Source organism: Zosterops lateralis (genome assembly GCF_965231275.1).
Source record: "Zosterops lateralis genome assembly, chromosome: W".
NCBI classification, from domain to species: domain Eukaryota; kingdom Metazoa; phylum Chordata; class Aves; order Passeriformes; family Zosteropidae; genus Zosterops; species Zosterops lateralis.
In genome coordinates, this window is record NC_139801.1 from 7,368,828 (window position 1) to 7,440,916 (window position 72,089).

At 42.6% G+C, this 72,089-nt stretch overlaps 1 protein-coding gene across 1 annotated transcript; it reads left to right on the forward strand.

The window, feature by feature from the left end:
• Positions 1 to 43,886: 43,886 nt before the first annotated feature.
• Positions 43,887 to 51,167, forward strand: LOC310922108 (ATP synthase subunit alpha, mitochondrial-like). Its single transcript, XM_083882459.1, has 12 exons — positions 43,887 to 44,048; positions 45,104 to 45,182; positions 46,256 to 46,425; positions 47,196 to 47,369; positions 47,448 to 47,614; positions 47,754 to 47,902; positions 48,822 to 48,973; positions 49,104 to 49,328; positions 49,433 to 49,540; positions 50,062 to 50,206; positions 50,433 to 50,583; positions 50,967 to 51,167. Exons 1-12 carry the CDS (start codon positions 43,989 to 43,991, stop codon positions 51,046 to 51,048), a joined length of 1,662 nt encoding a protein of 553 aa, XP_083738585.1. The 5' UTR covers positions 43,887 to 43,988; the 3' UTR covers positions 51,049 to 51,167.
• Positions 51,168 to 72,089: the final 20,922 nt, after the last annotated feature.

The following is a 72,089-nucleotide window of genomic DNA, read 5'->3' on the forward strand; positions in this document are numbered from 1 at the left end:
GAAGGGTGGAACATGGGTGGCATGGGGCAAACCATTATAACTTATAAAAATGAACTTAATACAAGGAACAAATACATACATAAAACTGATAAGACCAAAACCACACCACTACACCACTTGATCCCGATCCTATTGATTCTGGACAAGAATCAGATTTATATCCTCCTTTAACCCCAGTATGTGCTATGGCAGCAGCTGCTCCTAGCATGGAAGAAATACTACAAACAGCACACAAAAAGGCTGCAGTAAATATTTCACAAATTCAACCACTATCTTATACCTTGTCCCATTCCTCTAACAACTATGATGAGGAAAGAATACCATCTATAGGACCTGAGCCAGAAAGGTTTATACAAAGATGCCAGAGGTGAGCACTGGAGGAGGGTGATATTGATTTTTTTCAAGCAATGCCTGTTGTATATTGTAATCAAATCCCACATCACGAACAATTGTCATATGAGATGTTAAAGGAACTGAGGAGATCAGTGAAAGAAAATGGTTTACATTCTTCCTTTACTATGAATTTATTGGATGCAATTGCAGAAGCACATACTATGTTACCAGTGGATTGGAAATCTCCTTTTAAGACAATTTTGACGGGAGGACAATACTCTGGTGGATGGAATGTGTAGATTTGGCTCAAACTCAGGCATTGAATAATGGTAATCAGCAACCACCCATTAATATCACTGCATCACAGCTCTCTGGCACAGATGTATATGCTACTGTTTGGGCTCAGTTAAGACTTCCCCCCAAGTGTGGGATCACTCTACTGTTATTGCCATGCAGGCACTACGAAAGGTACCTGATTAAAAAAAAAAAGTCAGAATCTGGTTTTGCTGCTGTGAGGCAGAGGCCTCAAGAATCATATATTACCTTTATTGATCGATTACAATCTGCCATTAGATGGCAAATTGATATGCAGAAAACAGCTGATGCTGTCTTAAAATGTCTTGTTCATGAAAATGCTAACAGTGACTGTATAAAAGCCCTGGACCTGATTTGTAATCATGCTGATGTTGAACTTTCTGATTATATCAAGACGTGCTGATATTGGCTGGGAACAATTCAAAGCAGAACTAATTTCTACTGCGATAGCCCAACAGCTGGAAGTGGCCAGAGCCTGACAGGATATGATCTGGCAGTCACACATCCCCCTATTGCTGCAGCAGAATTAGAGAATCTGTTCAGGGGTTCACCCTCATTTCAAATTGCTCTAGCAGACTATAATGGACAATTTTTAATCACACGATGCCTCAACATGCCCTGCTACAATCCTTCAAGGAACTCCCCTTTCAACAATGATGACTACAAATGAAAACTCCAGTCCCTGATGCAAAGATTGCTTTCACTGACAGATCAGAAAAGACATGCAAAGCTTTCATCCTGTGGAGAAATTATAAGGGACAGTGGGAACATTTGATAACTTTCAACCTGGATCTACTCAGCTAGTTTAACTTGTAGAACTGGCAGCTGTGGTAGAAGCATTTCATCTTTTTTCATAGGAACCTATTAACATTGTTTATGAGTCTCTTTATGTTACAGGAATTGTTGAGAGAATTGAGCACTCATTCCTGAAGGAAGTATCTAACTGTTGGAGTCCAGGGCACGGAGAAAACCCCTCAAACTGCCCTGGGGGGGTCCGAGATCGCTGCTGGGACCCCAGGAAAACATTGCCTTTGACCTTAGCCCATGGGAAAAATTGCCAACACTTAGGGAGGAGAAGATAACAACTAAAATTTAAATTAGATTGTGGGGGTGCTGGAATGGTATCATAAGTTTCTTAGTTGTAGGTTTGATGTGATTTGGACTTTAACCCTAGCCTGGTAAAGTTCCTGTCTTGGATTGTGCTTATCAGAGGTTGATAAGAGTTGCCAAGACAACTCTAATCCTCTGCCCTGGGTTTCGATCATCCTATTGTATTTTCCCCCATCCCATTGTATTTCTCCCCCACATGTCCACCATCCCCCAGACCCCAAAACCTTCAGGAGAGGTGTCTGACAGGGATTGGTGGGTCTCACAGGACCACATCCCAAATTCACCTGATTTGTTAATGTTGTGTATTGCATTTTGACCTTACTCACCTGGCTTTGTGTGATTGGTCTTGTAACTTGTATCCACCCCTGAGATTTTGGGGGAACAAAAACCCCCTGTAACCGAGGCCAGGGCTCACTCCCCAGAGGCACAGGCCTGGAACCAGGGGCTGCCCCCTGAGTTACCCGAATAAAACCTTTTCTCCCTGAGCCTGGAGTGTCCCCTCTTTCAAACCACGGCCGAGACAGCTAAGGCAAAGGTGCTGCGGAGCCAAGACCCACGCAAAGGTACTGTTGGGCGTATCACAGCTAGCAGGGTGGCCCAGCTGACGCTGAGCTGACCTGAGAGACAGATACGCGAAGCAACATAGATAGTAGTTTAGTTTGTCACAGGGTGAAAATTTGTAGTTTTGGGTTTTTAGAATGGAAGTAGATAGAGGCAAGATGGAGAATTTTGGACGGTGTCTTAAGTTCTCATCTTCTGCTGTGATGGTGGCACAAAGACATTGGTAGAATGTAGGTGATGTAAAGAATTGCGTGTCTAGAATTAGTAGTAATTACTGGTACAAAATTGTAAATATAGTAAGTTTCAACAGTTACTTGGGTTAGAAGTCCTTAAGGGACCTTGGATTCCAGGTCTCATGCTCTTGGCAGCGGTGTCTTTCAGTGTGCTAAGCCTGGTCTTAGGCGGTGTGCTGACCTTCAGATAAAAAATTTAATAAACACCTTTCAAGACCGAGCTGAGAGATCCGTTCTTCTTTCTAACTCTGGCACAGGACTTTGAAAAGGAAAAAAACCCTAATTAGGGGAATCTTGGACTCAAAACACAAGATCTAACAAATATCTTTTTGTGTTATTAACCACTCTGTACAACTTTTTACTTCACAGGTCTCATGAATATTACATTCTGCATCTCAGGTCACGCACCACTCTCCCTGGACCTATAGTGGAATGTAATGCAAGGGCAGATGCCCTCACCATGTCAGTCACTATACTACAAAAGTTAGGGCAGGCAAAACTTTCTCATTATTTCTGTGATCAAAATGCCCAAGCACTGGCAAAGCAACTGACTTTGCCACAAGCACAGGATGTAGTGAACACTTGCTCACCATGTCAGCAGACTCTTTCTTTGCCACAAATGTTAGGTACAAACCCATGGGGGTTGAAACCTAATGACATTTGGCAAGCAGATGTAACACACATTGATGCAATGCCGGAGAAACCCCAGCTAGCTCGCTCTCCCTGGCACGCACCGAGAGTGGCTGCTCCCATGCCGAATCGGGCTTGGGTAGGAGTAGAGCAGAGCTGCTGTATCTAGCAGCAGCAAGGCTGCTCTCAAATGGCAATCGGTTGTGATGTGCCATGGATGGGGGCAAAGAACAGGGAGAAGGTCTCTCGTGTGCTTCTCAAAGGATTTATTCCCCAAGGGGTGCAGTGATGAAAAAAAATGAAAGCCCACATTTTGCACAGTCTTTGGGGGAAGAACAGGAGAAGGATACAATTCTTCAACTTATCAGGGATATAACTGGGAGGGGATTAAGGAGGGTCTCACAATATGACAACCTATAGGAAAGGCAAGGGGAGTGGAAAGGGTCACATGGGCCAACAGGGCGTTGAAGAGCAGGGGAATTCCAGGGTGGGGTTTAGACAGGGGGTAGGGACAGCAAGGATTGACAGGGAACTCTCTGGAACTAAGGGCAGGAATTTAGGGAAGATTGACATTATGTGAATGAGGTAACAGGTGGGTCTAGGGGGTGAATGACAGCTGGGCAAGGGAGGAGAAAACGGAGTAAAACCAAACATATCAGGGGGAAAAGAGGAACAAACCATTCAAAAGAGTTTACCAAAATATGCATAAAGAAAAACACACCACCACAACACATGCTGAGCTTTGGGACTTTTAAATATGTCCATGTTTCTATTGATACCTTTTCAGGATTCATAGTAGCAACAACACACAAAGGTGAGAAATCAAGAGATGCCACCTGACATTGGCACCGTGCCTTCAGTATGATGGGTGTCCCTCAACAGATAAAACAGATAGTGTACCTGCATATACATCTCATAAAACACAAAAATTCTTCCACATTTGAGGTATCAAACACATCATATGTATTGCCCATTCCCTAACAGGGCAAGCCATAGTGGAAAGGGCACATGATACATTGAAAAACATGCTGCAAAAACAAAAGAAGGGGAATCCAATAGGCATGCTCCCTCAAGAGCAATTTGACAAAGCAACCTATGTTTTAAATTTTTTTAATGTCTCCACTAGAGATGACTTTACTGCACATCAGACTGCTGATGGAGAAGGAGTTCACCCAGAAGTTGCATACAAGGATGCACATAGCGGTCAGTGGAAAGGTCCAGTTCCACTGTTAGCTTGGGGAAGAGGCTATGAGTGTGTTTCTTTACCTACAGGACCATATTGGCTCCTGGAGAAATACATCAAACCCAGCCAAGGATGACAACAATGAAACTTGTCATCTTTCTTCTTTTGTACTGCCATCAAATGGTGGAAGGGAGAATCCACTGGGCCTACATCATTCAACCTCTGCTGTTTCGGCCTCTGACCTGGTGGGATCCAGAGTGTCCCCTCAGCAACAATGGAACGGAATGGGTAGGAGGAACTTGGCTTCTTCCCCTGGATCAGGATATCATAGATACATATAGTATTAGCACTGCTTTTGTTACTGATCTAGTGCCTGTATGCTTAACATGGAATTAAGCAAATACATCTTTACCTTGTGGTAACTTTTCTATGCAATTGCATTTAATATATGTACGCTCAGACAATGCAAGAAAATTGACTGCTATTACATTGCCAGCCATTCTGTCTACCTCCAACAAACCTGTGGATGCCACTCCACCTCATTTCCCCAAATGTCATTTTACACCCATCTCCAATATACGGCGTTTGGAATGGACATCATGTATAGGACAGCAGCTACAACAACAATTCTTACAGTATGGGAGGGTAATTGATTTGGGACCACATGGCATCTTTTAAAGAAAGTGGGACCAATGCAACCATTCTTCTGTCCCAAAAGGCAAACTGCAATATTGTTTGGCATAATGGTGGAATGGTTGGATCATTAATTCAGTATTATTTAGGTAATAATCAGTCCTCTGTGCACAAATAGTTGTGGAAAATGTTATCTGCTTTTGGCAATAGGATATACCAAGTAAAATTAGATAAGAATGCTACAATTGCTACTTTACCACTGCAAGAGGAACAATTACTAATGACTTGTACTTCACACCCATATGTTTTTACTTTAGCTAATGATTTTTTAATTGATTATAGAAATAGTTGTAATTTTTATCCACTTATTCTTTTGTTTTTAAATAATGTATAACCTATGGAGATATGTGTAACTATTCTGTCCTTCCATTTACAAGAAGATCTAAAATTTGGGTACCTGTAAACCTTACTCAGGCCTGGAAAGGACAGGATGGTCTCTTGCTGTGGGGGTGCTGGAATTGTTTTCATAGTTTTTTTAGTTGTAAGTTGATGTGATTTGGACTTTAACCCTAGCCAGGTAAAGTTCCTGTCTTAGAATGGTTCTTATCAGAAGTTGATAAGAGTTTCCAAGACAACCTAATCCTCTGCCTGGAGTTTGGTCATCCCATTGTCTTTTCCCTTATCACAATGTATATTCTCCCCCCCATGCCCATCATCTCCCAGGCCCAAAACCTTCGGAGAGGTGTCGGACAGTGATTGGTGGATCTCCGAGGACCCCACCTCAATCAACCTGATTTGGTAATGTTGTGTATTGCATTTGGCATTAGCCACCTTGCTTTGTTTCATTGGTCTTGTAACTTGTGCCCACCCCTGAGATTTCTGGTAAACAAAACCCCCCTGCAAACCAGGCCCTGGGTCACTCTCCAGAGGCACAGGCCTGGGACCAGGAACTGCTCCTGTGATCCCCAAATAAAACCTTCTTCCTGAGCCTTAAGGAGTGTCCCCTCTTTTGAACCACGGCCGTGACAGCCAAGGCAAAGGTACTGCGGAGCCAAGACCCACACAAAGGTACTGTTGGGGCGTATCAGAGCTAGCAGGGTGGTCCAGCCGACCGCTGGACTGGCCTGAGAGACAGATACGCGAAGCAACATCTTGCAATTGGCTTGAATAGTCCAAGAGGAAATACAAATGAGTAAGAAACAAGTTTGCAATTTTCTGGGTTGGTTAATCTTTGCAACTGTTTCTGCCATAATAATATTAACCACAGCTTCTGTGGCTGTCGCTGCCTTAAATCATTCCATTCTAACTGCCCATGCCATGGGACAAGCTTTAACTAATATCACAAAACAATAACAAACACAAGAAAACATTGATAAAGAAATAATGGCTGGATTAGATGCCTTGGAAAGTGCTCTTATATGGGTAGGCGAGAGAGTTGGGACCCAAAAAACTCATCCATCCTTGCGCTGTGATTGGGAATATATCCATAATTTCTTATGTGTCACTCCCCTTCCATGGAAAGACACGGAACAGAATTGGGAAAAAAAAGTAACCACCTCCAAGGGGCTTTTGATAAAGCCTTACAACAGAATATACAGTCACTTCACACTTAATTAAAAGATTGACTCAGAACTTTGCAAACTCTGGAGGAACAGAAGGTGTTGACAGATATGAAAAATGATCTTTCCTGGCTAAATCCAAAAATCTGGTTTTCTGAGATAAATTTATGACTTTGAATTTTCATTGGACTGGGTTGTCTGGAAATGATGTTCTTTTTAATCTTTTGTCTTGTCTTTTTTGACATAATCAGAGCTGTTAAAAGCATGCAAAAACAAGTCATGGTAACCTTAGCCTTATCTATGACTCTAATTAAAAAAAAAGTAAAAATCGAAGGTGAGATGTAAGGAAACAGGAAGCCTGATGCTGCAGAAAATTTCTGAGGCACGAGAGAAAGTAGATTACACACTATCTGAGAATAGGAAAGGCATCCTGTTTCTTTGAAGCCTGCAAACCTTGAGGAAACAAACAAAATGTCAGGCCGACAGATTTATTACAGGCCTGTAACCTGGTTGTGTGTGAAGGCCTGAACAAAGATTCTCCCACTAAGTGTATAAGTACTGTCTTAACTCTGCAATAAACAGATTCATTTTGCTCTCAACATGTGAGTCTCGCATTCATATGCCACAATCCTTCCTTTGCTTCCAGTGGCTCAACTGCTGCCAGAGAAACTGTCTTTTCTACCAGAGGAGTTGGAGATCATAAGGAAGAGTGAAGGAAAGAAGGAATAATTGGTTCACAAAGGGTGGTAAACAATGGATACCAAAAGCTTTGGCCCTGCAAATATTAAAACAACTCCATGAAGGGAGTCATTTGGGCTCTCGGGGATTAGCAGAGGCCTTTCTCAAGATATATGCTGCTTCTGGTTTTTGTGTTCTTGTCAGGAAAATTAATCCATGATATCAGATATTTATGTCCAAAAAGGAGACAGAGGAGTCCTCTAACTTTATTCAAATAAAGGAGGAGGCCAGGGGGCATTTCCCATGGAGTCTCTCAAATTGTTAGAGGATGCAGCCTCCTTTTTATTCTAATTTCCTGGCTGTATTTCCCTATCTCTTTCTCCATTGGCTGAGGTACTTGAGAGGTTCGGACTTCCCGAATCACCTAATACAGACCCCTTTCTAATGTGCATCCCTTCCCCCCCACCTTTCTTTTTCTTGGTATCTCTGTTCTTTTTCTCTAAGTCCAGAAATTTAGTATGGCCTTGGATGAGCAACAATCTGTCAATTTGTGGAATTCCTTTGGAATTTATGGTTCCTCTCATTGCTTCTTTCACCTATCAGTATCCTGCTTTATCTACCAGCAGGCCCACTGTTTGTAAAGACATCTGCCTCTCATTTCTTTCATTCTGGCAAAAGGAGCTGATGAGGAGTGCCTAGTTTGTGCTAAAGTGGATTAGCTGGAGATTGCAAGGCAGGAGGGGATAACCTTGGGCTGAATGTCCTTTCCAACGGTGCCAGGTGGATTTTACTGAAATGCCCCAAGCAGGAAGGCTTAAATATCTTCTGGTAATAGTATGTCAGCGAACAGGGCGGATAGAAGCATTCCCGACTGCTTCAGCAACCGCAGGATCAGTTATTAAGGTGTTTTTAGAACAAATAATTCCAAGATATGGGATTGCAGAAGCAATTGACTCAGATAGGGGAACTCATTTTACAGGAAAGATCCTTCAAGGGGTTAAGGCTACTTTAGGAATATAATGTGAGAGAAAAGATGTGTGCTAATGCCTTTACAAACAATTTGATGGGTGTTAACATCTTTGAAAAGGGTCTTAATGTCTCTACTGATTTTGGGAAGCAAGTTTTTTGCAGACAGCTTGGCTCCTGAATCAGACAAGGATCTGCACAAGTCTGAACTATCATTACGATTAGGGATGGCTCAAATAATGATACGTAGAACTCGGGTTCTTCGGAGGGCTTATAGCCAAGATTTATTGAAAGACAGACTCTTTTATACGGTGTTTCGGTACAGCCAATATGATTGGTCATTTAGAGCAACACCTCTCCACCGTTACTTATAAGTAAACAACTGAGGCATTGATTTAGAAGAATTAAAGACTGTAGTCAAAATAGATAGTGCTGAGATAATGGAGCTAGGACTTCCCTTTTGCTAACAGAAGCCAGACTGAAGGAACTGATAAATCTTAGAAGGAACTGATAAATCAGAGAAGCTGTCAAACTAGGCTTTTGCATCCTGAATAATCAATAGACCCCATGAACACAATACAATCATAAATCAAACAGTCCTGGGAAAAACAGGATTTAGCTGTCACGAACACTAAAGGTTAAAAAGTCAGAGCTGAGGAAGACAATCTTACTTCATCATTTTGGGACCCCACCCTATAAAAAAGACCACCGATCCATTTCAAAGAACAAACTACGCATGCTTGATGATTTTTTGGGCTAATTACCATACGAAGCGGGGAATGGGAGGTACCAGAGTCATGAATATGCATTTGTAGTTTGTGTATTCAATACTCCTGTACATAAAAGACCCTGTGATGATCTGTAAATTGCGCGTGCGTTTCTGGGAGCGATCCCGCACGCTGCCCGGCGTCGTAATAAACATACACTTTCTAACTTTAAACTGTTAGAGAGTCTTTGTCCGTCATAGTTGGATATTGGTATTAGATCAATGTCCATAGTTTTCTAATAAATCATTTTGGCGAGCCAGCCAGGAGAACTGCTCTTTCTGGCCGTGGGGCCGGTGGGGTCTAGGATCCCTCCAGGCGCCTACCCGAAGTTTTCGGGGTGAGGGCTCCTTAGACCTTATTGTCCACCCGGGGAAAGACCAGAACCTCCTGGAACTACGGACAAAAGGTATGTTTAAAGAAAAATGTATTGAATGCAGGTACCTTTGAATAGAGGCGGCTTATAAGTCATAAGAGAGGTCTTATGCAAAGCAGAGGCCTGGGTTTTGGAATCTCCGAGGAGTATTGTAACAGTTGTTGTGTTCCAGGTAAAGCTGGTCACTTGTTGGCTGCATTCCAGGGGGGAAAGCAGCGGCGGCACAGAGCTATTGGTATTGGGAGCGTAGTGGCTCCATCTTTGGTTTGTCCAGGTAACGCTGGTCACTGTTGGCTGCATTCCAGGGGGGAAAGCAGCAGCAGCACAGAGCTATTGGTATTAGGAGCGTAGTGGCTGCATCTTTGGTTTGTCCAGGTAACGCTGGTCACTGTTGGCTGCATTCCAGGGGGGAAAGCAGCGGCAGCACAAAGCTGCTGTATTGGTTATAGGAGCAAAGTGGCTCCAATTTGGCTTGTAGTTTAAAGGTGCACTTTGGTAATTCATAATCTGAGAGGCTAGCCTGAATTTTTGAGGTGCACAGGGTCCCGTTTTGAGTTGCGGCCGCGAACGCTAGATGTGTGTGTGTATTCGTGTCTGTTTGGGTTTTCTTTGTGATTGCGTGCTTACAAAGAGAATAATTTGTGTACCGTGTGTGTGTGAATTGTGAAAGTTTGTGTTGTGTTTTTGTTTTTAAAGTGTGTTACTAACCCTTGTAAGTGTTACAAATTTAAAGTTGTAAGAGATTTTAAAACCCCCGCCAATCCACAGAAAATACCTCTGTTTGAAAAGCAGAGGAATTCGGGGGGGATGTGCTTGGGCCGTGATGGAGGGTGTCACGGAGGGTGCTGTGAGTCCTGACTGGATAACTGAGAGTGTGATTTTAATCAGTGTGTTGTTCAGTGAAAAAATATCTGTGGGTGAATAGGCTGTTTGTTGTTTATAAGAAAAAAAAAAAAAAAAAAAAAACAAAACAAAAAACAAAAAAAAAACGGGAGTGGAGAGTTTTGAGGAGTTTTGTTTTAGTTTTTTTGTTTTGTTTTGTTTTGTTGTTTTTTTGCAAGCTTGTGCCCAGCATGCCACCGAGGTGGGGGGTTGTCCCCGATGACCAGCGGGGAGCCAGGGTTTGTGGCCTCGGGCTGTGTCTTTGAAGTTCTGAAAAGGCCTGATGTGTTTGTTTTAACTGTTGTTTGTTTGTGGAATGCAGTTTTAATTGTAAAAAGAGCCAGAACTGCCTGATCGATTGGGAAACCCCCCCGCTTTTTCCTCAGTGCAGAAAATTTGTGGAGTGTTTTTGATCGGAGACGCTGTGTTAAACCTTTAACTAAGTGAGTTTGAAGTCGTCAGAACCCATTGTTTTGTGAGCTTAAAAAAAATTGCTATCACATAAACAGGTTTTGGTGAAGGGGGAAAAGAATTGAAAAGCTGGTTCAAAGAGTTCCCCTGCCCAGGAATGGAATTTCAGAAACCCTAAAAATTAATAACCAGTAATTTGAATTAAGTGTCTGGGTAATCGTGTGGGTTTTTTTTTTAATAAAAAGAATTTTTCCTTTTTTATGTAAACACAAATTCTTTCTTCAACAGCTGGTGCTTCGAGCCTTGTTTTAAAGCATACATATTGCTAACTTTTTGGTTTAAGATTAACAAGCTGTTCTTTCCCTTCTTCTGGTTAAATTATATGCCCAGGAATAGAAGGAACAAGAATTGAAAAGCTGGTTCAAAGAGTTCCCCTGCCCAGAGACGGAATTTCAGAAACCCTAAAAATTAATAACCAGTAATTTGGATTAAGTGTCTAGGCAATTGTATGGGGTTTTTCTTTTAAGTAAAAAGAATTTTTCCTTTAAAAAAAATTCTTTCTTCAGCAGCTGGTGCTTCGACAAGCAATGACCTCTGATGGAGAGAAAAAACTGATTAAGGTCCCCTTTTCCTCAATTGATTTAGAGATTTGGGAAAAGGGTGCTAAGGGCTATCGAAGTGATCCAATAGGGGTTGCTAAGAAAATGAAATTTATAATCAAGCAGCACTTACCTGATTAGGCAGACCTTCAATTGCTGCTTGATGCCATAACAGAGAAAAAGAAATAAAATTCTTGATAGACACCGGGGCAATAAAACCCTAACACCTGTAACCAGTAACTATGTAATAGTAAAAGAAGTGGCTGGCCAACCTAAAAAAGGTTTACTTTTACAAACCATTGAAGTTTAAATTTGGGAAACAATAGAGAATCCATCGATTTTTATATATGCCTAAATGCTCCATCTGAACTTTTGGGCAGAAATCTCCTAGAGCAGCTGGAGGCAAAAGTAATATTTAAAAATAGAAAAATTATTTTGGAGGTAAAGAATCAACAATATGTAAAACTGTTAAGTTTAATGTAGATAACAAAAAATTGAGAGAAAAATAATAATAATAATAATAAAATAGATTAGGTGTTTCCTGGAGTGTAGGCTCCTGACATGCCGGCAGGGCAAAGAAAACTTTTAAAGATAAAACTACTGAAGGAGTGTCAGTTTAATTTCAACACTCCTATCTTGCCAGTGAAGAAGCCTGACAAGTCATACAGGCTGGTACAAAACTTAGGTGTTAACAAGATAACTGAAGGCTTGTATTCAGTAGTTGCTAACCCTTATATCTTGTTAACTCATTTACTGTTTTAGATGTGCAGATGCTTTCTTTTGCCTCCCTCTCCATAAAGCCAGCCAGAAAATCTTTTCATTTGAGTCCTTTGAGGTGGTCCTTGCACAGGAGAACCTCAAACTGGATGGAAGATATTTGGGGAGCAGCTTGCAAACAGTTGCTCCAGTATGCAGAAGACCTCCTAATAGCTACCCAGATCCAAAGAACATGAGTGGACCGGACGGTAAGCCTCCTAAACTTTTTGGGCTTGCAGATCCCAGAAGAAAGCCCAGCTGATGAGGCAAACAGTCATTTACCTGAGTTAAGGAAGCTATTCAGGCCTTTGACCAGCTAAAGAAGGCCGTCATGTCAGCTCCAGCCCTGGGACTTCCAGACGTGAGTATACGGCTCCTAAAGGATGGCCAGAGTGCCTCAGAATTCACTCTAGGCCAGAAGATGCCTGTGCTAGTGTCCCATACAATGTCTGCAGTCCTTGAAGAAAAGGAGGACTTTAGATCTCCCCACAGAGATTCCTAATGTACCAAGCTATACTGGTAGAACAAGACGATGTTAAGATTGTGGTAACTAACATTGTGAACCCAGCTTCCTTCCTCAGCGGGAGTATAGGAGAACCAGTGATCCACGACTGCCTGGAGACCATCGAAACCACCTACTCCAGTCACCCGGATCTGAAGGACACTCCGATTGAGAATGCTGAGACCTGGTTTACTGACAGAAGCCGCTACGTTGTCAGTGGAAAGAGGCATGCTGGGTATGCAGTTACCACCAGCAGAGAGGTAATAGAGTCTGGACCATGGCCCACCAACACCTCTGCACAGAAGGCTGGACATCTACTCAAGGTATGCCTTTGAGGCAGTCCTTGCACATGGAGCCATTTGGAAAAAATCCTAAAGCTGCTAGATGCTGTGCAGCTACCTGAGAGGATGGCACAGATCGCATCAAAAAGTGAGCTCTAATTGGAAGAAGAGAATATGCTGGCAGACAGAGAGGCAAAAGACGCAGCTAAAGGTGAGGTACCCGATGGGACAATTGAGGCAGCACTTATCCCAGATGGAAAAATTTCAATTAAAGGTAAGCCAGTATATAATATGAAGGGTAAGAAACTTATTAAAGCAGAAAAAGCAAATTATAATCAGGAAGGGTAAGCCATGACAGAGAAAGAGAAGCTTGTAGTACCCTCCTATTTGTTATGGTCATTAGTGCAAAGAGAACATGAGAAAACACACTGGGGAATAGACATCTTGTATAGTTATTTGAAAGAAAGAATTGTGGCCAAAAAGTTACAAGGTACAGTGATACAGGTAACCCGTCAGTGTAGTCTTTGCCTCCAAACTAATTCCAAAAATACACCAAAACCTAAAATGGGACAAATTGGGAAAGGCTGTAGACCTGGGCAACAATAGCAAATTGATTTTACAGAGCTGCCCAGGAAGGGAGGATATCGTTACCTATTGGTGTTAACTGATACCTTTTCAGGATGGCCAGAAGCCTTGCCTACTAGAACGGCTAAAGCCCGAGAAGTAACCAAAGCACGGCTGCAAAAAAAATACTGGGGGTAGAGTTCCAGCCACCATATCCCCAGATAGAGGGCCACAAGTATATGGTGGCCCTAAATAGACAACTTAGAGAAATTAAGAAATATGTGACTGGAGCTCAAAACAAAAATTAGACCACCTAGAAATTAAGTCTTTTGCAGAAAGGTTCTTGGAACCACAGTGAGAAGGAGCATTCCAGATGCTTCTTACTACTTTCACTGCAATCAAGATCAAAGAACAGAAGGCCTGGATCCATCACTCCCGAGTGAAGAAAGCTCCAGAAGGAATCTGGAAGATCACACCAGGCGACAATGAACTGAAACTGAAACTCACTCGGAACCACAAATAGATGGACTAATAGTTATTATAGACACTATGTGGAAAGTTGTAATTATTGCAGTAATAAGCTTAACCATAACAAGGGTCAACGCAATACTGCGTAGGTACAATGTGACTGAGATAAACAGGTGCCAAAGAAAAGCCTATGATGCTTACTCTTGTAAGGCTTTAAATAAGATGCTAAGGGTTGTGAAAAACGAGGTTCACTTTTTAGTAAATTTTAAGGAATATGTTTAATAAAATAATTAAGACAATTAGGAGATAAGAAAAAACCAAAAACGGCCGGCCGGGTGACTTGGCACTCAGCCAAGTCCACACCTTGCTTTCTCAGAGACACTTGTTAAATACCCTTCTCGTTATATCGATATATGAAATTCCATAAACTAGTTTCCATATTCCAGGAACTGCCCTGCATGGCCCCTCCCTGGGTCCGCCTTTTTAGAGCATGCGTGTTTCGTGGCCGTGTCCTTTCTATCGCGTCCAGCTTGGGCCTTGGTCCGTGCCTTCTGCGGGTGGTAGATGCTGATAGTTGGTGTTATCAGTAGCAGAGTCTTCTTTACATGTTCACTGGATGTTATCCCAACCAAACAGACAGTTTAAGCAGCTGCTACATCAACTACTCCCTTTATATCTAGTCTTACCAATAGCAGAAATAAACTTATACCTTTATATCTTTACTATGTTATTAATCATATAGCATACATCTTGCGAAAAGCCAATTTTATAATACACACATATAACAAACCCCACCTCTTCTTTTTTTATAATTCATTTGGCTTTGAGCCATATTCCTTGTTTTCTAGCTTCCATTATTTCCTCTTATAGACACTTACTTTCCAACCAGTCACCACTGGTCCTTAAGTTTTCCACAATTTAATATTTTCCCAATTATGAATACAACTATCTAATTTGGATGGGTTATAACAGTGACTGTCGATATGGGTATGTGTAATAAGAAAGGAACCTCGGTGTCTTTTCATATAGGACTTTCAATAGTATCTGTAGCATGATTTTGCCAATATCCTTTAAGGCAAAAGACAAAGAATAAGTGAAGTGACAGAAAAAGGAATAACAGAGGTCTGGTATGGCTTATACCTCCACCCTCCATGCCTATGGGGTTGCTACCCACAGCAGGAGTATATGATCTTCTTGGTGGCAAGTACAGCGGCCAACCCAGTCTTGCCCTCTATTTCCTTGTTAATTCTTTTTGGTTGTTTGTTTGTTAGTTTTCAGACAAATTGCCTTTGACATTTTTTTTTTTTTTTTAACCGTAATTCTCTCCACTGTTCCTCAGGTATTTCCCACTCAACAGGCACTGGTAATCCCCATTTACTGGGATATATGTACACATGCATCACTAAAAGGCAGTAAAGTCTTTTAATCCAAAGGCCAGCTGCAAAGCCTTTTTAGAACTGACAATTAATTATGCTGGCCAGAGCTGTACTTCAAGTAAAACTGCATCTTTAGTTCAGCTATTCCATGTACTGTGACTTTTCCTCATGATCATTTTTCTGAAATTAGGGTGTCATCTTCCTCTCTGGGGAATCACTTCTGATACCATTTAATTTTTGAAAGCTTCCACCTTTTAACTGTAACTAGGATTGAGGGACAGGTTAAAAAGAAATTTAAAGAGAAAAAAAAAAATTACTAAAAAAATAACTTAAACTACAGAGAGAAAGAAAAAACAAAACGAAACAAAAGAAAACAACAGAAATGTCTTTTACCCCTTTTGATGTTAGAGTTTTATCCTATTGAAGGTTTCTGTTGGGCCAATCCTCTGCTCAGCCTATTCTTAGGGCAGGAAGACAATGAATTCTTGCTATTCTAGAAGATTTTCCTTCACTATTTAGGAGAACTTAGAAAGGTACATACACTATAGGATTTATTTCTATCTAAGGCAAACACACTCACTCAATTTGACATGCATTGATTTGAAAGATTAGATACTCCTTAGAAACTTCGATAAGAACCCCCTTTGACAATCAACACCACCAGTTTTGTGAGCTAGGTCTTATCTGCAGCCAGCTGGAAAACTAAGAAAAAAAACTTTCCAAAACAGTTTCTGCAAAATTCATAGTAACTTATCAAGCAGGGAAATAAATGAAACTACTAGAAAAATTTTGCATATACCACAATAATATTTCCAAGCAGCAAGTATCTTGTCATTCATACTATCTCTCCTTATATTCCACAAGAAAATCTGACATCTTCTTATATAAAAAAAGAAAACCAAAACACCTTCAAAAGTTTCTTAACAAAGACACACAAAGAACTGCCCATAGAAAAAGAAAAAAACAAACAAACAACAACAAAAAAAACTTCTCAACCAATATCTACATCTCAACCTCTGTCTAAGAGGCAGATGACAAAGTTTTTCCACCTTATAAAGTTATATAATTAGTACCTTAAATTATTTTTGATCCACCCACTTGAAGAGCAAATCTTTATATCCCTTCTCATGACTTCTAAATAGTAGAAGAAAAATTTGCTCTTGAGAATAAACCTGACAGAACTATATTTCTATCAGTAATTATCTGTACCTTTTTGTGGGGACAACGCTGCCAGCGTAACTGAAGAATGTCCTGTATTGGTTACAAATGTTGTGTGTGTACACAAAGGAATCACAGCTCCTGTATTAACTTTGACACAGTACCAGTTTAGTTGAAAACTCTTTCCTTAGTTCCCACTCTGCCGGGTAGTAGTTCATCCTATATTTTGTGAGCACTAACATATCCTCTTGGTATTTCACATAGGCGCTCTTCTCTGCCCTCCTTCTTTAAACAAAACAGATTAATAAGTAATAAAATGTCTTTAAGTTAGTATGAAAGAAGTACCTTAAACACACACAAAAATAGGAAAAATAAAGGAGGCAAAAACATATTGTTTGTTCTGTAAGATATAAAACCTAAAATAAATTAGCCAAAATGTTAGGGATATGGAGCCCGTCTTCTTCTTGTGATTTTCATGTACCTGCAATATTATACAGTGGAGTGACATAAACACTTTCAAAAAAAAAACCAATATTACATATTTCAATTTCAACTCCCCACACTAGAATTACTTGAAAGTCCATTTCCTTTGTAGCTGTGAAGAAACAGAGGTAGCATTTGACAGACCGGACTGATTTTTAGGTGTTATGCAGAGAAGTAAAACAGAGAAAGTCCTTTGTCCATAACTTCCAAATTTACTTGAGTCTTTTCCAGTTCATGACCACTCAGCTCTGTTTAAAATTCAACTTTGTATCACCTGGTTTAGATGCTACAGTTCATTCTTGGGTTCTCACACCGGTCTCTTGATTTTGCTGACGTTGATTTAAAACTTGCAGCTTTAGCTTTTCAGCCATACCGCAGCTTCAGTTGCCTGCAATACCTGAAAAAGCATCTTCCCACTGTGGGGTTAAAGAACTTCCTCTCCCATTTTTGCAACTGTAAAGCTATACCCTCTTAACATTAATTTCCCTTTATTTCATAATTTAAACATTATCTCATAGGGTGTTACTTTCAGGTTCCAATCTGGGTTGCATCTGGACTCCCAACATACATTTTACTCATGGCATTTGAGCATTAATTTTGTTAAAAAAATTCCCAATAACAAAAGATCTAATTTCATCCATAATTCCTTCTTCTTCTAATTCCTTCTTATCAAACACCAGAACTCTCACAACTCTTTTGACTCCAATCTCCTGTTCCATTAAAACTATTTCTTCCTATTTCTGAGGTCACCCCCCAGCATTTGATGTCTTATAGCTATCTCTTTAGGCAATTTCAATGCACTCCCAAAAAACAAAAACCAAACCAAACAAAAACAACTTCTAAGACCTCTAAGAATTTCCAAAATTCTCAAAAAACCTTTCAAGACCTCTAACATAAGACTCTCCAAGCTTCTGTCCCACCTTCAGGATTCCATCCAGTCACTGCCTGGTCTCCTCTCTGCCATCCAACAGCCCGAACACCACCCCCTCCCTTTTTCCCCCGAGGCACAGAAAACTCATCAGCTCAGCAGCACAGCACCACGTGCTGCATACTCCATCTTTCAAAACAAAAACTCCTATTTTACTTCAGCAGTCTATATTACACATACATTCACTCAAGAACAACAATAACAACAACAATAAAAACTCTTCAAAATGAATTTCCCCATTAATCTGCAAAACTGCACCAATCCTCTTTTTAGACAGCCCTCTTGAACCTGAATTCTTCATTAATTCCCTTGCAGTTCCCCCTTTTCCATTCAGACATTTTAACCGTTTCAACAATTCACTTCTTTAACACAAATAAACTCCACAACAATCACACCTCTTCAGCTGCACTTACTTCCACTTACACAAAGACAACACAAAAAGATTGGTACCCTTTTTTTTAAAAAAAAAATTGTTAGTTTTTAATCATAGGTATTTGACTAACCCCCAGATGTTCTTAGATTATCACACTTTTCAAGCCTTTAGTATTCCTCAACCTGGCAGCCTTTTCCAAAGCCCAGGTGTCTTGGACCTTACACCTGCAAGGCTTTTTTGTGTTTCTATCCTCAATCTGGCAAAAACCCCAAAATACCTATATTTGGCCAAACCCTAAATGCTCTTGGGTCTTACGTAACCCTTTTAATTCAGCAGCAAGTCTAGGTGTCCTTTGCTCTCTTCTTTTAAGGGATCCAAACCCTTTTCCTGGGACCCCGTCCCAGACCAGGGGGTTCAAACGTTTCCCCCCCCCAGTATCCCGTTTTCCCAGTGGGTTGTATAGGAAAACTATCGGCTCCCTTCCTGAGGGTCCAACCCCTCCCTGGGACCGTCCCAGCCACCCGGGGTTTTTTACAACCCCTCTTTCCTCTGGGATCCCGTCCCAATCACTCGGGGGTCGCATTCACACTTTTTATCTTTTGCTTCACCTCTGTGCTAGCCGTTTCCCTTGCGAGATAACGAACAGCATGAGAAGCCGCACCACACTCACTTCACCAGTCTGGTGTATCCAGCCAGTGTCCCATTCACACAGCACACAGACCCCCCTTTTAACCCGCTCCCCTGAGAATTACTCACAACCATTTTCTTCCTCAGGTTCTTCGTGCACGAGGTTTTTATGGAGCAAAAATACTGCAGTTTTAGGGAGCCTTTTCCCTTTTCCTTACTTGCTTTTTTCTTTCTCCTTGCTTGTCTCTTTGGATGTTTACCTGCAATCCCCAATTCTCACCAGGAAAAACAACGTTTTGGGCTGCCAAAAACCCAGGCGGGGCGCCTCCCTCACTCTGCTTTTCCTGGGGTTTCAGGGTCGAGGTATATCCCGGCAAGAGCCCCCAAATTGTGAAAAACGAGGTTCACTTTTTAGTAAATTTTAAGGAATATGTTTAATAAAATAATTAAGACAATTAGGAGATAAGAAAAAACCAAAAACGGCCGGCCGGGTGACTTGGCACTCAGCCAAGTCCACACCTTGCTTTCTCAGAGACACTTGTTAAATACCCTTCTCGTTATATCGATATATGAAATTCCATAAACTAGTTTCCATATTCCAGGAACTGCCCTGCATGGCCCCTCCCTGGGTCCGCCTTTTTAGAGCATGCGTGTTTCGTGGCCGTGTCCTTTCTATCGCGTCCAGCTTGGGCCTTGGTCCGTGCCTTCTGCGGGTGGTAGATGCTGATAGTTGGTGTTATCAGTAGCAGAGTCTTCTTTACATGTTCACTGGATGTTATCCCAACCAAACAGACAGTTTAAGCAGCTGCTACATCAACTACTCCCTTTATATCTAGTCTTACCAATAGCAGAAATAAACTTATACCTTTATATCTTTACTATGTTATTAATCATATAGCATACATCTTGCGAAAAGCCAATTTTATAATACACACATATAACAGGGTTATGGGAAGGAGATGTCCTCCATTTAGACTCAAAATAGAGGGATGTGCAATAAAAGAGTACCTGTAATAGAAAGGCTGTGATCCCCAGGTGCTATCTAGAGATCTCTCACTGGGGTGCTAGGAACAGGGTTGGGAGTATTTCACCTATAACCCTGTGACTAGTACAGTGACAGCCTTTGTTTTACAACCAAGTTGTAACCCAATTCAATTTGTGTGTTTGCAATTTTGTTAGAATTAAGGGATGTGATTTTTCCTATCGGGCACCTGTAAGATAACCCATAAGAACATCCCAGATTGAAAGAAATCTTAAAGAAAATTAGAGAAGGGGGAAGAAGGACATTAATTACAATTCACCGTAACACAGAAACCATCAAAGGAGAATTTAAGAGGCTTGAGGAACATTTATCCCATCATTAGTGGGATGTGCCTTTTGAGTAGTCTCCAACAGCAACTGGTATACTACATGCCTTAGTCCACCCTATAGTTGTGTTGCTTATTTTAGTTAGTATAAGTTTAGTTTTATCTGTTGTGATGCTTGTTTGGAACTGAAGGATGCTACGACGAATAGCAGCCTTAACCTCATTATCAAAAGTGTATGGCTTGGTCTTAAGAGACACTAGCTGTACAGATTGGATTGATAAGGAAGACTCTTTTGAGTAAAAGAATTTACTCACTTAAAAAAAGAGAAGTGGGGAAAATGAGGCATTGATTTAGAAGAATTAAAGACTTTAGTCAAAATAGATAGTGCTGAGGTAAGGTAGCTAGACTTCCCTTTTGTTAACAGAAGCCAGACTGAAGGAACTGATAAATCATTGAAGGAACTGATAAATCATGGAAGCTGTCAAACTAGGCTTTTGCATCCTGAATAATCAACAGACCCCATGAATACAATACAATCATAAATCAAACAGTCCTGGGAAAAACAGGATTTAGCTGTCACGAACACTGAAGATTAAAAAGTCAGAGCTGAGGAAGACAATCTTACTTCATCATTTTGGGACCCCACCCTATAAAAAAGACCACTGACCCATTTCAAAGAACAAACTATGCATGCTTGATGGCTTTTTGGGCTAATTACCATACGAAGCGGGGAATGGGAGGTACCAGAGTCATGAATATGCATTTGTAGTTTGTGTATTCAATACTCCTGTACATAAAAGACCCTGTGATGATCTGTAAATTGCGCGTGTGTTTCTGGGAGCGATCCCGCACGCTGCCCGGCGTCACTTTAAACTGTTAGAGAGTCTTTGTCCGTCATAGTTGGATATTGGTATTAGATCAATATCCATAGTTTTTTTAATAAATCAAAACAAGTTAGAAAAACATCAGCTGCTAACGGTTTTCCACCTTAACGGTTTTTCACCTTCCAAGGATTGTTTTGATTCCTCCTTACGATTTCCCAGGCAAGAGTGGGAGTGTTATGTACTTGGCTTTCCCACAGGCTTCAAGCTACTGCCTGGAGCCTAAAAATCTATTTTCTGACTACTGTCAGTTTCCACACTGAACTTCTGAAATTTGGGGTAAAATAGCAGGTTCAAGGGGGGAACATGTAGTAGGCAGTTCAGGAAGGCTGTACCTTCATAGTACCTCAGCCAATGGGGAAAGGAAGAGGGCAACGTGCAGCTGGGAGTTTAGGATAAAAGGAGGCTGTGCCCTCAGAAACCTCAAGAGAGAAAACTCCCACGTGCCTGTGTCCTGGTGGACTCTCTCTCTTTATTTGAATAAAGTTGCAGAACTCCTCTGTGTCCTTTTCGGAAATAAATCTCTGATGTTTGTGGATTTTCCTGACAATTGGAACCTTCATACTGAAAGAAATAAAGTTTTAAAAAACTCCTGGGTATATGTTAAAAGTTTAAAGTGTTCAAATCCTCTTAATTGTTGTATAATAAGTGTATTAATGTTCTAAATAATTTGTAATTGTAAGTCCCTGTGGGGTAGCAGTGGGGGCCACCTCCGTAGGTTCCCTGCAAAGGCAGGGAACAAATTTACTCTTTAGAAACTGGCAGACCCCAGCCATCGCCGGGGCCAGAGCAGCCCCCAGGCCACCAGAGCCGGCCCGCCACCGCTGCCGCTGCTGAGCCGCCGGAGGCCAAAGCAGCGCCCCCCTCACTGCTGCCGCCGCGGAGCCACCGGGGGCGAAAGCAGCAGCCCCGGCCGCCCCCTCGGAAAAGGCTAGAGCACAGCCGTTTCGCTCTTCGCCCTTCTCAGCGGCGCTGTGAAACCTCGAGCCGCCGCCAGAGCCCCTGCCGGCGGCCGCTCTCCCCCACTGCAGCCCCCGGCCCGCCACTGCCAGGGCCACGCCATGCACCCCCGCAGATGCTGCCGCCGCCAGGGCGGCGCACCTCCCCCCCCCCCGGGACCGCGAGACCCCCGAGCCGCCAACAACCGGCCCGGCCCCGTGCTTCCCCCCTCAAAGCAGCCGCCGCCGGCCCGGCCCCGCTGCCACAGAGCGGCTCGGACCCCCGTGCCCCCACGGCCGCCGCGAAGCAGCTGCCGCCGCCGGCGTGGATCTACCCTCGCCGCCGCCAAGCCCGGCCCTACACCCCCGCCAAGTTCCCAAGCACAGCCACCATGTGCGCCCCATCGGCATGTCCGGCTGCGTGCGTCCATTGGCATGGAAATTGTAGAACACCCATAAAGCCCCGTTGTGAACTGGGACATATTCAGCACCAGAAGTCCCCCGCCAAAACAAACCAACGCAAAATCCAGACCCACAAAAGGCAGTACTGAACTGGCTATGCCCTAAAGTGTTGATAAACAGTTTTTTGTATCTCGCTGTAACTTGAAAAGTGCCTGAGGGGGAGGATACTCCCAGATCGGCCCGGCAAAGGTGAGGTCCAGGCACACCTGCGAGGTCGGGGCTGCCGGCTCTGCAGTGACCGAAGCTGCAAAGCCGAACAAACCCTCCTCCTCAAGGTGAACCCGGAAGAGCAGACCATCCCTCGAGCTATCCCTTTGAGAGCTGATCAATAAAGGCATTTTAAGGAGAAAACATTATCTCCCGCCCATTTTTAACAATACTCTGTGGCACCCCCAGAGCTCAGGTCAGATAGAAAGAATGAGTGGGAAAATAAAGAAACACCTTTTGAAACTGGTGATAGAAACTAATATGCCATAGGTACAGTTTTTACCATCGGCTCTGACAAGAATAAGAGCCAGACCCATAGAGGCTATTCAATTATCTCCCTTTGAATTAATGTTTGAAATTCCTTATCCTGTTGATGACTTAAGTTTTAGCTTTCGTATTTTCCAGATTCTGTACTGCATTAGTATATAACTCTGAACTTCATATAAAGTGTTAGCAAGTTCTCTTCACAGTGTAGTGAGGCATTGATTTAGAAGAATTAAAGACTGTAGTCAAAATAGATAGTGCTGAGATAATGTAGCTAGGACTTCCCTTTTGCTAACAGAAGCCAGACTGAAGGAACTGATAAATCTTAGAAGGAACTGATAAATCAGGGAAGCCGTCAAACTAGGCTTTTGCACCCTGAATAATCAATAGACCCCATGAATACAATACAATCATAAATCAAACAGTCCTGGAAAAAAACAGGATTTAGCTGTCACGAACACTAAAGGTTAAAAGTCTAGGGAGGAAGACAATCTTACTTCATCATTTTGGGACCCCACCCTATAAAAAAGACCACCGATCCATTTCAAAGAACAAACTACGCATGCTTGATGGCTTTTTGGGCTAATTACCATACGAAGCGGGGAATGGGAGGTACCAGAGTTATGAATATGCATTTGTAGTTTGTGTATTTGTTGCCATAAGGCCTCCGTTAGCAGTAGTTAGGCTAAGGAGTTCGTCCCTGTGCAGGCCCATGGGAACCAAACCTGAGAAATGAGGCCTGAGAATCTGCTGATGCAAGGAACAACGTTTAAAGGACTTAGTAGAGCATGTAGAACATATAGGTATACAAATTACTTGTGAAATATGATTACATGGTTACCAATAAAATGTTTTCTATGGTGGGAGTTAAGCTTAGAGAATTAACCTTTATTTTAGCTAGAGCAAGCGTGCAAAATTTATAGCCTTTAGAAAGGTTACCTGTAAGATGAATAAAGTAAAATACGTAGGAGACTGCACGTAGGCTGATGAAGTAAGACTTGTAACAAAGGTATAAAAGATAAGCATCTTTTGTAACCAACTCGGGACCCTGACTTTGAGACATTAGTCCTCAGGTCCCCGGGCCCTGAATAAAGCACCGCATTAACTGACACTCTGTTGGTTTGTGTTTTCTCTCGGGAACGGGCAGCAGTTTTCTGGCGACCGCGGCAGGACTCCGGAGGTGGCTGGGGCGGTTCGCGAGCTGATCAACTCCACGCCGGCACCAGGTGATTTCTGGGGAGTCATCGACCCGCGCCCGACCCCGCGCCTGACGGACAACTGTGAGAAGGTAAGCCCAAAGGTGCTTTATTCTTTAGGTTTGAGTGCCTGCCTAATAAGACGGGACGGCGATTCCCGCAGGGTTGGGCTAAAGACGTCTATGGTCTGGGAAGCCTAGGCGCCGACCGTCAGACGAGGCGAAAGCCTCGCAGGCTCGGCACTTGCCCCTCGCGGCGACGAGAAGTGGCAAGATTGGTATTGGTATTGGTATTGGTACTGGTATTGGTATTGGTATTGGTATTAGTATTAGTATTGGTGTGTGTGTGTGTATGAGCAACTTAAGGTGTAAAAAAAAAGAAAAAAAAAAAGAAAAAAGAAAAAGAAAAAAAAAAAAAAAAAAAAAAAGATGATGCCGTTTAAAACCTTTAAGGCTTTGGTACAATCTAATGATAAGGTCCCAGGGAATTCCCCCTTGGGATGTTTACTGGGAAGGTGGAAAAAGGAAGGATTCCACCAAGAGTTACATAAAAGTAAAATGATTGATTATTGCAATCATCGGTGGCCACTATATGAAACTGGTGGCCCAGAGTGGCCTTTGAATGGATCTGTTAACCCTGATGTTATAACCCCTTTGATGTGCTTTTTACAGAATAATGAGAAATGGGATGAAATACCTTATCTTGATTTGTTTTATGCTCTCAAAAACAAACCAGAGATGGCCGCAAAATGGGGCTTTACAATTAGAACTTATATCACAACTGATGCCACATTGTAAACGAGAATCGAAACTTGATGAATTGCCATACATAGATCTTTTCTTTTATTTAAAAGAGAAACCGGCATGGTTAGTGGAATGTGGAATACAAGCACTGGTCTTAGAAAATAATCATTGTTTGGCTTGCGTCCAAGATAAGTGTTGTGTAGAACACCTGGTTTTGGAAAAAAAAAAAAAAAAAAAAAAAAGGGAGGAGATGATTTGGAAGCTGATTTATTTGTAGGACCCACTGCCCCTACCAATGTTCCCTCAGCATTAAGTTTTACTCCACTTACTCTCACCCCACCTGATTCTGTTTCCTCTCCCCTGCTTGCGCCTATCCAAAATGCTTCTTCTGGCTATCCCCCTTCTCTGCTGACACTTGCTCAAAGATTTATCCCTCTACCGACCCTCCTCTCCCACATACGCCTATGTCATCGGCTCCTGTCCCCTATCCCCAATCCTCCTCTGCCGGAGTTGCCCATTGCTTCTATCCCTGGCAGCGATCGGGATTTGACTGTGGGGCGGGGATGAAGGGAAGGGAGATGCAGAAGGGACAGGGCGGAGAGCAGTGGTGGTGGAGGGGATGGCTCGGATGTGGCCAGGAGGTATACTGGTCTTCAGGTGGATGGTGGGCGAGCAGGGATTCAGCTCGCCTTTATTTTTCTAGACCAGTCACAGGAGGACATTAGGAAAAGTTACAGGAACTGGAAAGCGGAAAGTTAAGAAGTTTGGACAAGCTTTTAGAGGTGGCGAGGACGTGGTGGCAGAACCGATCGGGACAGTAATAGAAGTGGTTTTGGCAGAGGCTGTGGAGTATTAAGAATAAATAAATTAGAAGGACATTGAAAGCGAGAGTGCCCAAACTGGTTTAGTCAGTATGTTCAGCCTCAGTTGAATAGCATAGCCAGAGTCATGGATCTGTGAGGGGAAGCCAGGATCAAAGCAACAGATGGTCACTCTGCGCTTAGAAGGGAAAGATGTCACTTTTCTTGTAAATATTTCATATTAAATTATGTAGAAGGGCAGATTGGGGAAAAAAAAAATTTAAAAAAAAAAATTGACTATAATTATTGGAGCCACAAGGAAGGAGGAGATCTGGCCATTCCTGCAACCCCTAGATCTGAGCTTTGGAAATAAAACTTTAACACATAAATTTTTATATATGCCTGGGTGTTCAGCTCTGCTTTTAGGATGTGATTTTCTGGCAGCTCTAGAGGCAGTGATTACTTTTGAGAATGGTGAACTTGTAATGAGGATACCCGAGTCTAAACCAGGAAAGATTTTAACAGTAAAAGAGAAACCAACTCCAATATTCCTAAAAAGGTAGAAGAAGTAGTGATTCCCTCTGTGTGGGAAACGGATATACTAAGGAAATCTAAATTGGCACAGCCAGTACAGGTAGAATTGAAGGAAGGGCAAGTCAAGTGCCATGCAAATTAAACAATATCCTATCAAGGCAGAATCACGATAGGGAATAGTAAAGACCATTGATAAATTCCTAAAGTACCAAATTCTAGAAGAATGTGAATTAAAATACAATACTGCAATATTCCCAGTAAAGAAATTTAATGGTGAGTATAGACTTGTACAAGATTTAAGGGGCATAAATGAGATAACTAAAAAGACATTCATTTAGTAGTTGCTGATCCTTATACATTGCTAGCATCAGTGAAAGAAATATACAAATGGTAAGTATAGACTAGTGCAGGATTTAAGGGCAATAAATAACATTGTCAAAGACATTCACCCGGTGGTGGCCAATCCGTACACTTTGTTAACATCTGTGTCAGAGAAATTCCAATGGTTTACAGTTATCGATTTAAAAGATGCCTTCTTCTGCATCCCACTGGCATTAGAAAGTAGGAAATATTTTGCCTTCGAATGGGAAAATCCGGATACCGGACGAAAAAGGCAGCTCACTTGGACACGACTTCCCCAAGGATTTAAGAATTCTCCTACAATTTTTGGAAATCAATTAGCCAAAGAGCTGGAGGAATGGAAGACGACTCAGGTAAGAGAATCACCCTTCTCTTACGTTCTCTTCCAGTATGTGGACGACATCTTTCTGGCTACAGAACAACGGGAGGTTTGTTTAACCCTAACCATAGAACTGTTGAATATGTTGGGACAAGGAGGATATCGGGTTTCTAAGGAAAAGGCCCAATTAGTCCAAGAGAGTGTGATATACCTAGGCTGTGAAATCTCAAAGGGGGTAAGGAAATTGGGAATCAATAGAGTTGAAGCTATCTGTGCAATACCCACACCCCGAAACCACCAAGAACTAAGATTCTTTATAGGAATGGTGGGTTGGTGTAGACTCTGGATACCAAACTTTGGGCTAATGGCTAAACCCCTTTATGAAGCTTTAAAGGAGTCTCAACTGCAGTGGAACAAACCACAGGAGAAGGCCTTCCTAGATCTGAAACGGGCCTTGAAAGAGGCACCTGCACTCGGCCTACCAGATTTAAATAAAGACTTTCAGCTATACGTCAATGAGAGGCAGCGATTAGCCCTGGGCGTACTAACCCAAACTCTCGGATCGTGGAAGAGGCCTGTTGGGTATTTCTCTAAACATCTGGACACTGTGAGCGCAGGATGGCCGGCATGCTTGCGGGCAGTATCAGCCACAGTGATACTGATCCAGGAGGCCCGAAAATTGACTCTGGGGAGAAAGATGGAGGTGTTTGTGCCCCATATGGTACTGGCAGTTTTGGAACAAAAAGGGGGGCATTGGATGTCCTCTAGCAGATTGTTACAATACCATGCATTGCTCAGAGAACAGGATGATGTTGAGCTCAAAGTGACTAATTGCATCAATCCAGCAGAGTTCCTCCGCAGTGAGCAGAATGAGGGCGAATTAACACATGACTGTATGGAAACCATCGAACAGGTATACGCTAGCCGACTGGACCTGAGACATGTGTCCCTGGAGGTGCCAGACTGGGAACTGTATACCGATGGATCCAGCTTCGTAGAGAATGGAACCAGGTATGCCGGGTATGCGGTGGTGACCCTCACGCAGGTGGTGGAAGCTAAGGCCCTCACTCCAGGAACATCTGCACAGAAGGCTGAAATTATAGTATTAACCAGAGCCCTGGTCCTGAGCCGTGGGAAAAAGGTAAATATATGGACAGATTCAAAATATGCATTTGGAGTTCTGCACGTACATGGGGCTTTATGGAAAGAGAGAGGACTGTTAAGTTCACAGGGGACATCCATTCGACATCGGAATGAGATCCTGCTGCTACTGGAAGCTGTGTATAAGCCAGTGGAAGTGGCTGTGATGCATGTGAAAGGACACCAGAAAGATGAGGGAAAGATTTTTCGAGGGAATCGGCTGGCTGATTTAATCGCACGAAAAGCTGCCAGAGAGGTCTGGACTGAAATGGCGCTGATTCCAACGAAGGTAGGACCAGTACAACCTTATATGGGACAAAACCCAGTTATTCCGCTGAGGATGAGAAATTGGCACAGCTGGTCCAGGCCCAGAAGAATGCAATGGGATGGTATGTGACTGGGACTGGCCAAGTAGTGGTCCCTACCAAATTGATGAAGATGATTTTAGAAACTGAGCATAATAAATGCCACTGGGGAGCAGAGGTATTGGTAAAATTTCTGAAGAGGGAAATTATCTCTAACCAGATGTTAACAATGGCTAAACGAGTGAATGCCATGTGCCCAGTGTGCCTTAAAAATAATCCAATAGTGAGGAAGCAGATACAACTAGGGAAATTACAGGTAGGAGCAGAGCCAGGAGATTATTGGCAGATAGATTTTTCCGAATTGCCCCGATCACAAGGATACAAGTATCTGCTGGTGTATGTCTGCACGTTTTAGGGATGGCCAGAGGCTTTCCCTTGCAGAACTAATCAGGCCAAAGAAGTAGTGAAAACATTAATGAGAGAAATCATTCTGAGATTTGGGGTTCCATTAGGAATCTCTTCTGACAGGGGACCTCATTTTGTGGCAGGAGTGGTACAGACAGTCGCCCGACTGTTAGATGTTACCTGGAATTTGCATACCCCATGGAGGCCTCAATCCAGCGGGCAAGTAGAGAGGATGAATCAAACCCTGAAAGGACAGATTAAGAAAATCTGTCAGGAGGCCAAAATCCAGTGGTTTCAGGCCCTGTCATTAGCCTTGTTAAGAATTAGGATTAAACCTCGGGAGAGGATAGGAGTAAGTCCATACAAGATACTGTATGGCAGACTATATCATGCTACAGTATTAAAGGGAGACCCTCATGTAGTAGGGAATAATGTGCTTTTTAATTATGTATTGTCTCTGAATAAGGTACTTACTGCCCTAAAAGGAGCCCTGCAATGGAACAGACCCCTGCCGCTGGAAAATCCTGTCCATGACATCCAGCCGGGAGATCAGGTTTATGTGAAGAATTGGAACACAGACCCCCTGAAAGAAACAAGGGTAGGCCCACGACAAGTGATCATGACCACCTTCACTGCAGTAAAAGTCGAGGGGTTCGACAACTGGATACATTACACCCGAGTCAAGGAGGTGCCGACCCGTTGGGAAGTTCAACTGTTAACCCCCACTCGAATGGTGTTCCAGCCCAAGATCGGATTCTGACAGTTGGGTTCTTGCTGATCTGTTTATTACCTTAACCAATGAATTTTTAGTTATTACAGAACTTGAACCCAAATAGTGATGATGGAAGGAATGAATGTGTCTATGACCTGTCTGTTCACGGACAACCAGAAAGTTGGATCCGAAGAAGTCAATATAAAGTGGAGGAGACATGGGACAGAACAAATTCATACAGGTATAACTATGGTTTGGGATAAGGATGAACAAAAGGAAATACCACCCTGCAACTATCCAATGTCACGATAAATGACAGCGACGTTTATCGTTGCGTAGTCTGGATAAGAGAAAGCTTTGATTATGGGAGTTTCAAATTGAAGGTTTTACCATGGGATACTGGGAAAATAAGTGAAGAAACTGTAGCTGTAAATGTAACTCCAGTCTCAACTCAGGTGGATATGTGGGACGGACCTCCTTTGAGAATAAATTGTACCTTTAAATTGGAAAAAAATGTTATCAGGATATCCAAGTCAAATGGTGGAAACAGAATAAACATCAGCAATGGGAAAGACAGCTGGGGAATATAAGTTGGTGGACTCTGGGAACTTATGGGAAGGGGTGGCTGAATTATACTGATCCGAAGATAGGAGAGACAGAAGGTATATATCTGTGCATAGTGTCTTGTGGAGGGAAAGGGAATTTTGGGTTACAAAAGGTGGAGGCAAGGGCCCACTTAGGCTCTGAAATTAAGGCCCAACATGGAGAATATCAAGTGACCAAAGGGAAGGATGTGATTTTTACTTGTGAAGTTAAAGAAAGCCAGCATTTTTCTGAGTATGGATGGTGGTTTGGGAAAAATTTAACATCTGGAGGAAAGTATCAGATAGAAAGAAGATTAGGAGAATCAATTATCCTGATAGTAAGGAATGTGCAGCCAGGAAAAGATGAAGGCATTTACTGGTGTTGGATAGCACAGGATGATTGGTGGGCACATGCAAGAACAATGATGTACCTAGATGAGATGAGAGTGACTCGGCAGGTAGATAATGAGGTAGGGTTACCAAGAAACTCTAAACAGGAAAATCTGGTAGTAGGACTGATACGAGACTTTGGAAAACTCAGAATGTGTCATCCATAACTGCTTGTCTACCTTTACCCCATGCAGCAGGGGATCCCATACCCTGGGGAATTATTCCTATCACTGAAATGCCCCCGATCACCAGAAATGGGACAAAGGAATGTAGGAAAGAGTTGCATAACCGTACTGAGTGGACAGTTAAAACAACAACTCTCTGCAAACAGTGGTCATCACCTGGAAGCAGAGGGGATTGTGAAGCCTTACCCAATTCCAAATTCATCACAATTAGACGATTCAAAAATGTAGGATGGTGTGAATATGATGAGGTACAATCGCATAAAATGCCCACTACAAAATATTACTATGAAGTGGTTTGCCAAGATGGCAAGGAAGAGTGGACTACATGGCAAGCAATCTGGGGGCCAAGCTTGCTGGAAACATATAGTTATCTGGGGAAAATTGGATGGTGTATACAATGGACTGGTGGAAAGAACCAGACACATGCCCATGTCCTGACAGCAGATACAAGTCATAGGAAAATGACAGAGAAAGTAGAGTCATGGAATTGCACAAGGGTAATTACGTGTGATACACCAGGAGAGCAGATAGGGCTGGTACCAGTGAAGATTTTGCTGAAATGGGGATGTGAATGTAGAGGATACAACCACTCTATAAAAGGAGAATTAAAAGGACAAAAGCAGGTGAATTGCAAAACTACTACCATAAGGAGTCCAGGGAATTTAGTATGGGTCATGGGACATGGAATGTGGACCACACATATACCTATAGATGGATTGGTGACCCAAATAACGTTGGGAGTGCCCACATTATGCCCATTCTGGAAACAATCAAGATTGACAGATTTGGACATAGGAAGGAGGAATAAAAGAGAGGTCATGGAGGGAATAGATCCAGAAGATGAGTGGCATGAACCATCAGGAGGGGTCAAATTGGGTTGGATGTTAGAATCATTATTTGCTCCCATATCGACCTATAGAAATAGGGAAATGCTCTACCGGCTTTTGGGACAAACTGAGAGATTAGCATTAGCCACTAAAAAGGGGTTTAAGGATTTGAATTTGCAGCTACAAGCAACTAGTAGGATGGCTATACAGAATCGAATGGCATTGGATATGTTGTTATTAAAGGAACATGGTGTCTGCGGGTACCTACATGATAGAACAGATCATTGCTGTATCCATATCCCAAACGTTACAAAGGAAGTAGAAAAAGACATAAGTCAATTGGATGATATAGAGTCTAAGATACAGGAAATCAAAGAAGATGCTGAACACAATTGGATTGGAGCAATATTTAGCTCTTTAGGGATCCAGGTTTCTGGTTGGATATCCTCTGTCATTCAATATGTAATAATGATTATAATCTTGGTTGTGATTATTTTTGTAGCATATCGTTGTTTCTTAGGAATGATCTTTAGGGAAAGGATGCATACGAGAAGAGTCATGAAGGCCATGACCCGAAATGAAGTCATGACAAGAATTACTCCACCACCATCTTATATAGAGACTGCTGCATGAAGAGGAGAATTGAGCATCCTTGCAACTGGTTGAAGAATGCTCAAAAGGGGGGAGTTGTTGCCATAAGGCCTCCGTTAGCAGTAGTTAGGCTAAGGAGTTGGTCCCTGTGCAGGCCCATGGGAACCAAACCTGAGAAATGAGGCCTGAGAATCTGCTGATGTAAGGAACAACGTTTAAAGGACTTAGTAGAGCATGTAGTACATATAGGTATACAAATTACTTGTGAAATATGATTACATGGTTACCAATAAAATGTTTTCTATGGTGGGAGTTAAGCTTAGAGAATTAACCTTTATTTTAGCTAGAGCAAGCATGCAAAATTTATAGCCTTTAGAAAGGTTACCTGTAAGATGAATAAAGTAAAATACATAGGAGACTGCACGTAGGCTGATGAAGTAAGACTTGTAACAAAGGTATAAAAGATGAGCATCTTTGGTAACCAACTTGGGACGCTGACTTTGAGACATTAGTCCTCAGGTCCCCGGGCCCTGAATAAAGCACCGCATAAACTGACACTCTGTTGGTTTCTGTTTTCTCTCGGGAACGGGCAGCATATTCAATACTCCTGTAGATAAAAGACCCTGTGATGATCTGTAAATTGCGCGTGTGTTTCTGGGAGCGATCCCGCAGGCTGCCCAGTGTCGTAATAAACATACACTTTCTAACTTTAAACTGTTAGAGAGTCTTTGTCTGTCATAGTTGGATATTGGTATTAGATCAATATCCATAGTTTTTTTAATAAATCATTTTGGCGAGCCAGCCAGGAGAACTGCTCTTTGTGGCCGTGGGGCTGGTGGGGTCTAGGATCCCTCCAGGCGCCTGCCCGAATTTTTTGGGGTGAGGGCTCCTTAGACCTTATCGTCCACCCGGGGAAAGACCAGAATCTCCTGGAACTACGGACAAAAGGTATGTTTAAAGAAAGAAAAAATATTGAATGCAGGTACCTTTGAATAGAGGCGGCTTATAAGTCATAAGAGACGTCTTATGCAAAGCAGAAGCCTGACTGAGTTTTGGAATCTCTGAAGAGTGTTGATGGTTGTTGTGTATCAGGTTAAGCTGGTCACTGTTGGCTGCATCCCAGGGAGGGGAGCAGCGGCGGCACAGAGCTGCTGTATTGGTTATAGGAGCAAAGTGGCTCCAATTTGGCTTGTAGTTTAAAGGTGCACTTTAGTAATTCATAATCTGAGAGGCTAGCCTAAATTTTTGAGGGGAACAGGGTCCCTTTTTGAGCTGCGGTCGCGAGCGCTGGATGTGTGTGTGTATTCGTCTGTTTGGGTTTTCTTTGTGATTGCGTGCTTACAAAGAGAATAATTTGTGTACCGTATGTGTGTGAATTGTGAAAGTTTGTGTTGTAAGTGTTTTTGTTTTTAAAGTGTGTTACTAACCCTTGTAAGTGTTATAAATTTAAAGTTGTAAGAGATTTTAAAACCCCCTGCCGATCCACAGAAAATACCTCTGTTTGAAAAGCGGAGGAATTCGGGAGGATGTGCTTAGGCCGTGACTGGAAGGTGTCACGGAGGGTGCTGTGAGTCCTGACTGTATAACTGATAGTGTGATTTTAATCAGTGTGTTGTTCAGTAAAAAACATCTGTGGGTGAATAAACTGTTTATTGTTTATAAGAAAAAAGCAAGAGTAAAAAATTTGAGGAGTTTTGTTTTAGTTTTTTTGTTTTGTTTTGTTTGTTATTTTTTGCAAACTTATGCCTAACATAACACAGAGATAAGAGTTGTCCTGGTAACCGGCAGGGAGCCAGAATTTATAGCCTCAGGCTGTGTCTTTGAAATTCTGAAAAAGCTGAGGTGTTGTTTGTTAAGGGAATGCAGTTTTAATTGTAAAAAAGAGATCGGGGACCTCCCCCCCTCCTTTTTTTTAACAAGTTTTGGTGAGGGGGAAAAGGACCTAGTCTGGTAGTTTTGTGCAAGAAAAGCAGAGAACCCAGAACTTATGCCTAATGCCGGCAGAAGAAGATGAAGGATTTTTGATGCTGAGATACGCAGGCGAAATAGTTCATGCTGCGTTCTGTAACATTAATAACCAGTAATTTGGATTGTGTCTAGGTAATTGTATGGGGTTTTTCTTTTAAATAAAAAGATTTTTTCCTTTTTAAAAATTCTTTCTTCAACAGCTGGTGCTTCGAGCCTTGTTTAAACTATATGCCCAGGAATAAGAAGCACAAGAATTGAAAAGCTGGTTCAAAGAGTTCCCCTGCCCAGGGACGGAATTTCAGAACCAGTAATTTGAATTAAGTGTCTGGGTAATTGTGTGGGGTTTTCCTTTAAAATAATAATAATAAAAAAAAATTTCCTTTTTTAAAAATTCTTTCTTCAACAGCTGGTGCTTCGAGCCTTGTTTTAAAGAATGCATATTGCTAACTTTTTCTTTTAAGATTAACAAGCTGTTCTTTCCCTTTTTCTGGTTAAACTATATGCCCAGGAATCGGAGGCACAAGAATTGAAAAGCTGGTTCGAAAAGCTCCCCCTGCCAAGGGACAGAATTTCAGAAACTTAAAAAAAAACAACAAAAAAACCCAACCAACCAATAAAAAAAAACACGCTAAGCATGGGGGCAAATGAGAGTAGAAAGGTCCCTAAAGGGAGTCCTTTGAGGTGCATTTTAACTCACTAAAAAGAGCTGGCGGGCTATGATGGTGCAAAAACCAAGAGAGAGCTGGTTAACCACCCCCTCCCAAAAAAAAAAGACAGGAAAAGAGGAGAGTGGTGGAAAATGCAGACAACCTCCTCCACTTCCTCTTCCATTAACTATATCCACCACTACCTAGTAGTGACAGTGAGCGGGACAAACCTGAACCTCCCCCGTCAGCCCCCACAAGGGCCTATAGCATCAAAGACCCGAAAACAAACCAGAGGGGCATACAAGCACCTCTAAGATAAGCAATGACCTCTGATAAGAGAGACAAAACTGATTAAGGTCCTCTTTTCCTCAATTGATTTAGAGATTTGGGAAAAGGGTGCTAAGGGCTATCAAAGTGATCCAATAGAGGTTGCTTAGAAAATGAAGTTTATAATCAAGCAGCATTTACCTGATTGGGCAGACCTCCAACTGCTGCTTGATGCCATAACAGAGAAAAAGAAATAGAATTCTTGATAGACACAGGGGCAATAAACCCCTAACACCTGTAACCAGTAACTATGTTATGGTAAAAGGAGCGACTGGCCAATCTGAGAGGGCTTACTTTTGCAAACCATTGAAGTTTAAATTGGAGAAACAATAAAGAATCCATCGATTTTTATATATGCCTAATGCTCCATCTGCACTTTTGGGCAGAGATCTGCTAGAGCAGCTGGAAGCAAAAATAATATTTAAGAATGGGGAAATTATTTTGGAGGTAAAGGATCAACAATATGTAGAACTATTAAGTTTAATGATGATAACCAAAGAAATCAAAGTTGCAAATAAAGAAAAGAATTTCAGTAAAATAATAGATCAGGTGTTTCCAGGAGTGTGGGCCTCTGACATACCAGGCAGGGCAAAGAATGCACTACCAGTACAGATCAAACTTAAGGAAGGAGGACAGCCAGTAAGGGTTAAACAATACCCCCTAAAAAAAAAGAAGATAAAAGAGGTATTAGTCCAATTATTGAAAATTTTTGAAGGTAAGACTATTGAGGGAGTGTCAGTCTGATTTCAACACTCCTATCTTGCCAGTGAAGAAGCCTGACAGGTCATATAGGCTAGTACAGGACTTAAGAGCTGTCAACAAAATAACTGAAGATCTGTATCCAGTTGTTGCCAATCCTTATACACTGCTGACTCGCTTAACACCTGAGTTAACCTGGTTTACCGTTTTAGATTTGAAGGATGCCTTCTTTTGCCTCCCTCTCCATGAAGCCAGCCAGAAAATTTTCGCATTTGAGTGGAAAAACCCCAAAACTGGACAAAGAACTCAGCTCACATACTGCATTCTTCCCCAAGGTTACAAGAACTCCCCCACCATATTTGGGGAACAGCTTGCAAAGGATTTGGAGTCTTAGGAACCCCCATCAGGAGAAGGACAGCTACGCGAGTACGTGGATGACCTGCTGATAGCCACACAGATCCAAAGAACATGAGTGGACCGGACGGTAAGCCTCCTAAACTTTTTGGGCTTGAAGATCCCAGAAGAAAGCCCAGCTAGTGAGGCAAACAGTCATTTACCTGGGTTAAGGAACTATTTAAGCCTTTGACCAACTAAAGAAGGCCGTCATGTCAGCTCCAGCCCTGGGACTTCCGGACGTGAGTACACGGCTCCTAAAGGATGGCCAGAGTGCCTCAGAGCTGTTGAATTCACTCTAAGCCAGAAGATGCCTGTGCTAGTGTCCCATACAATATCTGCAGTCCTTGAAGAAAAGGAGGACATTAAATCTCCTCACAGAGATTCCTAATGTACCAAGCTATACTGGTAGAACAAGAAAATGTTGAGATTGTGGTAACTAACATTGTGAACCCAGCTTCCTTCCTCAGCGGGAGTATAGGAGAACCAGTGATCCACAACCGCCTGGAGACCATCGAAACCACCTACTCCAGTCACCCGGATCTGAAGGACACTCCGATTGAGAATGCTGAGACCTGGTTTACTGACAGAAGCAGCTACGTTGTCAGTGGAAAGAGGCATGCTGGGTATGCAGTTACCATCAGCAGAGAGGTAATAGAGTCTGGACCATTGCCCACCAACACCTCTGCACAGAAGGCTGGACATCTACTCAAGGTATGCCTTTGAGGTAGTCCTTGCACACAGAGCCATTTGGAAAAAGAGAGGACTACTAAATTCACAAGAGAAACATTAACAAGAAATCCTAAAGCTGCTAGATGCTGTGCAGCTACCTGAGAGGATGGCAATCATGCACATCAGATCGCATCAAAAAGTGAGCTCTAATTGGAAGAAGAGAATATGCTGGCGGACAGAGAGGCAAAAGATGCAGCTAAAGGTGAGGTACCCGATGGGACAATTGAGGCAGCACTTATCCCAGATGGAAAAATTTCAATTAAAGGTAAGCCAGTATATAATATGAAGGGTAAGAAACTTATTAAAGCAGAAAAAGCAAATTATAATCAGGAAGGGTGGGCCATGACAGAGAAAGAGAAGCTTGTAGTACCCTCCTGTTTGGTATGGTCATTAGTGCAAAGAGAACATGAGAAAACACACTGGGGAATAGACATCTTGTATAGTTATTTGAAGGAAAGAATTGTGGCCAGAAAGTTACAAGGTACAGTGATACAGGTAACCTGTCAGTGTAGACTTTACCTCCAAACTAATCCCAAAAATAAAATGAGACAAATTAAGAAAGGCTGTAGACCTGGGCAACAATAGCAAATTGTTTTTACAGAGCTGCCCAGGAAGGGAGGCTATCGTTACCTATTGGTGTTAACTGATACCTTTTCAGGATGGCCAAAAGCCTTTCCTGCCGGGACGGCTAAAGCCCGAGAAGTAACCAAAGCACGGTTGCACAAAATAATACCGGGGTTAGAGTTCCAGCCACCATATCCCCAGATAGAGGGCCACAAGTATATGGTGGCCCTAAATAGACAACTTAGAGAAATTGAGAAATATGTGGCTAGAGCTCAAAACAAAAAATAGACAACCTAGAAATTAAGTCTTTTGCCGAAAAGTTCTTGGAACCACAGTGAGAAGGAGCATTCCAGATGCTTCTTACTACTTTCACTGCAATCAAGATCAAAGAACAGAAGGCCTGGATCCATCACTCCCGAGTGAAGAAAGCCCCAGAAGGAATCTGGAAGATCACACCAGGCGATGATGAACTAAAACTGAAACTCACTCGGAACCACAAATAGATGGACTAATAGTTATTATGGACATTATGTGGAAAGTTGTAATTATTGCTGTAATAACCTTAACCACGACAAGGGTCAACACAATACTGCGTAGGTACAATGTGACTGAGATAAACAGGTGCCAAAGAAAAGCCTATGATGCTTACTCTTGTAAGGCTTTAAATAAGATGCTAAGGGTTACGAATGCAAGCTTATGAGAAGGAAATGTCCTCCATTTAGACTCAAAATAGAGGGGTGTGCAATAAAAAAGTATGACTCAAATATGTCCATCCAATTGAACACCTGTAATAGAAAGGCTGTGATCCCCAGGTGCCATCTATCTGAGAAGTAGAGAAGTAAGAGAGATCTCTCACTGGGGTGCTAGGAACAGGGTTGGGAGTATTTCACCTATAACCCTGTGACTAGTACAGTGACAGCCTTTGTTTTAACTATACATGCCAATAGTCCCCTAAAGATTAAATCATGAGGGAACTGTATTGTACCCTTCTGAACACCGGATGTGAGCACAAGAAATTGAAGGAAAATGGCAAACTGTTAATCTAGAGCCCTGTACTGCAAGAAGAAAGTTAGGATCTGTCACTTTGAAACAAACAGAAAACTTCACTGGTGTATACAGGGCAAGGTTGTGTCTGTCCAAAGACAACATGCCGCATCATAGAAATAGACAACCAAGTTGTAACCCAATTCAATTTGTGTGTTTGCAATTTTGTTAGAATTAAGGGATGTGATTTTTCCTATCGGGCACCTGTAAGATACTGCCTGTACCCATAGGAACATCCCAGATTGAAAGAAATCTTAAAGGAAATTAAGGAAGAGGGAAGAAGGACATTAATTACAATTCACCATGACACAGAAACCATCAAAGGAGTATTTAAGAGGCTTGAGGAACATTTGTCCCATCATTGGAGGGATGTGCTTTTGGGTGGTCTCCAACAGCAACCGGTATACTACATGCCTTAGTCCACCCTATAGTTGTGTTGCTTATTTTAGCTAGTATAAGTTTAGTTTTATCTGTTGTGATGCTTGTTTGAAATTGGAGGATGCTATGACAAATAGCAGCCTTAACCTCACTATCAAAGGCGTATAGCTTGGTCTTAAGAGACACTAGCTGTACAGATTGGATTGATAAGGAAGACTCTTTTGAGTAAAAGAATTTACTCACTTAAAAAAAGAGAAGTAGGGAATGAGGCATAGATTTAGAAGAATTAAAGACTGTAGTCAAAATAGATAGTGCTGAGATAATGTAGCTAGGACTTCCCTTTTGCTAACAGAAGCCAGACTGAAAGAACTGATAAATCTTAGAAGGAACTGATAAATCAGGGAAGCTGTCAAACTAGGCTTTTGCATCCTGAATAATCAATAGACTCCATGAATACAATACAATCATAAATCAAACAGTCCTGGAAAAAACAGGATTTAGCTGTCACTAACACTAAAGGTTAAAAAGTCAAGGGAGGAAGACCCATCTTACTTCATCATTTTGGGACTCCACCCTATGAAAAAGACCACGACCCATTTCAAAGAACAAACTACGCATGCTTGATGGCTTTTTGGGCTAATTACCATACGAAGCGGGGAATGGGATGTACCAGAGTTATGAATATGCATTTGTGTTTTGGGTATTCAATACTCCTGTACATAAAAGACCCTGTGATCATCTGTAAATTGTGCATGTGTATTTGGGAGCGATCCCGCACGCTGCCTGGCCTCGTAATAAACATACACTTTCTAACTTTAAACTGTTAGAGAGTCTTTGTCCGTCATAGTTGGATATTGGTATTAGATCAATATCCATAGTTTTTTAATAAATCAGTAGTTAGACAAAACAATCCTTTTCCAGCCTGAGAACCGAAGACACCGTTACTGCTTCAGGCCCAAAAGGTATAAACAACATCGAATTGAGGAAACCAAACTGGGAGGATGGAACTTCATATCCTGAAGCTGTAATTGGACAATTGGCCCCAATATTTAAATGGACTAAAACTTATAAAAGTGTGAAAACTCGGGACTGCGCGCCCATCTTGGGCGTAGCCATGGCCAGGCTGTTGTACTGCCCAAGGTTTATCCTTTGAAGGCCTTTTTAATAAATACCTACTTTATTCCTTTAACACTGTTATATGTGTGTATTATAAAATTGGCTTTTCGCAAGATGTGTGCTATATGATTAATAACATAGTAAGGATATAAAGATATAAGTTTATTTCTGCTATTGGTAAGACTAGATATAAAGGGAGTAGTTGATGTAGCAGCTGCTTAAACTGTCTGTTTGGTTGGGATAACATCCAGTGAACATGTAAAGAAGACTCTGCTACTGATAACACCAACTATCAGCATCTATCACCCGCAGCAAGCACAGACCAAGGCCCAAGCTGGACGCGATAAGAAGGACACAGCCACGAAACACGCATGCTCTAAAAAGGCGGATCCAAGGAGGGACCATGCAGAGCAGTTCCTGGAATATGGAAACTAGTTTATGGAATTTTATGAATATTCATATATCGATATAACGAAAAGGGTATTTAACGAGTATCCCTGAGAAGGCAAGGTGTGGACTTGGCTGAGTGCCAAGTCACCCGTCCGGCCGTTCTTGGTTTTTTCTTATCTCCTAATTGTCTTAATTATTTTATTAAACATATTCCTTAAAATTTACTAAAAAGTGAACCTCGTTTTTCACAACACTGTCTAGCCTCTCTTCCAGGTTGCCTTGCAAGGCATCACTGTTAGTGAAACCCAAAACTGGGCAAGAAAATAAAGCTCCATAGTCAGATGGCAACAGAGCAGGTATTTGTTTATTCAGCGCTGGGAGTGAGAGGGATCTCTCTGCCAAAAACTCACTCAGTCTTCTTTCGCCTTCACTTACATTTTAAAAGTTCTTCCATGCAACGTCACTATTACAATATATCATTAGCATATTCATATTTGCATAAATTGTGTCATGGTTTTACAAGTTGCTTTCACACATGCGTCAATTTCTTCTGTGGTGGTCGTCAGTCTTCTGGTGGTCTTTTGATGAAGACTTCTGTAGTCTTCCTCATGTTTGAACTTTTTACCTCATGCCTGGTGCTTCTTATTTTTCAGTCTAACTTGTTTTTAGCTAATTTTGCAGTTTGCAAGTTCTGTTAAAACTTGATATCTTGCTCTTGATGGTGCTTCTTATCTCACTTGCTCTGCTATCTTGCTTTCTTTGCTATCTTGCTTGTTTTACCTGCACATCTTGTTACAATATTACTTGTGGTTAACCTTTTGTTACATATCACTTAGGTTTCATTAGTTCTCAACCTAGTGGGGGGGAGGGTGGGGGGTGGAGACTATGTAGCCAGAATACTGTCTCTTGTGAAGTCTCTGACAGGAAGCTCAGCTGGCACAGACCCTGCCTTTGGTCTTTGCTGTTCATAACATTCGGCCAGGAGATTGGGTCCTGGTTAAGAAGTGGAAAGAAGCACCACTAGTGGTGAAGTGGCATGGACCTTTCCAAGTGTTACTGACCACAGAAATAGCTGTCAAGACAGCTGACCACGAGTGGAACCACCACACTCTGGTCAAGGTCTCAAAAGCCCCAGAGGTTTGGACTTCTCATCTGGAAGAAAAAGATGGGAGACCATGGCTAACTCTCCACAGAAGTGGATTAGATCAGTAGCCCTGGATATTAGTAGGCTAATATAAACTGTCATTGTTGTTATAAATTACAATATAGTATTTGCTTTTGCATTTATGTATTAGCTTTTGCATATTATTATTAATCACAAAGATTTTGATATGCTACAATTTATATATCCTTTTAACTGCTTTTTGGTATAGTATAATGTTATGGGGAATGTACTGTATAAAATAATTTGTGCTGAAATAAAGTAATATAAAATGAGAAAACAGAAGCCGATTCCGGGAAAGCTGGTTTGCATTCGTGAGGAGACAGGCGGCTCCAGAAGAGAGAAAAGAAATCAACAACGGAAAGGGAAGTTGCAACCTCAGAGATAGGCCATCAACAGTGATTTATCAAGGATATGGCAGATCAGTCAACCAATGTTGCCTTCTGAGAAATCTTATCAATTTGTTGGGCGGAAACCTATTCAGGAGGACTAGAGTCTCAAAAGAGGACACATGAATATGCAATCTGAGCAAAGGTGGACAAAGAAACCCTGCCTGGGGGACAATAAAATGTATAAATATTGGACCTTTGATGGCGGGATTTGTGAACGAGGGAGGACTGGGTGCAATAGAGGCCTGTCTATACGTTCACCCAGTCTTGATCCCTGGGTCGGGGCTGTCCTTTTGTCGTGGCTTTCCATGTTTGCTGTTACGTGAAAAATAAATTCTATTTTTTCATTTTTCAAATCTGGCTGTCTCATAGCATATGTCTCATATGTCAGTTTATGAATGCACCGTATAGCTTATATAAATAGTAGTGTGATAAATATATGTTATATCCTAGACCATAGCATAATATTAAAATAGAGACTATGTGATGTTAAAACTTTTTTTCTCATGTAACTAACTTAGACAATGGTGTAAAATAATTAGGTGGTTCCTTACATTTGTGGACTATCTTACCTGAAGGATAAGATAACAGGGACAAAAGTCAGAACAACAAGAGAAGAATTTATTGACTCTCATTATCAGGGAGTGTAAAAAGAACAGGATGGAAGTACAAGAAGAAATAAAATATATTGATTTAATCTACAGGATGGCATGAAGACAAGTCAAAGGTTAAAACCAAGCAAAAGAATTCCTGGAACATCTAAACTCCCAGGAATGTTTGAAAAATGTATAAAATCTCATGAATATGCATGTAGCCCCTGTAATGTAACAGTATATAGAGAACATTGTTTTAAGCTGAGTGTGCTTTTTGGCCAATTGCCAAAAACACCCCAGCGCTAGATATTTGTCCCTTTTATCCCTTATTAAACTTTTAAAAATCTCAAAGAGTGAGCTCTGTTTTTCACATCATCTACTTTATTCTCTATATTTAATGTATTCTCTGTTTCTTTGTACTTACTTGCCACACCTGGTGCAGGGGCCAGACTTGGAAAAGTTGGGAGGGAGTGTTTCAAATGTTAATCTTTATACCATGCCAGGTTGTTTAAAAAGGTTGAGTTAATAATAACTAGGGTTTGTAAAGACAAAATGAGAAATAATAAGAGGAGGGATTGATAGGAAAGATGTGTGCTAATCTCTTTAAAAACAGTTCCATGGATGAGGGTAGAGGTGTTAACGTCTTTGAAATGGATCTTAATGTCTCTGTTAATTTCAAACAGCGGGTTTGTTACTGAGCTCAGACAGCTTGGCTCCTGAAACAGACAAGTGGGTCTGCACAAGCCTGAGTTTCTGAACTTTGGGGTAAAACACCAGGTTCAAGGGGGGAACATGTTCAGAAAGGCTGTTCCTTCCTAGTACCTCAGCCAGTGGGGAAAGGAAGAGGGCAACATGCCGCCGGGAGTTTAGGATAAAAGGAGGCTGTCCTCCAAAACCTCGAGAGAGAAAACCCCTGCGGGCGTGTGCCCCAGTGGACTCTCTCCCTTTATTCGAATAGAGTTGCAGGACTCCTCTGTCTTCTTTAAAGACAGTGTCTTTTCATAGCGTGATTTTCCGTACAACAGTAAGAAAATCAATGCTGTGCTGCACATCACATTCCTTTTACCCATTTCCGGAGCACAGGCGAAATGCCAGCACTTCTCTACCACACTTTTCTTCTACTACCCAGCTGCTACATTGAGACAGGAGCGGTCAGGAGTGCAAGCACCCACAGCTCCAAGAAAGTGGTGGTGAGGTCACTCCCCCAACTACCCCCTGCCGCACATCACTGCCCTCTGCCTCACGGCCCCTCGCGTTCCTGCCCTACGGCCATGCTTCTGTCCTATAATGCATACATCACAACTTCGTGCAGCTCACAACGGCCCCCACTTTTTTCAGGTTCGCATGTCCCCAGTTTAGCCTTGTCTAGCCCCGCCCCATCGCCACTCTCCGCCTTTTCCGCCCGCCGAGGGACATTTCAAGGGCACATATATATAAAAGCATGCATCTGTTCCCCCATCGCTCAGAGGCGCGACAGGTAGAAAACGCTAGGACGCCTGGGAAGACGGGAGGGGGGAAGAAATTCAAGGCCTCGTCCCGCCCCGCCCCGCCCTGCCTCCTGGGCGCGGCCTCGTCTTAATAAGAGGCGGAGCGAGCTGCCGCCATTTTGGATAGATAGTGTGGGGTTGATACTTGTTCTCTGTCTACTTCAGTCTTCGCTGAAAGAGCCGTCGTCGCCGCCATCGTCATGTTCTCCGCCCGCCTGGCTGCCTCCCTCGCCCGCTCCCTGCCGCGGCAGGCTGGCCTGGTGAGCGCGCTCTCCCCTCCCTGCAGTGAGCGGAGGTGGTGGGCGGGAGGCGGCCGCCGCCGCCATCTTGGGGGCCGCGGTGACATTGAGAGGCTGCGGTCTTCCTCTCTCGGGAGTTTGGGATCGGGGGCTCACCTTAGCGTTGGGTGTCAGCGGGGCCAGACCTAGTGCTGGGCGAGCGAGGGTGCCCTCACTTGGGAGATGGGGGGGGGGGGGTGTTTCCTAGGGGACGGCCTATCCTTCCCCGGTGATGTCGCTTGACGCTGTTTGGGTTCAGGTTATTGTCTGAAAGCTGCCAGATCCCGATCAAGGTGAGGGATTTGCGCTGCAAAGCTTTGCCAGGTGATGTTTTTTTTCCCCCTCATGTTGGTGGGGAGAGCGAGGATGTGAAGATCTGTCCCGACCTGTTTCCACTGCTGTCCCTTGTGAAGGTGAACGGCGGAGAGGCCTGCTCAAGCATTCAGGGAAATAGTATTAACGGTGCCTGGAGCTGCAGTGGGAGCTTTACTTAAGACACAGGATTATAACATTTTATTGCATTCATTATCGCAGGTTTTGGTTTTTTTTTTTTTTTTTTTTTTTTTGTCGTTGCTTTTGCTCTTGTCTATGTTCTAGCCATACCAGAAATTTTGCACTTTTTTTTTTTTTTAGGAAGGCAAACCCTTAGAAGACACAATATTATTTCTCCCTTGTGGAGAACCTTGAGGGTTGTGGTGATTTCTTTCTGCCCAAGCATTTGATGTTCAGCACAAAGGTGGCAATCAAGAGGAGGTGTTGCTTTGCGATCTGCTGTGGTACTGTGGTGGTGACAGCAGTGCAATAAAGAAAAAATGCAGTGAATAATTTATAGCAATCTTTTATCAGCTGTTCTTGCTTAGTAGTGCTGGACTTGGTTCCATAACTAAAACTTGTGATTGGAGTGCTGTGGAGCTAAACTCAAAACTGAAACACATTAAATTTACAGGCTCATGATCAAAAATATCACTGTGTTATCTCAACCTTTTTTTTAATGAATGAGGAAATTTCACTGTTACTGAAACAATTACTTGTTTTAGATTTCCAGAAACACCCTGAGTGCAGTGTTTGTTGCTACAAGAAACCTCCATGCCTCCAAAACATGCTTTCAGAAAACTGGTGAGTCTGAGGAAGGTCTTCATATAACAGTGTGGTTTAAGAACTTGCTCTATCAGACAAAAGGGAATTTGAATATGGTATGTATATCAGTCAACAGAATACTTGAGGACATTTATGTACTGACAGTATTTAACTGAACTTATGCACAGTCACATCCAGCAGACTTCACTTTAATAACTGTTCAGATTATGCCCAAACCAAGGAGTGCTCACATGTCAGTTTATGCAGTTTACCTGCTTTGTGAGGCTTCCATTCAGAATTATCTCGTTCTGATATTCAGAACTCTTGCAGAATTATTTAGGGGAAAAAAAAGCCTCAAATTCTAGTTTTCTGTCTTGTTTGTAACAGTATGAAGGAACAGATGACTCCCAGGCCTGCCAGTGTTTTGTCCTTGAGCAGAACTTTTTGCTGCCAGCATTTTGGCGTTTAGAAAAAACAGTGGCCCTGCATAGCTGTGTTTTTGATAGTGGTTCGTATACAATTTTCAAAGTGGCTTGGGGTTATTAAATGTATTAGAAAATAAAAATTTCACAATTTTATTTACTGTTTCCTGGCTGGGGAAATAACGGGCTGTTGGAGGTACACTGCCAAACAAATTTGAGGAATATGGAGAATACATTTTTACAGCTTATATTGAACAACTTGCTTCTTAAATGGATCAAGTTCCTTTAAATATATTTGGATCTTGGATTACAAATCACAGGGTGTTTTGATGCCTCCAGTTTAAGTAACCTCTCTGCAAGTAGAGTGAGAATGTCTGTTCTTAGCCTAATTATTTTATCTAATTTCTTTCTAGAGGGAGAGATTGTTAATAGTGTAAGACATAATGAAGGAAACTGGTAGCTAAACAGTCATCAATGTTTTAATTGAAGCTGTCTTGTAATGATGTGTTGAAGCTGCTTTTCTTAGCTGGGAATACAGAAGCTGTTATTTATCTTATGCATCTAGCATGTTGCTTTCTAGACCTCGTGGCATACCAGAGAGGGCACCTTGGCCTGTGAATTCAAGACAAGCTTACTGAATTCATATCTTGCCTTAATGTGCTAAGTCAGGTGTGAAATGTCTCTTTCCAGGTACTGCTGAGGTATCCTCTATTCTTGAGGAACGTATTTTGGGAGCTGACACCTCTGCTGAACTTGAGGAGACTGGTCGTGTGCTCTCAATTGGTGATGGTATTGCCCGTGTGTATGGCCTAAGAAATGTCCAAGCGGAAGAAATGGTTGAATTCTCTTCTGGACTGAAGGTAAGCTTTCACTAAAGCAGTTTGCTTAGCCTAGAAATATATATTTTTTAAAATAAAGGCTTTTAAAGGAGAATGAGACTGTTCTTGGAGGTAGCTGTATTAACCTCTTACAAACTTCATTTCAACTTTAATAAGTATTAACTAGTTAATATAATACTACAAAAAGCAAATATTCTTTGAATTCATAACGCTTTGCTTTCAGTGTCAGGTTCTTGGCTAATATTTGAATTTTATGTGTCTTCATCTAGGAAGTAGAAGAACTAATCTGCTATTGGATTTTGTTTTATTTGGTTTAATGCTGGCTTTTTTGTTTACTGTTGAATAACAGCCTCATTCTACGTTAGAATAAAAAAAGCTGTCTGACTGTTCTGAGAGTACTGCAACAGCTCTTCTAGTATTTTTAATAACCTAACTTGTCTTGGCCAGAGAATAAGCTAGTGCTTTTCCCTCATACATTTCCTAGGCAAGAGATAAATCTTGTTTTTGACTCCTGCTTATCCTTTCTGTTCTTAGAGAGATAAATGACAATGCTAGACTGCTGCAGTATTATTATGTGGTAAGTTGAAGGCTTAGGCAGGCAGGTTCTCTAACCAATATGGAAATAGATGCATTGTTCATAAAAGCAGAACATTGACTATTGTTACAAATAAGATTGAGATAGATTATGTGGCATACTCTACACTATAGAATGATAACATTGGTATTAAACTGTGACAGTTTTTGTAGATGTTGGTATGGGTTTTCTCAGGATAATATGACCTTTGTCCTAGGGTATGTCCTTGAATTTGGAGCCCGACAACGTTGGTGTTGTTGTGTTTGGTAATGACAGACTGATCAAGGAGGGGGATGTTGTGAAGAGGACTGGTGCCATTGTGGATGTTCCAGTTGGGGAAGAGCTTCTGGGCCGTGTTGTAGATGCCCTGGGTAATCCAATTGATGGGAAGGTAAGTGTAACTAGGTGCTTACTACCTCTGCTTGTATCTATGTGATACAGACTGCAACAGTTTCTTTCCTCTTTTAAGGGTCCTATTGCATCTAAGACACGTAGGAGAGTTGGCTTAAAGGCCCCTGGGATCATTCCAAGAATCTCTGTGCGTGAACCTATGCAGACTGGGATTAAGGCTGTAGACAGCTTGGTGCCAATTGGTCGTGGCCAGCGTGAACTTATAATTGGTGACAGGCAGACTGGGTAAGTTAAATGACCAAGCCAAAAATGTTTCCTTTAACAGAGACTCGAGTGCAGTGTGCACCAATGTACAGAACTGAACACAAAACTGTGTAGAGGTTGGGAGAACTGCAGGCAGCTTATCAACCTCTGTGTTACCTAGGAAAACTTCAATTGCAATTGACACAATAATCAACCAGAAACGTTTTAATGATGGGACAGATGAGAAGAAGAAGCTGTATTGTATCTATGTTGCAATTGGCCAGAAGAGATCTACTGTTGCTCAGCTGGTGAAGAGGCTCACTGATGCAGGTACAGATTTTTGAAGATGGTTGAGCCTGGTAACTAGTGCCATCCTGTTTTCATTATAATGCTGAATACTGCTGTGATCTCTCCTAGCTGCAAGTATAGACACTTTTTTTCTTTTATTAAATGAATTAACTACTTTTGTAGACAAGAAATCTTTCTAGCTATCTGGGGGAAAAATAACCCCTTATCTTTGCTACATTGCATTAGAAGACTATTTTGAGGTCCCAAAACTGCTGAATTTCTTCTGGAAAATCAGCCTATTATATTTTTTTTCCTAGCAGAATAAAGAGGTTCCTCTTGGCAGGCCTGGTGACAAGCTATGGCCTACAAGTATTGATATGGACTTGATGTGTTTCATATGCATGTAAGTGTGAATGACAGTTTAAAATTTAAGTGGAGAGATGACTGCCCAAACATAAGGGATTAAATGATAGCATCTTTTCAGGAACAGTCGACCAAGGCTGCATATGTAATAGAGCTTGCAAGAGATCAGGTACCTTACGTCTTGTCTGCTGGTCAAGCAGAGTCATAACTAGCAGGAAAAAAGACGCACATTTTAGGACAGTAATTTGTTTGGGACTGTGAAACAAATTATAGTATTGCCTTCCAGCAGCCAGGAAACCGTGGACTTTCAGGCTCAGTTACTTCTAGAACTAGTGTGTCTTGGTTAAAGTTTAAACTTAATTTTAAATGAGAAAGAAGCCTGCAAGTGTTAGGCAGCTGTGAACTTGCTCTTGAAACTTCGTGAGTTAGTTGAGCTAACAGACATGTTAATCTAGTACAGTGGGCTTTCCTGTAACAATGTAGTGATGCTGCCTGGGCTTGCTTTAGCAACTTAGTACTTCACATGTGTGTTGTATTTGCTGATTACAAGCATGGTGAGGTAATATACTCAGTGGTGTGTTTCTCCAATTCTTCCCAGATGCCATGAAGTACACTATTGTGGTGTCTGCCACAGCATCTGATGCAGCACCCCTTCAGTATCTGGCTCCCTATTCAGGCTGCTCTATGGGTGAATACTTCAGAGACAATGGAAAACATGCATTAATCATCTATGATGATTTGTCCAAGCAGGTCAGGAAATATTGTTTATAGGCCTTATAATTTAACATTGGTATTTGTAGCTGTAAGATCACCTCAAGTTTAGAAATCCAAAATGTTAAATGAGCTTCTGAGGTCTGAAAGCTTGCTTTATACCATGCAGGCTGTTGCCTATCGTCAGATGTCTCTGCTGCTGCGTCGTCCACCTGGCCGTGAAGCCTACCCAGGTGATGTGTTCTACCTGCACTCTCGCCTGCTGGAGAGAGCAGCCAAAATGAATGATTCCTTTGGAGGCGGCTCTCTGACTGCCTTGCCTGTCATTGAAACTCAGGCTGGTGATGTGTCTGCTTACATTCCAACCAATGTCATCTCCATCACTGATGGACAGGTAGGACTTCTTCACATCCCAGTGTACATCTGTGTTATTTGCTGTCAGGTCTCTGAGGAGACTTCCAAGCTTCTGACCAAGATAATAAAACAATTCTCTTACAGATTTTCTTGGAAACGGAGTTGTTCTACAAAGGTATCCGTCCAGCCATCAATGTTGGTCTGTCTGTGTCTCGTGTAGGTTCTGCTGCTCAGACCAGGGCTATGAAGCAGGTAAGCATGAAACTGCTGCTCCTCTTGCTAGAGATGAGTAGTATGCAGTCCTTCCAACCCATTTCACTCTAAAGAGCTGTGAATAGAGGGGGAATAAAGCTTTGGATTCCTTAGTTTTATGAAACTATAAAGAACAAACTTTGGGGATATTTCCATTACTTGTTGAGTGAGGTGGGAGAGAAAGGAAAATAGTATCTGCATAATGATGTAGAATTATGTTTCAGTATGCTGAGCTGGATACTGATCTAACTAGAAATAGAGAATGCTCTCTTAACCCTGTGCTTTTAGTCCATATATGGACTATTTAATATCAATGGTCACTGTTTTAGGGAGGCATGCTTATATTAAAAGGTGGAATATTTAGAAATGCAAATAATCATCTGTCAGAATCTTGAAATTCACTTTTCTGGTATGGAAAGCAAAGCTGACTTGTGACAACTGTCATCTGAAGATAACCTGCAAACTCCTAGATACATTTAAAAGGTGATCAAACTCAGGCTGATCTGTATCTTGTGTTGTAGGTGGCAGGTACCATGAAGCTGGAATTGGCTCAGTATCGTGAAGTAGCTGCCTTTGCCCAGTTTGGCTCTGATCTGGATGCTGCTACACAACAGCTGCTGAACCGCGGCGTACGTCTGACAGAGCTTCTCAAACAAGGACAGTATGGTGAGTGTCTTGAACTTAAAAAGTCTGCATTTCACGGTAGTCTCTTGTGCTAACAAGATTGTTCTTTGTGGCAGCATTTGCCATGTCCATTCTGTGCACATAGTAAATGTAGACTTGCTCAAACCATGTTGTATATGTGCAGTTGATCTTCAAAGAAAGGACTGTGTAGTACTGATGTGTCCTGATGTGAGAGTTCCTGATGGCATGAGTGCTCTCTTTTCTGCAGTTCCCATGGCTATCGAAGAACAGGTTGCAGTCATCTATGCTGGTGTAAGAGGTCACTTGGACAAGCTGGAACCCAGCAAAATTACTAAATTTGAGAGTGCTTTCCTAGCTCATGTACTGAGCCAGCACCAGGCCCTCCTCTCCACAATCAGGTATGATGATTGATCCTGCTTCATCCCAAGGGTATTGATTTGATGGCTGGAGTGCAGATAATGGTCACTGAACTGTTAAATTAGTGTATCCCAGAATATCAGGCCTTAAGATGCCTGTACCAGAACTGAAAATTAAATCAGCCTTCCAGCTGTCCAGAGCTCAGCTTCATGACTTTAGTTCTTAGGAAATCCAGTTAATGCTTAAAATGGAGAAAGGGATGTTATGTTAGTAGTACAAATTCATGCATCAAACAGAAATGTTTTAATTCATCTACTAATTTTGTTAGAAATGGGAAGGTTTGCTGTGAAGCCTTTTTCTTTGTCCTAGGGATTAACCATCTATCTATTTCTATGTCGGAAGTTTAACTAAACTCTTTCAACAGGACTGAAGGGAAGATCTCTGACCAGACAGAAGCTAAGTTGAAGGAAATAGTCACAAGTTTCCTGGCTACTTTTGAGGCATAAACTTAAAACTGTTCAGACCAGGCTCTTGTGATTCAGTGCTCCAGTTCCATGAAAGATTTAAAAGCATGTGCAACTTGAATGTACAGATCTCAATGAGAATAAAAGTTCCTATGTAAAAAGGCTTGTATATTCTGATTGCCTTCTGGCTAATTGCTTTCACCTTTAAAACTGTGGAGGACTCCCTGTGACACATGCTTGCTTAAAGGAACTCTGAATAATTGGGGGCATCTTAACTTCCCAGCTGGATCAAACTCCCCTTACACGAATGAGGGGGTGTAGCAGTTATTTTCTGGAGGTATGACCACAGTTCCCATTGTGACAGAGCTGAGGGTTGCTCTTGGAGTTTTCATACTTTTTGCCTGTGATCAGGACTGCTCTTGAGGCTGTTCACACTGTTCCCAGTTAATTTCCTTCACAGGAGCATCTTGCCTCCCAGTTCAAACCTGCTGTGTTACAAGCACCTAGAAGCATTCTCACACAGTTCCAGGCTAACAAGCTGCTCTGTTGTACTGGGTCTGACTGAGGTAAAGTTCACAGCCCTCACAGTGCTGTGCTTTGCATTAGTAGCTGGAAGGGTGTTGATAACAGACCAGTGTTTTGGCTACTGCTGAGCAGTGCTGTCCCTCTGACATTCCTTCCCCTATCAAAGGGATGGGAGTGGGCAAGATCCTGGGAGGGGACACAACCAGGCCAGCTGACTCAAATTAGCCAAAGGGATATTCCATACTGATGCCTTTTGGGACTACCTAAAAACAGAGGCCAGACAAAATTAAGGGAATAAAAAGCAGTTATATTTATTGAAGGGCCTTAAGGTACATTTCAGGCAGACTAAGCCCCCCCAGGGGCTACACCCAAAAAAATGGATGACAGGTCACAGGTTTTCATACTTATATAAGTTTGGTCCATTTGCATATTGGGGGTTAATTTTCTGTGACGTTGTGGAATTTAGGAGTTGAGCTGGAGCCTAGATCCCAATAGGCCTCTCCGGTGGAAAGGCTGCTTGGGGAAACTCTGGTGAAGCAGTCAAGCTCATACATCCATACATGCCACGTGGCTAGCACAGCTAGGAGAGGCAGAAGGCCTTGACACTAGATCAATTCCAGCAGGTTTATTTCCAGGAGCTGAAGAGAGATCGAGAGCCAAGAGCACAAGACACCTGCTTGTGCCCGCTTACCTATGGGGTTCAGTAGCCAATGACCTTGAGGTATGGGGGCAAAGCAAAGGGCAGGTAAGGTCAGTATTCCATAGGGGAGACAGGGCTGGTCACCGGGTCCCACAACCAATGGAGACACATCGAGGAGAGGAGAAACCAAAGGGCCAGGGGCATTAGAGGGGGGAGGAACTGAGGCAAACCATGTATACAGAGCACCATTGGGAAGTCCCTTCTGTCAGGCTGGGCAGGTAACTATGGTCTGTCCTGCCAAGGCCAGACCCTGGATATTATGTTGAGGGGCTGCAGGGATTCCACAATCTTCCAATTACAGCTTCAGGTAATGAAGTCATTGACCCCAAGTTTGCTCTCAACTCACTTTTGTTTACATTTCTCGGGGCCTGAGACAGTAAGGTATCCTTGATTCCTAGGCCTAGAGAGGAATTGTTTTGTCTGACCAAAATGGGAAAATAGTGGCTAACACTATGGAGTTTAGAGTTATACACTAAAGAATTGCAGGATTACAAATATATGAAATATAAAAAAGCTAAAATCCTAAGGCATCAATACCATATGACATCAGCTCAGATATATAAAACTAAGGGAGAGAAAAGAGGGACATTTGTGGTTCTCCAGTTTGCCTTCCAGAGGAACCATTATGCATGCTGAAGTCCTGCTTCCCAGGAAGTGTCCAAACATCGCTGCTCATGGGAAGTAGAGATTGATTTTCTTTTCTTTAGCTTATGAGTGCATAGACTTGTGGGCGTTTGATGCTGCTTTCCAGCTAGCTTTTGCACCCAGCTCACATTTAAGGGTACAGCTTGGTACCTTTCCGATCCTGTGGGTCTGAGCCTCAGGCAGAAGCATGGCGAATGGCAAGGAAGAAAGGAGGACTTCACGTGGGTTTTAACTGGGTTTTATTTTACCCAGAGGGTGGCCCACGTAGAAGTGAGTTTTTCCCTCTGGGTCTCACCTTAAGTAACAGGGGATGTGGAAAGGGGCAGGGGACAATCTAGAACCAATCCCAGCGTGGAGGGGAGTGACCCAGAACAAAAGGATAATCAGTAGAACAATTCCATACATAAAAAAGGGAGGGGAAGGCAGGGACTCTGCCAATCACTTGCCCCCCCCACTAGAACTTTCTAATCATCTGGGCAGGGTTGCAGAGTGATGGACAGGACCCATAATTCGGGAAAAACCAAAAAGGGGTTTAACATGGGGGTACAGGGACAAACCATTATAAAACAAATAACAGAAGCATGCAGAAATTTGGTAAAGCCAAAATGCACACCACAACATGGACTCTTGCTTATTTCTTTCTTTTCACTATAATAAAACAGCCTTATCTTACCCACTGGTTGTTCTCCATCTTATTCTCTCCCCTGTCTCATAAATGGAGTGATAGAGCAGCTTAGTGGGCACCTGGCACCCGGCACCCAGCCAAGGTCAACCTGCTACATTTGTTAATGGCCTGAATGTTTGGAGTGTAAACTCTGCAGCATAGGAAACAACACTTATTTTTAGCCCAGGAGTGTCAGGCATCTTTCTGGGGAGAGCTGGCATGTTAGAGTAGGGAGGCCTGGGAAAGTCAGCTGTTGTAGCCCCTTTAGGCCATGATGGCATGGATTCATAATGATGGCTTGTGCCCTCTTGGGAGTGTGGACAGGGTTAGTGTGGTTTAAATCAGCCTCAGGTTACAATTAAGCAGGTTCATTTCAGTAAGTGGAAAATGCTTTTTTTTACATTACTGTACTGTTTTAGCTATCCACATGTTAAAGCAGGCAGCAGGTCAGGGCAGCAGGTGTGATTCAGGCTTTCCAGCACAGTGTCCTATCTCAGCTGCTTTCATCTTTAAGCACTGCTCAGAGGTTGTTTACCTGGCATCTCCTCTTGGTCAGTGTCCCATAATAAGCTATGAGTAAGAGCAGGATATGTATTGTGAAGGAGGGTTGTGTCATATAAGAAGCAGCTGAGGGAGCTGGGGGTGTTTAGCCTGGAGAAAAGGAGGCTCAGGGAGCACCTTTTTGTGTTCTACAGCCACCTGAAAGGAGGTTGCAGCAAGGTGGGAGTTAGTCCCTTCTCCTAAGTAACAAGTGACAGGACAAGAAGAAATGGCCTCCAGGTGCACTAGGGAAGGTTTAGATTGGATATTAGAGAAATTTATTAACTTAAAAGGTGGTCAGGCATTGGAACAGGCTGCCCAGGGAAGTGGTGGAGTCACCATCCCTGAAGGGATTTAAAAAATGTGTAGATGTGGCACTTGAGAGAGACGGGAAGACTGATTCACTGATTAGAATTTGTCTTTACTGTGATTTCCAAATGCTTATATACTATTCTAGGAAGGCTAGTTATTTTTTTACTACAATGATTAGGTTATACATCATACAGACAAACATACATTTTACAACATCTCTTACTTGCAGAAATTGATTCAATCTTCTTTTCATATCGCCAGTCTTCTTGTAATCTTCAAAGCTCTGTTCTTGCCAAGGCATCTTGGTTATCAAACTGGCTACGGTAATTAAATCCACATCCTATGTCCACATCTCCCCCATTTCTCTTATTTTTTATTAATTTTTACACACTATAAAATACAAGGAATAATTATAACAATACATAATATAATGCCTAATACATATAAGCCTACTTTAACTAAATTTCTAATCTACCAAATCTCTTAGGAATCGATTCAGCCAATCAAACCCATCATTTACTTGTAGTTTGTTTACACCCTCTCAGGGCTGATGCTTCAGCTCTCATCACGATTCCTGCAACATAAGCTGAATCTGTTACTAGATTAAAAGGAACAGAAAAATTTTTTAAAGCTCTGACAACAGTAGTAAGTTCAACAATTTGGGGACAACAGCAATGTCAGATTGCTAGGCTCTGGTTTCAGAATTTTTCCATACAATCACTGATTTATGGATTTTCTCAAAGCTATCTGTGAATATTGTCATAGCTTGCAAAGGAATCTCACTTCTCTTTGGTTTCAGGAGCAAATTAAAAGAACAGCTTAACATTTTGTGCTTAGGCGGATGGATGGATAGATGTCTGCCCTGGATAATCTGCTAAAGCAATTTGCAATTTCTCAGATTTCTGTAGCAACCAATTCAAATTTTAAGAGGTAAATGATATGGTCAAAATATTTCCCAGCCAAGGAGATCAGTCTTTGATGAGCTTTGACAATTAACATGGCCATAAGTTCATCTTGCATGGAAATAGTCTTAGGCATGTTATTAGGCAAAAAGACCCATTCGATAATTAGCAGAGAGTCTGTTTTTTCTGAGTCCCACTGAAATATCAATGCATGAGGCTGCCTATCAGGGTTTAAAAATTATTAACCACAGTGGTAACTCTGGAGCCCAGTGAGCTGATTGCCTCTGTGAGATAGCATCAGCTACTTTTTGAAGCACAGCTTGTGCTTTTGTGTTTAAATGTCTAAGTGATAAGAGGTCAGGCTCTCCCCCTAATAGGGCAAACAGTGGCTCCAAATCTGCATTTGAGATTCCCAGCTTATGGTCCCTAGCAATTTTGTGCATCATGCAAAGTTTTGATTTCAGTTAAAATTTGCAAAGGTTGTGCCGAAATAGAGTGCATTCTTATGCACCAGCTCAAATATTTCCATGAGGATGTCCTTTGAACCAAAAATCAAACTGGTCATCGCAATCTTTGTCAAAAGCATGTAAGTTTAACAGGTTATGTCTGAGCACTAGAAACAATTCTCAGTAAATACCATGATATTCAGGAAATCATAATTTATCCTTATTCTCAGTAGCAGTAAGCCACTGCTCTGGATTAATTTCCAATTGTTCAAGTAGACCAAACTTATACCCACACATTAATTGTTGAATTTGTGCATTATTTCTGCTGTGTCCTGATGGATCACATTTGTTGCCCCTGCATTTCTTGCTTTCGAGTGTTTGAACCTTTGCAGCAGCTTTCTCACACTGCTTCATGTAAACAATATTGTATTCTTAGAACTTATCTGTATGTTTTGCATAGTTGTTCTCTGAGAGGAGAATTTGACTGATGGTCATAGTGACCAATGGAGTCGGGAGGTTGTAACCTCCTTGGGCCAATCTTGGCCCTTTGTACAAAATGTATATAAGCTATTGGAGTCAGATAATAAAGAGCCTTCCATGTTTGACCCTGCTGCTGCCTGCTGTCCTCTGTGAGGGTCCGCACCCACGTTGCAACATTTTGCCCCTCTAAGGGCAGGGATAACACACATTGACAGCAAGTACTTCGTCTTTTATGAGATGCACAGTACTACAGTATCTCACATTCAATTCATTTGCATTCAACCCAGGCTTGATGACAAACTAAACAAGAGAAGGAGAGAAGCGGTTCTGTATTAAGTTCTCACTCAAATGCTGTAACTATTTTGTTAGGGTCCATCAAAGAACAGTTCAAAAATTGCAAACATAAAAGGACTTTCTGCAGTCTTCTCAGCAGGGGTGTCATCACCGGCTCCCCCTTTCCTGTTAAGAACTTAAAAGACATTAATCCACTCAAAGTGTTTTTTCTGCTTTCTTGGTTAGTTTTAAAGTGTCATGTGCTTCAAGGACCCCTATACAAAATTTGACTGCATAAAAATTCCCCACTGTGTCAGGACATCCTTCCCCCACAAGACCAGGGAGACACAGCACAAAAGGCTTGACTGTAGCAAGTCATCCCTCAGGCCCTGTAATTTGCACCAAGTGTTCGATGTGATGGCTTTGACTATTCCCAGCCACGCCTGAGAGTACCTGAGGCATAGTCATTAATGGCCAATTACTAGGCTGTTGGGAAAGATTAATCAGGGAAACCTTATAAATATGATTGCTTAGCAAAAGATTCTGAAAATATGAAACCTGTAATCGAAATAGAAATGGAAGCTTACTTTGAGTTGTAGGATACCAAGTCTTAGTTACTATATAACCTAAAGACAATAGCCTAGCCAGCTGAAGGAGAATCCCTTTTGATTGAACAATACCTTTCTGCTGGCTAAGGGATCCAAAGGTCAATGTAGCAAAACAGAAAAGTCTAAAGAGTAGTTTTTAGAGTTTAAAATATAACACATGGTAACGTAGTAGTTCTTATAGGCTGTATGTAGATTCTATAGGATTTTGTGTCTTGTCTTGTATTGGTTGGTCACTGTAAATTAGAATATTCATCACAAAAGGAGATATAATGTATTGTAACCAGGACCTCGAGCTGTTCGCTCTCTTCTCTCTCTCTCTTGGCTTTCCCTCGCTCTTCTCTCGCTCTCTTGGCTCTCCTCTTCGCTCTCTCTCTCTCTGGACCTCACTCTCCTTTCCCTGCTCTTACCTCTGCTCTCTTCCCCCTGCACTCTGACCCCTGCCACGTTGCTCTAGCTCTCTCCCCTCTTCTTGCCAGCTTACCCTCTTGCTCTCTCTCATTCTCTCTCTGGGACTTCCCTTCAGCAGGGGCTGGTGGCTGAAGGGAAGGCCCTTTCTACCCACGACCCTTGCAATAAAACCATATATTCTAGAATATCTCAGGTTTGCAGAGTACCTTGTCCCTGTAAGTCACGGATGCCTCTACACTAGGCCACTGGCTTTTTGAGATAACAGTTATGTGTGAACCAGTATCAATGACACCTATGAGCAAGGCATGGTAACTGGGTCTCAAGGGTTAGATTCCTGTAGAATCTAATTCCATAGATTCCTGTAGGGAGACAAAAACAGCAATTAGACAACATTACTGTATTATTGGTTGATATGTCCAGCCCTGCACTTCCTGGAGTGTCTGCATGTAGGCCAGAAATGGTCTGGTGGGTGAGAGCTGGGCTGGTTGGAAGCTGAAAATTGCTCCTGGTGATGCCTTAGAAAGGCTGACCTGAAACAGAGACTGGACAGAGCTAGAAAATAAAGTAGGCATTTATTGAAAGGCCTTTAAGATATACCTTGGGCAGGACAAGAGCCTGACCAGGGCTACACCCAAGGTAGACTTAAAAGGGTCACAAAACGGCTAACTGGTCTTGAGGTCTTACATTTTTATAAGTTTTGGTCCATTTGCATATTGGGGTTTAATTGTCCAATTACAGCTTCGGGTTGTGAGGTCCCATCCTTGTGCCTCCCTTCAGCCCACTGTTGTTACCCCTGCCTTTAGAGGGACAACACGTTGTGACGTGGGAGTGGACCTTGACAGAGGACAGCAGGCAGCAGCTTGGTGAAAGATGGAAAGCTCTTTATTATCTGACTCCAAAGGCTTATATACATTTTGTACAGAGGGCCAAGATTGGCCCAAAGAGGTTACAACCTCCTGACTCCATTGGTCAATATGACCATCAGTCAAGTTCTCTCTCAGAGAACAAGAATGCAAAACATACAGATAATTTCTAAGAATAAGATATTGTTTACATGAAGCAGCGTGAGAAGCTGCTGCAAAGACTCAAACACTTGAAACCAAGAAAAGCAGGGACGACATCTCACCCTTTTTACCTTTAAAAAAAGAAAAAAGGAAAAAAGAAAATGAACTACAGTTCAATTTCTGTTCCCATGGGAGGACCAGTGGTTCCTCCTCTGTTGACCTTCATTCGGTCACGGTTTCTTGCTTTTCACATTGCAGGGTTAGTGAAATTCTGTGGCACCTGTAAGGTGCTCCATGGCATGCAAAGCCTTTGCCAATTGAATTTGCGGGGTTTCACCCTGCGTTCCCCGTTTTTGTTTTGAAGAACCAGGCCTCTGTGGCACAACAAAAGGTTCTTCAGCAAATGGAACAAACAACATTGCTGACTCCCTTTAAATTGAACAACCCATCTGTGTGCCATGTCGACCACAGAATTTGAATCCGTGACTAAATGAAAAGTTTCTGGGAAAACTGTGGAATTGCCATGACAGCAGCCCCAAACAACCAAATGGGCTACCCATCCTCAGGGGCTTCCAAAACTTGCCCTCAAAATCATCCTTCCAAGGAACACTGGCCTACTTCATCCTCCCAAATCGTCTGTAAAGACAGTGGGCCCTTGCACTAAATTTCTGAATATTTTTGGGCCGCAAAAAGAAATCCAAAGGATTCTTGCCACTCGCAACAGCTCATGGCTCCAGAGCATTTGGCAGAAAAACACTGCTTGCAAAGCTCCAATCAAATTCCTCCTATAATACTGAGAGAATGAATTTTACAAAAATCTGCACCCATCAAATTCACAAGCATTGTTGCCTGCATTATCAATCGAGCAATGAGCTCATACAAAAATGATTGATTGCCATTTTTGCAGCTGAAATCAAGCAATAATTAGCTCAAACAAAAAAAATTGATTGTTTGTTTATTTTTTCAAACAATATTTTTGCCGCCTTGTGGCAGATGGGGCAAAAATGACCCATTCCAGAATGTGCAAGGAATTGGACATTCATCAGCCAGTGATACCTGCAGGATACAAATGAATCACAGAAAACAATCATTCAGATTCACAATTGAGGATTGGCTTTTTGGAGGTGTTATAAAAACCTCCAGTCCCCAGAGTTCTGTTTCGATGCAGAACACAGGAACATCCCAGGACTGGTTGAAATTTCCAGATGATCCTGGTCCATCAGCTCCCAAACAAGTCACGAAGGGCGATGAATGGATCTTGAAAGACAGTCCATTCCAGCTGCCAGCAAAGGAAAAAATTGCAATGTCCGTTCCAAATTGTTCCAGGACAGTCTTTGATCAGTGCAACGGTCCAGTGAAATCCAGGCAGCTCAATACTTCAGAGCAACTGCCTTCTCACCACCGACTCTTTGTCCTGTGAACAGAAAACTCAAACACAAATTAAACAATTTTGGTCCCTTCAGGGACACTAACAGGGAGAGGTGGGTGTGGGACTGGACTTTCCCCACAAACCTCCATCGGCTGTGGGGACTGGGAAGACTCTTCTGTCCGAGCACACTTCCTCTTTGCACCCCACTGCCCTTTTGACAGAGGCTGGCCTTTCACATGGCTTGCCTGGCAAACATCTGACATGTGATTCGGCCGTCCACACCTTCCACAAAGAAACAAGGGAGTGATTTCTCTTTTTTGCACTCTCTTTCTTTGTTTCTTGCTGGCCTTACCATTAGTCTTGCTGGCCTGAGCATTAGATGAGGCATCATGCACCTCTGATTCCCGTCTCCAACGGGGGAACAGCCGCTTGTGGCCGCGCTGTTCCTTTAAAATTGACAGATCGGCTGCAGCTGCCTCCGCCGCGCTGCTCCTGCTCGGCGCGGGGGGAGATCGCAGCACTGGGAGAGGCGTGTCCCTCCTGCCAAGCGCTGCCCCCACAGGCGCGGGGGGAGTGCCCCGATCGGCAGGGAGGGGCGTGTCCCGCCTTGCCTTCTCAAGCGGAGCCGCGGCTGTGGCTCCTGCGCTGCCCGGCTGCACCGCGTGGCGCGGGGCCGGCCTGCCCTTTCTCAGGGCTGGCACCGGCCGCTGCGGGGGGGTTTCTTTTCGCTCCGGGGCCCCTCCCCCCCGGGGGGGTTGGGCGGGCACTGTTGCCCGCTCCGGGCCTGCCCCGCCGCTTCTCTGGGGCCGCCCCGTCCCCCGTGGGCTCGGCGGGCCCCCCCCCACAGACCGGGCGGGCTTTACAGCCTGCCGCGGGCTGGGCCCTTCACTCCTTGGGGCCGCTCCGCCCCGCACGGGCCGGGCGGGGCCCCACCCCCGCTCTGGCGGGGCACTTGGCTTGTCGCCAGATTGCACGGACCTGTGTGCCCCGTGCAAGTCCCCGCCGCGGGGGGGAACTGCCGCCCTGCCCGGCGCCCCGGGACGGCGCGATCCCGCGCCGCCCCGCCGCACGGAACATTCCACCGATGCCCCACAGTGCGGACAGTCCACAAAAACCACCCCTCCCCCTCGATTCAAGAGTGCTCCCGGCGCTTCCAAGGCCAGGAAAACATGGGGGGGGAGGGAAGTGGGGGAGGCGATTTTTCCCCTCCGCCGCCGCTTTTTCCGCGGCGGCTCGGGACTGGGAGGGGGGGCCGATCCCGAGGGGGTCTCAGAAGCCCCGAGTTTTTCCACACTCCATCGCCGATGAGGCGTGGGTGCGAAAGGGTTCTGCTCTGCAGGAGACCCCGTGCCTGCCTCAGCAGCTGTGCTGAGTGCAGGCAGGCTTCTCACCAAGCTGCTACGAGGAAGGGGAGTTGGCTGTCCTGCCCGTCTCCGCGGAGCTGGGACAGGAGGGATGACTCCACCGTCTTCCCTGGCACCCAGCCCGATGAGGCTGGAGCTGTCCTCAGAGCTGGAAGGCTGTACTTTAGGCAGCACTTTTTCCAGCCTGCTCCAGGTGGCTATCAATTTCAAAAGTTTCACACTGCGATTTGCAAAAAAAACCTGGAGCAGATAGTCGCCCAAAGACTTCCACTCTGCTGTAGAAAAAACTTCTTCAAGGCTGCAAAAAACCCCATGAGTTCTAGCATAATAGAACAATTTCTGCAGAGCATCTCCAGGAAAGGAGACTTCTTCTCTCCGCAGGACCTCAAGGCAAAGGTCCAACATGAGGGTTTCCTCATCTGAGGAGAGTTTAGAGATCATTATCTCTTACCACGATACCTCAGGCAGAGCAGCTCAGTCTCTCACTGGGCAGACAGGTCCACCGACGTGCAGTTCTCTGGCAGTCAGTTGGAGGTCACCCGTGTGACCTGTTCTCCCACGTCAGGAGTCTGTTCAGACACGGACAGTGTCCAGATGTGCCGTTCAGACACAAAGGGTCAGCAGATGCGACCCAGCTGCAGTCCAGACACGGAGGGGTCACCAGATGCACTGGAGACCCTCTTCTCACACGTCCGGGGTCACCAGTTGTTACCCCACGCCTTTAGAGGGGCAACACGTTGAGACGTGGGAGTGGACCTTGACAGAGGACAGCAGGCAGCAGCTTGGTGAATCATGGAAAGCTCTTTATTATTTGACTCCAAAGGCTTATATCCATTTTGTACAGAGGGCCAAGATTGGCCCAAAGAGGTTACAACCTCCTGACTCCATTGGTCAATATGACCATCAGTCAAGTTCTCTCTCAGAGAACAAGAATGCAAAACATACAGATAATTTCTAAGAATACTTATTGTTTACATGAAGCAGCGTGAGAAGCTGCTGCAAAGACTCAAACACTTGAAACCAAGAAAAGCAGGGACAACACACTGTTGTTTATGCTTTTGGGCCTGAAACTTGTACTCGTTGTCCTTGGTCTTCAGCAGGAAAAGGATTTGTTTTGTCTACCTACTCTGGGAAGAGAGCTTACCAGCACTTAATATGAGGCTCAGAACTACATCCCTAGGCAGCACAGAATCTGAAAAACATGAAAGCTAAAACTTAAGGTGTTGCTGGTTACGGCGTCAGCTGTGGGATTTGTGTCTGCACTCGTTGCTGTCCCGTGCCGTAAGATGCTTCCCTATAAAGGCTGGCCATTCTGATGAAACTTAGAGTGGCATTAATTAGTTAAATAAAGGCAAAGTCTCTGTCCCTAAGCGCTTTCTTTTTTTATCCGTAACCAATTGTTATGCGTATCTGAAAGGAATAGGTCCAGATCTTTTTTGGGGCTGGGGTCAAAAGGCTCCCCTTCACTGCTAGAGTCAGTGTCTGCATAAGCGATAAGCATTTGGCAGCTCTGAGGTCACTGGTGGAACAGCGGTGAGACTGTAGGTGGCAACTGGGCTCTATCCCCAGTGCTCAGGGAGGGCGTGCAGATGGGGGATGGGGAGCGGGACCTGGGCAGGTTTCGGTTCAGCAAGGCCGCCGGGGACATCTCAGCAGCAGCCTCGCAGGCTGTCTCGCTCTCCTCCCCTCTTTTTTAATCGCATCCATAACAGCCCTCCAAGCAGGAAGCATTCGTAGCTCTGGCTCATGCCCAGGCAGTGTAGCCAGGTTGTAGGGCTTTACGCCAACCTTGTCCCAGTAGTGGAGAGTAAAAACAGAAGAAGGGGTGATATTGGGGAATGTGAAAAATGAGGTTCACTTTCTTGGTAAAATTTAAAAAGTTTAATAAAAGACAATAGGAGATAGAGATAATAAAGCAGAGTTAATGGTCAGGTGCTTGGCATTCAGCCAAGAGCACACCTACTATCTTCAGAGATACTCCTGTTATAAATGCAACCGCAAAAATCGGATTAATAAAGAAACAATTTATTAAAAAACAATCCAAATCACCGATAAAGAGAGAAACCACAAATAGGACGGGCAGCGCAGCGCTGGGTGGACAAGGGGTCCGCACCCTAAGGTACAGATTTCCCAAATCCACACGGAGCAGATCGCAGCCCAGGGTTTTATAGGGTTTTTCGTGTCCCGAGGCGAAACAGGTGCATGGAATAGTCTGGCAAATAGTCCAAATACATCTTTGGATGGGTTTCCCAGATTTGTCAAACTTTGCAAATTGTATTCCGGGAAGGTTCCTTTCACATGTGGATGGGGCCCGCCGGTCCATGGTTATTCCAATGTGTATTCCTCAGCGGAGAATTCCCCTTCGTTCGGGGAGGAATTTCTCTGTCTGGGTGCGATGCCGATTCTTATCTGGGTTGGCTAGTGTCTTTTGTTCCTCCTGATGGCTCCTGTCTTGTTCTTTGTCTTGGGCTGGGAAATGGCAGCAGGCTAGCTTGGAGGAAATTTTCTACAGACTATACCTTTTCACATTTTTATATTAACACCAATCTAACATATATTTCTATATTCTTTTATCACAAATTTTTACCCCAATGTCACATTTATCCCACTCCTTAAATACGTTTTCTGTTACATTAGCCTATTGCATATTCATAAACCATTATGCATATTCATACTTTATACAAACTAGTTTACATATTCCAGGAACTGTTTAGCATGGCCCCTCCTTGGGTCTGCCTTTTTAGAGCATATGTGTTTCTTGGCTGTGGTTTTAATCAGTTCTTTTTATTACCTCCAGCTTGGGTCTTGGTCCATACTTTCTTCAGACGGCAGGTGCTGATAGTTGGCATATCAGTAGTAGGGTCCTCATCGTATGTTCACTGGATGTTATCCTAACCAAGCAGGCAGTTCAATTACAAGCATAAACATATATCAGCTATCCTACTACCATGTCTAAGTTTTGTTAATAGCAAAAATAAAAACTATATCTTTATAGCAAAGTTATTTTAACATTATACATATAGCATTCATCTTAATATTTGCAAAAAGCCAATTTTATAATATGTATTTATAACAATCCTTCCTCTTCCCTTTTTATAAATTGCTTGAGCAATATTTTTTGTTTTCTAACCTCTACTATTCGCTCATTTTTTTCACAAATCATTTTTGCTTCTTCAGAGGGGTATTTCATATTTTGTTTCTTTAGCATCATGATCTTTTGTGCTGTTCTAGATGTAGTCAATTTTGGTTCTATTGACATGTGGAAAGACTAAAACTCAGGGACAAAGTGAGTTTTAAAGTAGGTATGTGATTTATTCAGCGCTGGGCGCGATGCAGGATAGCTCCCAAAGGCATGTGCAGCTCCTCGCTCACTCGCATTCTCTTTTAACCTCTAGAATGTTACATATGCATCAAGTTTCGCAATGCACCTATGCATATTCATTCCTTGGCTCCCCCCTCTCCGCTTTATATACTAATCTTCTTATCAGTCCTTTGCCTGCAGTTGTCTCTGGTAGTCCTCTCGGGGTCTCAGAGATGAAGAAAAATAGTCTTCCTCAGAGATGAACTTCTGTCCCCGCTGCCCTGCGCATGCCCATTGATCCTCTGGTCATAGTCCAAGCTCTAAGGCTGGTTTTATCAGGTCCTGGGGGCCCAAGGCACCTTGTTATTTCAGTATCTCTGGTAATCTTGTATTCTTGTCTTTTGTTCTGGTAAGCATTCCCCCCCATCAGGCATCTTTGTTTTCCTCCTTGCTGTTCTTGCACATAGTCCTGTCTCTTCCTTCGAAGAGCAGCAATACACATCATCTGAATGCCTATCCTTTAATCAATATCTTCTAATTTCTATGATTAATATCCTCTAGTTTCCAATCCCATGTTTCACTACAGGCTTTGTTACTACTTGCATGCCTTGAACTACACTGGTAATTAGCTGAATAGAGCAAGGGATTAAACAATGAAGAAATATCAGACCAGCTGTAGTACATAAAAGGAAGAAGCCTAGCTTCTTCCACCATTCTATTCTTAATACATTATCTCACTAGCTAGTTTTTAGTATTGATTCTCATTTTACATACAGGTACTTAATTTGCATGGGTTATAATAGTGACTGTTGACATGGGTGTGAGTAATAAAAAAGGAACTTTGTTTTTTTTTCTATATAGAGTTTTCGGTATCATCTGTGACATGACTTTGCCGGCATCCTGAAAGGGAAAAGACAATAAATGAGTGACAGAGAAAGGAATAATAGAGGTCCAGTATGGCTTGTAACCCCACCTCCTATGCCTATGGGGTTGTGATCCATAGCAGGTGTATATGATCATTTTGGTGGCAAGTACAGCGGCTAACTTAGACTTGCTCTCTATTTCTTCGTCACTTTCTTTTTGCTAATTTCTAGGCAAATCATCTTTGACACTCTTTAACTGTAGTACTCTACTGTTTTTAGGTATTTTCCATACAACAGGCACTAATAATTTTCATCTACCAAGATATATACACACATTATTAAAAAGCATTAGAAGTCACTTGGTCTCCAAAGTCTCCAAAGCCAGCTGCAAAGTCTTTCTCAGAACAGACAACAAACTGTGCTGGTCAGACTACACTTCAAGTAAAACTAAAATAACTGTGTCTTTGACTTGGCTAGTTAATGCACTTGTGACTTCCCTGCATGGTGATCCCCAGCTCTCTGGGCGTGGTGGGAAGGGAGAATTCACTGAGCTTTTAGATACTCTTAGGGAGACCCTGGCCCCAGTGAACTCAGCTGTGCCATCTTCCTTTCTAGGGGACAGCAGGAGGCCAGCTCTGACACTATATAGACACCTTTTTGTGTCACAGCACCTTTTGGAAGCTTCTATTTTCTCTGAAATGCAGCCAGGACTGAGGGACAGGTTATAAAGAAACTCAAGAGAGAAAAATTCACTTAACAAAAAATAAGCTTAACTGTGGAGTGTGAAAGCAGGAAAACAACCTCACCCCTTTACTTTCTATTTCTTCCCCCAGGACACCTTGGACTGTTCCTAACTCTTTAATTTCTAGTAGATATCCTGAGGCCAGAACTCTACAGTGCTGGGAGCTCTGGTGGGCAGATCCCCTGCCCAGTTTGTTAGCGTTGAAACACATAATCACAGAATGATTACATGCAGGTGCTTTTATTGAAGAGCTCTGGGAATCAGGGGTACAGGATATAGACCCAAATCTGACTCCGACATGGATTCGAGGGACATGTTTTTATACCCTTTCATTATATAACTATATATATATAAATTATTAAACTCATATTGTTCTATTGTATATCCAAGCATGAATTCTTGTAGTTTTGATCAGGCCTCCCAAACATAGTTTCTCATGATTCTTAAACAATAATCATATTCAATTACCAAACAATCATTGCATTTAACAATCATATCATTTATCATGTGATGATTATGCAGGTGCAATTTCACATGATCTAGTAAAGACAAAGCCTAACCTTTCGTTCCTAGGGCCTACGTAGTTTTGGTTCCCTTTCCCAGGCCTATCCAGGCCAAACCTTTCTTTCCACCTCCCCTGAATCTATTGTATACAATTCCCATGATTTTTAGAAGCATTTTAACCCTATGCTATCAAGTTTACTCTTGGGGCAGGAAGACAGTGACTCCCTGCCCTCCCTAAAGCACCCCCCACTGCTCCAGGAGGGCATTGGAAGGCACATGTACGATAGGATTCATCTCTCCTTAGGGCAGACACTCACTCAACTCACTGAGTATTGGCTTGAGAGATGAGGAACTCCTCAGAAACCTTGATGAAAACTCCCTTCTGTCAGTAAACAGCACTACCATCTCTGTGAGGCCCCATCAGCTAAAAGCTTTGCTTTCTACACTTGTAAACGTGGTGATTACAGCTTGGACTACCTGAAGGTCCATGTTCCCTCCAGCTGTGAGGAAACAGGAGTGAGTAGGAAGATTTCACAGACTAGATTGTTTTCCACTGGTCCTTAAGTATCATGCAGAAAAGTGAAACAGAGAAAGTTCTTTGTTCAGCAGGAGACATAAGGCCAGTGTTCCTAGACATACTGGACATTTGTGCTTCTTTTTCAGGCCCAGACAGCAAGCAAAGACCAAGGGGAGGGAGAGGAGGGAGAAGAGAAGCTTTTGGCTCCCTGCCACTGAAACAGGCACAGGCATGAAGGGTCAAGGAAGACTTTTTTTTTGTGAGGGACAGAGTGCTGCACAAGGTTCTGGCATTGAAGGAGTTTTAGTCTCTCTCACCCTGAGAAGCACGTATGGCAGTGGAGCAAGCAACTCTCTAGAGGTCAATACTGATGGAAGTTGTAATTCTTCCTCTTTTTTTATATGTCACAGGTTAAGGACAGAATATGAGAACTCTCTGACTGAAACAGTCCTGATCCTCCTGTTTGAAGTGGAAGTATTCCTTCCCAAGGGGTATCAGAGGTGTCTCAGAACTTGTCCGGGCGACACTTGAAACCACTGATATAAGCTTGGCCTTATTTCTTAATTAGGTGTGATTCTTTGTACATTTCTTGGATCATTTGGGTCTTCTCAGTTCATTACCACCCAGTCCCCATTTAAGAGTCAATTTGGTATCACTGGGTTTAGATGTTATGGTGCACTCCTCAGGTTCTTTCACAGGTCCTTTGATTCTGCTGGCATGGATCCACCTTCTTTTCTTTGGTTGAGATTGCTGCCTCAGTTGTCAGTAGAACCCGAAAAGGACTTTTCTGTGTTTTCACTAGTACTCATTTCCTTGGATGGATACTATGGATTTTAAATTCTAAAGGTGTGGTTTGAGGGATTATCCCTTTCAAATGCAAATTTTTAAGCGTTCTTGCTACTGTGGTGACATATTTTCTAACATTCATTTTCTCTACTTTATAAGTAGTAGTTTCATGTTGGGTGGGTAAAAAGAATAATTCAAACATCATCTCATAGAGTGACACTCCTAGGTCTGACCTAGGTTGTGTTCGGACTCTCAATAGAGGCAAAGGTAGACATTTTACCCAAGACATTTGGGTTTCAACTATTAATTTTGTTAAAATTCTCTTAAGAGTTTAGTTTATTCTTTCTCTGCCTGGCTTGAACTTTGTGGATGCCATGGGGTATGTAATTCCCATTTTATTCCCAAGGCATATTTGCTGTAAGACTCTTGACATGAAATGTGTTCTTCTATTTGAGTCCATTCTATTAACTATTTTATATCTGGGAATAATTTTGTTCTAAAAGGGTTTCATATTGAATTATTAAAAAACTATGGATATTGATCTAATACCAATATCCAACTATGACGGACGAAGACTCTCCAACAGTTTAAAGTTAGAAAGTGTATGTTTATTACGACACTGGGCAGCATGCCGGATCGCTCCCAAATACACACGCGCAATTTACAGATGATTATAGGGGGTTTTTTATGTACAGGAGTATTGAATACTCAAAACACAAATGCATATTCATAACTCTGGTACATCTCATTCCCCGCTTTGTATGGTAATTAGCCCAAAAAGCCATTAAGCATGCGTAGTTTGTTCTTTGAAATTGGTCAGTGGTCTTTTTTATGGGGTGGGGTCTCAAAATGATGAAGTAAGATGGGTCTTCCTCTCTGACTTTTTAACCTTTAGTGTTACATGACAGCTGAATCCTGTTTTTTTTCAGGACTGTTTGATTTATGATTGTATTGTATTCATGGGGTCTATTGATTATTCAGGATGCAAAAGCCTAGTTTGACAGCTTCTATGATTTATCAGTTCTTTTAATGATTTATCAGTTCCTTCAGTCTGGCTTCTGTTAACAAAAGGGAAGTTTAGCTACCTTACTTCAGCAATATTTATTTTAACTAAAGTCCTTAATTCTTCTAAATCAAAGCTTCAATATACTACATTAGCTGTAGTTCTGACAGTGGGAACAGCTTCTACTTAATGAGTTAAATGGTTTATTATTGCTGATAAAAATTCCCACCTCTGTACTTGGGAAGTTCAGTAAAGTATACATCTTTCAGTTACTTGTTTTGCCAAAGTAAAAATCTTAATGCATTCATAATTCTTTAAAAAGTAATTACACAAAGCCTGAGAACACCAATGAGTTTTTGATGTATGTCTTCTAGTATTTTCTTAGTAAGTGGCTTAAGTAACTACCTCCCATTAGGAAGTTTCTATTTTCCAGATTGATTTTGCTCTCCCCCTATCCCAGTAAATTCTCTTTTTTTTTTTTTTTTTTTCTGCTTCAGTGAACTTTAGTTTTTCCTTGTCTGGGATTAAAATTATTACAACTTTTTTGGTCCTGTTTTCTGCTGCATCTCTAGCCAAATTGTTCCCTCTTGTTTTTGAGGTAATTTTTTTTTTTTTTTAATTTAGTAACCCCCTTTTTTCCCAATTTTTTTTTCAAAGGTGTGTACTACCCCAAAAGCATACTTTAAATCAGTATATATAGTTCCATTTTTATGTGCCAAATATTCCAGTGCTCTTTTTAGGGCATATAATTAACTAGACTGAGCCAACTAATTTGAAGGTAATTTTCCTTTTTCGATGTTCTGCATATTTTTCTTATTAACTTGGGCATATTTTGACATTCCTTTTTACTTGTAAGCATCTGGATGAACTATCAATATATATTATTTTCCCTTCTAGGAGGGCTCGTTCTGTTAGATCTTCTCTCCTTCTGGTATAAACCCTATTCTTAATGGTACTTGTAAATCTTTCCCCAGTAAGTTAGTACCTATTCTAGGAACTAATAAGATATCTCCTATTTGTACCTTGGTCTCTCCTACAACTACTACACTTTTAATGACAGGAACTTCAAACTCCCCTCCCCCTGCTCCTGACATATTCACAGTGTCACCACACATTTCACATCTCCATGGAATATCTACCACACGAGTTCTCTCTGCCCCAGTATCAACTACAAATTTTAATACTTCCTCTTGGAGGCCTACTTTTAAAGACGATATTTATTTCCCAGAAAATAGAGCTCACTACCTCCAAAAGCATGTGAAAATGTGTGTCAGGGCCAAAATAACAGCCCATGGCCATGCTAGCAGCTGACAAGATGACGTACTTTCCCAAGGAGCAGAAAGTCTACTCTGATAGACTTCAAGACTGTACAGGTCAAGTCTTGTATTTCTATTTTGAATCTCCAAAGCACTTTCAGAGCTTTTGGAATACCAAAATGAGCTGCATAAGGTTTGTAGCTCGTATATTTTTTGATGGGGCAGAGAGACCCATTGCAGGATGTGCAGGATGAGACCATTGTTCACCCAACTGGCCAATGAAACCTGTAGGATGTAAACCTGAATTAGTGATGAAAAACAGCAATATCAATGGAGAGATTTGCTTGATGGACCTGATTCCCAAGGATCTACATGATCCAAATTGCCACAAAGTAAAACCACAGCATTTGGTAACTGCAAAGCACACCAAAGGCACTTGAGATATTACATGAAGTTAGCAAGTACGCCCTTTTAGGAAAATTAAGATGAATAATTTTGCTTTAAACTCCAAATATTTGAAACTCAGGGAAAGGTCCATCAGGACCAGGATGTTGATCTTTGGCATCACTGGATGTCTTCTTCAATCCTGAAATAGGGAATAACTTGAAGATTAGTGGAAGCACAATAACATGATGCTGACACAGGGCTTTCGTTGTCAAAGTGTCTGTATAATTTCCAGACACATCTGGGTATCACCAAATTTTCCCATCCAGGAAGAGTTTAAGGCTTGGCCAGAGCCCTATCTCTACCTGTGAGAGAAAAGGTTCCTAAGTGTTACAGTTCTGCCTGCTTTATCTCGGCCAAGATCAGGATGAAAGACACGGGAAACGTAGAGTTGAGTTTGGTCTTGGTCGTTTATTATATCTTAACTATTTACAGTATTAACAGTCTCACAAAGCGTGAGCTCCAACTTGCCAGTTAAAGAAACCAGACAAAATGGAGAGCTTCTAACTTTTACCAAGGCTATTCAAGAGACAATTACCCAATACCAAAGTGACACCTATATAATTTATGCTTTTGACCCAAGAGTGACCATTCGAGGTTTGCAATGCAGACATCCTTCACCCAATTAGAGAAAGCCACCCAAATCCATGAAGAAGAAGGCAAAGAAGAACTCAGACAACACCCTGAATCCTCCATCTTGGCCCACACACATCACTATATACCAAAACCCCAAACCTAAGTTTTCACCCTGTGAGATCACACAACACCATTCCAACTACACACCCACAAGCCCCGTGCTATCACACAATCTCGGAAGCCTGTTCCAAGGTCTCAAGTCAAATGCGGTGCCTGCCTGAGAGTCAGCACCCCTCAGCTCAGAAAGCCTGAAATTTTCAGCCTCCAGGGTTCCAACACCTAAGAATCTTGGGGTAATATTAATCGAACCCTCTAATAACTGGTTCCCTCTGGAATTCTGTCAGAATAAGGATGCTTTAGATTCGGCGCAATATTGAAATGGTTCTATGACCAGAACTGGAACTGCATCCCAATCTTTCAGAGCAGAAGATTCCTTCTCCTTCAGTCCAACAAAATGAAGTTTAATGAGTCCAAGTGTCGAGTCCTGCACTTTGGCCACAATAACCCCCTGCAGAGTTATAGGCTGGGGACGGTGTGGCTGGACAGTGCCCAGGAGGAAAGGGACCTGGGGGTTCTGGTCAGCAGCCAAGTGAACATGAGCCAGCAGTGTGCCCAGGTGGCCAAGAGGGCCAATGGCATCCTGGTCTGTGTCAGGAATGGTGTGGCCAGCAGGAGCAGAGAGGTCATTCTTCCCCTGTACTCAGCACTGGTGAGGCCACACCTTGAGTATTGTGTCCAGTTCTGGGCCCCTCAGTTTAGGAAGGACGTTGAGATGCTTGAATGTGTCCAGA

What these genes read in the sequence shown, in the direction of transcription:
- LOC310922108 (XM_083882459.1), top strand. Translation starts at nt 43,989, where the DNA reads ATGTTCTCCGCCCGCCTGGCTGCCTCCCTCGCCCGCTCCCTGCCGCGG. An exon ending in AACATGCTTTCAGAAAACTG is followed by an intron (nt 45,183 to 46,255) that starts GTGAGTCTGAGG and finishes GTCTCTTTCCAG; the next exon opens with GTACTGCTGAGGTATCCTCT. An exon ending in AGACCAGGGCTATGAAGCAG is followed by an intron (nt 49,541 to 50,061) that starts GTAAGCATGAAA and finishes CTTGTGTTGTAG; the next exon opens with GTGGCAGGTACCATGAAGCT.